This window comes from Manacus vitellinus, unplaced genomic scaffold, assembly GCF_001715985.3.
Source record: "Manacus vitellinus isolate BGI_N305 unplaced genomic scaffold, ASM171598v3 scaffold_4_pilon, whole genome shotgun sequence".
NCBI lineage: Eukaryota > Metazoa > Chordata > Aves > Passeriformes > Pipridae > Manacus > Manacus vitellinus.
The window spans coordinates 28,963,942-29,036,030 of NW_021940604.1; the positions used below are offsets into that span (position 1 = coordinate 28,963,942).

The window sequence follows — 72,089 nt, forward strand, 5'->3', positions numbered from 1 at the left end:
CATTAAATACTATGTACTTAGCATTCATCATGACATGTCTTTCTTTGCATTACCAATATAATGAGACAAACACAACTCCAAACTGTAGATGAATTGGAAGTGACCTTATTTGTAACATACGAAGTTACATGTGTTTCAACATTCATAAAAAAACACACAAAATGTTAGATATTTTGGTTTTGGTTTTATTAATGTATAATGAATTCAATGAATCTACTCAGTGAATTCAAAATAGGTTCATTTCATTCACTAAATTTAAATTTTCCTTGTTGCAACTTCTCTGTCATTTCCCTCCTGTTCTCTTTTTATATGTCCTGTTATGTCCTAGTAATGGATAACTTAGACCTTAGGGTCTCCTTTTGTGTGGTTGTTGTTTTTTTTTCCCTGAGTCACCTTCCTTGTTTTCTTTTACAGTTCTATTGAACTGGTAATGTCAATACAGGAATTTTACTTAAAGTAATTTCTTAAATCATTTAGTGTTTTTGTTCCACTTGCTAAGGCCTGTCTAAATCTGTTACAAGCACAATCACTTAATGCTTCTTTTGCATTCTTCTTGATTCTCATTCAATTCCTGTCCTAAATTCCTAGGTAGAAGTTACTCAGTTATTTTGTTATTGTGGAATATTTTGGTTGTTTTCACTTATAGTAACTTTTTTTTAATGCTCTAACTCAGGGGTGTAGTTATTCTGTTCCTTAAGCCTGAGTACTAAACTGATGAGAATGATATAAGAACAGGATAGAGTTAGCCATTTGCTTGGTTCAGTAAGTGTATGTAGTGGGTTGACCCTGCACATTAGCTGACCCATTAAAACCACTCTCTGCCTTCCCTGTGCAAGTGGACAGAGGAGAGAAAAGAAACAGCAAAAGATTCAAGAGTTAAGAGCTGGGAGAGGGCACTTACTGATCACCATCACAGGCAAAACAGACTCAAAGTAGGGATATTAATTAAATTTATTACTAATAGGATCAGAGCAAAAGAGTGAGAAGTACAATAATCTTAAAAACACCTTCCCCCTCCCCTTCCTTCTTTTGAAACTCTACCTCCTCCCCCCCAGCAGTGCAGGGGGTTACTGTCGGTTGTTGTTTCTACTGCTGCTCGGGGAGAGGAGTCCTTCCCCTGCTCCCGTTGGGTCCCTCCCATGGGAGACCATCCTTTATGGACCTCTCTGGTGCGAGTCCATCCCACAGGCAACAGTTCTCCATGAAACTGCTGTCCCGTGGGTCACTTCTCTATGGGATGCACTCCTGGAACAGTCTGCTCCAGTTTGGGTCCCGCACAAGGCCACAAGTCCCACCAGGGAAAACCTGCTCCAGTGTGGGCTCCTCTCTCCATGGGCTGAAGGTCTCTGTCAGGACCCTGCTCCATCTTGGGCCTCCCATGGGGTTACAGCGCCCTTCAGATATCCACCTGTTCCAGTATGGACTTCTCCATGGGATGCAGGTGGATCTCTGCACCCTGATAATCCTCCATGGGCTGCAGGGGCACAGCTGCTCCACCATGGTCTGCACCACAGGCTGCAGGGGCCACAGCTCTGGTGCCTGGAGCACCTCCTACCCCTCCTTCTGCACTGACCTTGGTGTCTACTTTGTTGTTCACATGTTCTCACTCAGCTCTTCCCTTGCTGAAATTTTCATCCGCGCAATAACTTTCTATTCTTAAATGTGTTGTCATGGAAGCGCTGCTATAATTCCTAATTGGTTTGGCCTTGGTCAGTGGCAGGAAGCCGTTCTGGAGCTGGCAGGCATTGGCTCCACCATATAGGGGAAACTTCTAGCAGCTTCTAATAGAAGCCGTCCCTGTAACCCCCTCTGCTACCAAAACCTAGCCACAGAAACCCACTACAGCGTACTGGCCTGATTTTTATTACTTTTTTTCTAGTTTTCTGGAAAGTTCATTCTGGGAGGGAAGACGTGACTTTCTATGAGTACTACTTTATAATAATATTCAAAAGTTACTGTAGCTGTCTATTGCTACAGATTTCTTTCTCATTACAGGTAAGATATTTTTGGTGTGTGTACAGTGCAAACTTCAATATAGGAAGCCCTAGTTATCTTGGCTACTAGAACAGAAAGCAATTTAAATGATTTATCGTAATGGAGCTATATGGTGCCACGTAGTTTATTTTGCATATTTGTAGTTCACTGTGGGCTAGAGTCCCTGAAAGCCAATGAGTGAAATTTATGCATCATTTGAGATCCTCAGATCTCTCATTTGCTGCCTAACTTGACAAAATATCTAAATTTCCTCTGAGTACTGGTACAGGTATTGACTAACTGTTCAAATGCTCATTCAGTCTGCCAAATTGCTGGAAGCATATCCATATGCCAATGTACTTGCTGACCTCTCTGAGTACAATTTCTTTACTCGTCTGTTTATGAGATCTCAGACCAGGCCCACAAAAGAAAATCAGGACTAGAAGGGACTTTATAGGTCTATGTGAGTGGTGCCTGCAAAGGAATATATTTTCATAAGAATATCAAAGCCCATCTCAACAGTACTTTTTACACTTCCCTTGCCATTCCTTTCTGCCCAAGCACCCACTGAAAAGCTGCTTGAGGGCTTCTGATAAGTACCCCTTGACAGTTTATTCATAGCTGTATTTGTGCCAACAAGTTCCTCTATTGAAGTCATTATTCTTCCTCCTCAGTGTATATCTCCCTAAGTATTTTACAAAGAAGAGTTAAATTGTACCTTAGCCTTCATTTTGGTCAATGAAAAAATCTAGAGGTCTTTTAGTCCTCTTTGCTATGATAGCCTTTTCATTGTCCTTACCATTTTAATAGCTCTTACTTAATTCTCTTCCTTTTTATTTAATGTGTTTTAAGCTTGTCAGTCACCATAATCTCAGTGATGATGTGCCAGTGTTGCACTTGCCCTTTAGACAGTTGTATCCCATTACTTAACCTATAATCAACAAATATGATCAGGTCCTTCTGCTTTCATATGGTGGGAATGTTACCCCATTCACTACTACCTTCTGTGCTCGACCTGTGAGCCAATTGCTCACCCACCACATGATGTGTTCATCCAACTGTGTACTCTTTCTGTGTCCAGAAAAATACTATAAAAGACAGTATTAAAAGCTTTATTGAAATCCAAAAACATGACATCAGCTAGCTTCCCCTGATCAGCGAGGTGGGTTACCTTGTCATAAACATCGGATAAGCAGGACTTTCCACTCATGAAGTTGTCCTGGCTGTGACCAATGAATGTTTTGACTTTCAAGTGTTTTTCAATATCTCCCAGAATAATCTTCTCCATAACTTTACCAGGCACCGAAGAAGTGAGACTGACAGTCCTGTAGTTTTCAGAGTCCTCCTTCTTGCCGTTCTTGAAAACCCAGACAATGTTGGCCAGATTCTAGTCAGCTGAGACCTACCTGGATTCCCAAGACCACTGAAAACCATAGAGAGAGGCTTTGCGATGACATCAGCTAGTTCTTTGAGAATTCTGGGATGAATCTCATCAGGCTCCATAGATTTGTAGGGATACAGCTGGAACAGCAGATCCCACACAATTTCAGGATCAACTGGGAGATGATCATTCTTGCTGTTATGGTCCTCCAGCTCAGGGCACTGAGGGCCCTTTGGTCCCTACTCTATGTTGAAGACAGAGGCAAAGAAAACATTAAACACCTCTACCTTGTCTCTGTCCCTGTTTGTGAGGCAACTATCCTCATCCTGTAACGGGCTGATGATATTTCTATACTGCCTATTGCCATTAATATATTTGAAAGTACTCTTTTTATTGTCTCCCACATTTCTGGCAGCTTCAATTCCATCTGAGTTTTGACCACACGAATTTTCTCCCTACAGTGGCAAGCAGCATCTCTGAATTCTTCCCATCACTGGATCTTGCTTCCACTAGGCATACACCTTCTTTTTTTTGCCCTATTTCTAAGAGAAGAGCCCTGCTCAGCCAAGCTGGCCTTCTGCCTTGCCTGCTTGGTTTCTGACATTTCAGAATTGCCTGCTCCTGTGGCCTTAGGAGGTGATGTTTAAAAAGTGACCAACACTGATGGTCCCTGAGTAGCTTGAAGTCTGCTCTTCTCATGTCCAGAGCTGAGGTTTTGCTGGTACTTTTCCTTCAGTTAACAGAGATTTTAAACTTGATCCCCTTGTGGTTACTGTGGCCAAGATGGCCGTGAATCTCAGCTTCACTCATGAGATCCTCTTTGTTGACAAGCAACAGATCAAGGAGGGCATCTTTCCAAGTCCCTTAGGACCTGTTCCATAAAGTTGTAATCCATGTTTTTCAGGAATCTTCTGTCTCGAGTTGTGCCAGCTGTGTAATGCTCCCAGTTAATTTATGGTAAGTTGAAATCCCCCATCAGGACAAGGGCAGTTGACTTGGAAGTGTTCCTTAGTTCCTCAAAAAATAATTTGTTTGTGCCATCAACCTGGCTTGGAAGTGTATAGGAGACTCCCACAATGACATCTGTATTCTTTGTTTGTCCCTTGATTCTTACCCAGAGGCTCTCAACTGTGCCATTGCCAGCTGTGAACTCCATACATTCTAACCCTTCTATTACATACAGTGCTCTTCCACCTCTTCTGGTCTGCCTATGCCTCCTGAAGAACCTGTAACTGTCCAACAGGGCACTTCAGCCACAGGACTCTTTCCACCAGATTTCATTTATGCCAGTGATGTCAAATCTCTGAGACTGGGCCAAAGCGTTGAGCTCCTCTTGTTTGTTTGTTCCTCAGTGCATTGGTGTAGAAACATTTAATTGTAGCCAACACCTCATGAAGCAGATTGAGGGATCCCATTACAGCTGATTTATATGTTGCAGTTCTTCAGATTTCTTCTCCCCTTATGGAAGCCAATCTGAAAATACATGCTCTCTGGCCTTCAGCTTCATTTTTCAGTTCTTCCACAGTTCTGGGATGGAGTTCACCTTGTAATTGTGAGTAATTCATAAACATTTAGTTCCTTGAGATCTGTTTTCACTTCTATTTCGATGTTTTCAGGTTTTTTTAATATACACTTTTATTTTTCTTACTGTTATCTGCAAGGTCAATGTCATGCTCTGTTAAAAACTGAAGAAAACTATTAATTTAGTTATTAAACCATTAATTATACTTAGTCTCCACCTCTTTATGGTGTCTTCTTTTAGATCTCATAAAAACAAAGTTATGTGTCTTTACTACCCAAGGTCATTTATAGCTGGCTAGCTGAGAATGAGTCACTGCCTCTCAGTGTTGCTCACAGAATCAAAGTCTAATTGAGATTGGAAGGGGCTTATGGAGAACATCCGGTCCAACCCCTCTGTTCAAGCGGAGATGCCATTCGGTTGCTCAGAACCATGTCCAGATAGTTTTTCAGCATCTCCAAGAATTGGGACTCTACCACCTCCCTGGGCAACCTGCTTGGTTACCCTCACCGTGAAAAAGTGTTCAGAGGGAACCCCTTGTGTTTCAGCATGTGCCTGATGCCTCTGGTCCTGTCACTGAACACCACTGAAAAGAGCCTGGCTCTGTCGTCTTTGCACCCTCCCTTCTAATGTTTATAGACACTGATGAGATCCCCTTGAGTTTTCTCTTGTCTAGGCTGAACAGTCCCAGTTCTTAGTCTTTCCTCATAGGAGATATTCTCCATTCCCTTAATCATCTTACTGGCCCTAGACTCGACTCAGTCCAATAAGATGATATCTCTCTTGTACTGGGGAGCCCAGAACTGGATGCACAGCTCTCCAGGCATGGCCTCACCAGTGCTGAGTAGCAGGAAAGAATCATCTTCCTCAGTCTGCTGACAATGCTCTGCCCACTCCAGCCCAGGATGCCATCTGCCTTCTTTGCAACAGAGGCTCCTTGCTGACTCCAGCAGGATCTCAGGTGCTTTTCTGAAAAGTTGTTTTGCAGCCAGGCAGGTCCCAGTGTGTGCTGGTGCATGGTTCTACCTTTCAACATCAGACTTTCTCTGTGTATTCCGTGTGGTGCCTGGCCTCTCAGCTCATGGCTCTGACTCAGATGGAGAGAAAGTTGCCTAAAATTTGAATTTGGCAATAGCTTTAATAGCTCTGTCCCAATAAGATTTCAGTCTCAGATTTTAATGTGTGTCTTGGTCATAAAAGCAGCTTAACTGTACAGCTGGATCTTTAAAAAATTGCAATGTGTATTTACTCTTACAACTGGACAAACCAAAATTAGTGCTAAATTAAGATGTTGCTCCTGTAACTTTCTAGTTATTTTTTCCCCATTTTTGGTAAATTTGCAAGTTCAAGTTTCTGTTATTTCCAGATATCTTAAAAATAAGGGTTTAGTGCTGATAATACCAAAGTGTTTGAAAAGTAGCTATCTGTAGAACCAAGAAACAAGAAGTAACAATACAGATTTGACCTCACAAGAAATCATCTCCTAATCATCTCCTTCCAGAGATTAAGGGACAATTATTATATTAATAATTGGTATTTGATTACAAGCTTCTGTTTAATTTGGGGTGAGGGGTGCGGGGAAGAAGATAAAAAAGGCTACTTTGGGGAATTTTCCCCCCTTATTACTTTTCTTTTTCATATAAAGTTACCTGGGTCACTTATGCTTTTAAAAATGGACATTTTGCCCTCTAGTGGTTTCTTTCAGTTACAAAATGTTTGGGGAAAACCTATTTCATCAGCTAGGAATGCTTGGTTTTATTTTAATTTTTAGACTGTGCACGCTAATTCATCCACTTAGATTCTAGTGTGGAACTACAAAGCGAAAAAAAATTAAGATTGTTTTGAAAATGCTGGTATTTTTTTTCTTTTGTCTGTGTGTACTGATGCACTTTTAAGACTCCATCTTTAAAAATAGTGTCTTTGGGTTATATTTTATTCACTTAGATTGTTACGGGGAAGTTAAAGTCACTGGACTTTAATTTGAAAGTAGTTGAAAGGAAAATATTTTGCTTTTACTTCAAAACAGTAACACTACTGACATTATGGAGAACATAATTTGCTGCTTTATTTAACAAAAAAAGTAATGAAAGCTACATAATAATTGAAGCTGTAATATACTTGCTAGAGCAGCATATATCTACTGCAAAAATTTTCTTTGATTCTGTAACAATGATCCAAATATGTTTATTTGGCACATGACTTGTGGGTAGATAGAATAGATTTCTTTCAAATTTATTTGAGAGCCTTAGTCATTGCTTTGGTGCTCTGGGAGTATGATAATGAAGTGCTACCATTTATATTTTAATTCTTGTAACTCCAGCATAGTGGTTTTCTTTTGCAATATTTTTATCTATTTTTATTATGTGAAGTTTTGCTGAAGTGAATGGCATATTGTCACCTTCAATTTATTTGGAGCTCTGCAAAGGAGGAAGAATACTGCATAAAATACATAATATTCTTATGAAAGATAAGGAAGAATACTAATTAACATGCTTGGTGCAGCACCAATTGAGATTAAAAATGCATGGCACTCAGGGTTATTCTGTTCAAGATAACCTAAAAATAAACATTTAGGAGATACTACAAAAAGTCAACTTCAATACAAAGTTTCATTGCATCTCTCAATGCAAGTGTTTCCTGATTGCAAAAAGAAAAGTTAATGGATTAGTGCTCTTCCAATTCTCTGCCAAAATATTCAGTTTAACTAATCCCTGAAAGTAACCATTGATGGATTGATGATACTTAGCATTTTCAGAATGATTGGATGAGAATAAACCTGAGTTAGGTGATGCTATAAACCAAAAACTGTAACAAAAGTACAACTAGACTCTTCCTACATCATAATCAAACAAATTTCCATAGATGAAATTGTCCTGAAGAAAAAACTTATTTCATTTGTGCTCTTAAGGCTTTGCAATAAATGAAAATGTCAGACTATGCCTTCCAGTGCTCTATTTTTACTTGCAAAATGTTTGTTTATAAATATTTATTTATTAAACCCTTTTCCTCCAGTCTAAAGTCTGTGAGATTGTATCACCCAAAACACTACTACTTTATGAAATAGTCATATTTTTTCATAGAAAATCCCAATTTTACGAGAATAATGAAATTTTTACAGAAAAGTAATAGAGAGATCTTTCCATAAACAATGTAATTTTGAGTACTGGTATACAAAGATAGCACAGAGGAGCCACCAAGTAATGAAAATTGTTCTTGAGTCTTTTAGCTACTTCACCCCTGAAGAATAAGGGCTGTATGTCTGCCAAAGTGGCATGAGCAACTATAGCATGACTCAGGAGAAAGTTAGGTTAAGAATTTGTATGGTTCAAGGTGAATCTCCTTAGGAAGTTGAAAAAAATGTATTAAGATCAGAGAAAATATCTCTACAGCTTATTTTTAAAAGCAAATTTTTTAGTACCAAAATGTTTTAAAAAGTAACAGAACTTTTACAATAAGGACCAGTGGAAGAATAGGGATAGAAAGAGTTTGTGTCAGAATGAAAGAGAAAATAATGTAGTATTTCCTAATTAATTGTAAACAGAATGTTCATAGAATCATAAAATATGCTGAATTGGAAGGGGCCCATTAGGGTCAGCAAAGTCCATGTCCAGGCCCTGCACAGGACAGACCTAGGAATCACACCATGTGCCTGACAGCATTGTCCAAATGCTTCTTGAATTCAGACAGGCTTGGTGCTGTGACCACTTCCCTAGGGAGCCTGTTCCAGGAAATTTGGTGAAATCTGGGTGATTGCAGATATCTAACCTAAATTCTAAACCCTGATTCAGCTTCATGCCATTTCCTTGAGTCCTATCACTGGTCATGAGAGTGAAGAGATTGGTAGAGAATTTTCTTCTCTCTGTAGCTGGTTCTTTGACTTCTTGCGGCCATTTTGTTGTTTTATTTGGTTTGGTTGGTGGGGTGGGAAAGGGCAAGTGGTTGCTTTTTGTATGTATTCAAGAGCACCTTTTTTCCCAAGGTACTTATGATCTTAATTGCCATTGCTGATGATGCTCCAGATCATCTGTAGTAGACATTGCTGATAGTCAGGTGGACTCTGCTGTTCGACATTGTGTGCCATGTGTGAACAAGGTCTCTGCCTAGAGCTGCAGACAAACTTGGCTGTTCCAGTGTTTTGCCCAGAATTACCTGTTTTGTCTTCCTGGCTTGTCTTCCAGGCTCCTACCCCTGCAGCAGGAATGAATGAGACAGTTCACTGAGCCTCAGGTCACTGATTTATGAATTTCTTCTTAAGAATTACCACTGAAAATAGATGCTAATAGAAGAGGCTGTTAGATCATGATGGCTGTGAGATGAATAGTGTTCTCACAACTTCAGATGTGATGTCCAAGTGTAGGGGACATTTTGAGGTGTTTATCAGTTCAGTACCACTGCTTGGCCTCCCTGGAGTCAGGAGTCCAAGTCTCCAAAACCAGACCTGGAGAAACTCCAATGACTCAGAGATCAGAACACATGCAAGGTCCCTGTGAATGCTGCATTGAAGTCAAGGTTAATAAAAAAGGTTTATATTGGACAGGCTGGCTTACAGATTAAAAATGCCATAATTCTGATGTCAATAAAAGCAATTTTTTTAAACATCACATGAGATAAACTAGTGAGGATTTTTGTTTAAATTTTTTTTCATCAAATTGGTTCCCTTATCCGTAAATTCTACTTGTAATTATTAACATTATAATTTGTTTCTTTCTTTGTGAATATTTTAACTGCACAAAATATTTCCAGTTTTCTTCCTTTATATGTAGTACAAAAAGAAGCACCAAATCAAAAATGAAAATTGTATGTCAGTTTTGTTACTCATGAAGAGAACCATAAATCTTATGAATTCTTGTCATATGCTGTAATATACTCATCAGTTAGTGATTGTTAAGTAGACTAATCAGATGGTGTTACTGTTCAAAAATCCTATTGCAAATAGTCTAAATCACATACTGAATATTGAAAATTATATCATTATGGTCATTTAAACTGCAACTAAAAATAATTAATTTATCTCAATCAAAGCAAGTTTAATAAACAGAAGAACACATCAAACTTAATTTTATTTAGTTTTTCTTCCTCTATTAAATTATGCTAGAGCACTAAAATATACCCTAGGGAACAATTCCTGTAGGTTAATAAAGACTAAAATAATATTTCAGACTTTTATATCTATGTCATATGAATATCCAGATAGAGGATAAACAGCATTTGAAAAATTGCCGGAAAACAACAATCCATCATATTTAGGGAGAGTTTTCTTCCAGTTTGCTATGCTAGCATTTTTGCTATAGTGTCAGTGTTCTTAGGAAAAATGGGATTGCCTAGAGACAATCTTGCATTATTGTAGGAATTTCAGCCAATCTAAAGTGCTTTTAGAATGAAAGTGCAGTAAACTCTGGAGAAAATTTTTTCTTTTCACTGCACCTGCAGCTATTACATGGTGCTCTGTGGTTGTAGTTCTGACATCCTTCTAGCCTCTATGAATGCAAAAATATTGTCTTCAAAAGTTTTAATTCATTAAACTAGCTAAATAAAATAAAAGTTTCTTTCTTTGTAGGTTTTTAGTCCTTTCAGAACTACACAATGCTTTTGTACTTTTGCGTTGCTGCACCCATCATCCTCCCCCTCACCCAAGGTTTCATGGCTGCTTAAGATACCAGGAGACCATAGTTCTTGCTTTAATTGGTCTCAGGGACTTCAGATTCAAAAAAGATTACCTGCAAATGATACTCAACCAGGCTTAGCAACCTCCAAAGAGAACTTGACTCCTAGCTCCTAACAGTGAGATGTGCTTGTGAAGAAAAGAAACGCCAAACTGAGTATTTCTGATTCCCTTCCCCACTCCAGAGGTTATAGACCTGAGCCAACTCTGCAAGCACATATCTTCACCTACCCAAACCACAGTCCCAAAGATGGGATCTCTGGAAATAGTGGACTGTCATGTTTCCCTCATTAATGATTAGAGGATAATGAAAGGCCTTTCCCAGGGAGTTGAAAATCCCACTGAATATGCTTCTCAGCCACAAAGGATTCAGACCTCGGTGCATATCATTTTAGTATTAACTTTAAAATATGTTTGAATGATTTGAGATGAAAAATTGTACAACAGAGTGCTAAAGTGATGCACTTTAGCATTCATAACAACATTTGTGTGTCGCCTAAAAGACTCAGGGAGAAAAAAAACTCCAGGGCAATTTAAGTAGGAGGTAAGATAAGGGAAGGTTTTAATGAAGCCTCTCAGGCTCTGAGAATACAAACCATGCACACGCCCTGACCCAGGAATTACAACTTTTATAATGATGTCCATCCAATCCCTGTTCATCCACGCTCCGGCCTTTGCCCCGTTCCGCCCCTCAGGAATTGAGTCTGGGGGAGTTTTGGGACCTCCTCTTCCTCATCTTCATCTTCTTTAGAGCACGTACAGTCCTTGGAGACTTTCGGAAGTCCTAAGTGATATCTTGTTGTCCAGGCCAGGGTGCAGATGTTCTTAAACAAAATGAAGGCCTACCTTGAAAAAGAGACTAAATATGCTATTGGAATTTAGGGGGAATTGATATGAAATGGGGTAATAGGGTTGGATATGTGTAACTACTATGCTAAAGTGTAAGGAATATAATAAATGCAGCTACATTTAAAACTTACATTCACTACATAACTACTTCTAAAACCCATAAAAATTAAAAAGTCAAAAACTCCAAGGCAACAGTGTAGTAAGCCCCTCAAAGGAACATAAGAATATAGAGTAGATTAAGCTCATAGATTAGTAACTAAGAGTGTCTGCAAACAAGAAAATAGCCAATTAAAACTTAAATTTTGTCAGATTAGGTACTTAGATTAAAGAAGGGAAAAGTCACTATAATGGTATGATATTGTCTAGTCAGTTATGTTCAAGAAAGATAAATTGAGCATCTGAGTTCAAGACAGGACTGGCAAATTTCCCATTAGATTCGACAACCTACAAGAAGGAAATAGAAATTAATTATTTATTTTTTTTAGACCAGCACAATGCAGGCTGAGGCAGGATAAATTTGTTGCCTGCAAATACCTTGAAACAGTATGACAAAAGGTTAGAGGATTTATTGTATTAAGGACCATATTTTCATGAAAAAAATCATGTACATATTTTATTTGAACTAGGTTTGAGTCTGTGGTTCCTTGAGAGCAGGGCATTTGCAGCTAGCTCAGGTCATGGAAAAAATTGCATTTTGGATGACCTGTCAAACTCTGGCTTCAACCTCTATTTCACCAGGCATTCACAGGGAAAAAAAGAAAAAAGTCTGAAGGTTTTAAATTGTTAAGAACTCTCATTTTCTAATGAGGCTTACTGAGAAAGTGATCTATTGGATTGACCACCTCACTCCCTCTACTATGTGTTTCCATAATGTTTTGCAGATCACTAACAGCAGCTTGTTCTTGCCCATCTTATGGTATGGCAGACAACATTTCAATTTAAGTGTTTCAAGCTCCTTCAGATCACAAAGGTTTCTGGGGCTCTGTATATTAAGGGATGCTATAAGTGGTTGTCAACTCCAGCAACACCAAGCTCAGGTTTTCCTCCTGCCCAACCCAGGAGCTCAGAGATCTGGGTACTGAGTCACAGGCTGAACTGTTTGACCTCAAATTGTTAGAAAGATAAGTGCATATTACAGAGATACAGGCACGCAGACACACACACAGGGCATGGACACTGATCGGCACAGACAAGGTGTTTCTTAAGCAGCATCTCTGTGTAAGACATATTAGTGCTGTAGCTCCCTAGCGGGGAGCGTGTACATTGCACTCACTAGGTGCACAAGCACACATATATTTTGGGATCCCCCAAGCACCAGCATGGCCACTGTATTCACCCAATACCTTTGCCTGGATACCTCTTGCTGTCCCATAGGTCCGCTGTTTGCCTGTCAGTCCAGTCTGGTGCTTGCTGCGCCCAGACACTTGTTGCACAGGTACTCCACACTGGCAGGATCTCCCAAATACCAGCACGCAGATCTTCCACCTTACTGATAACTCTGTCAGGAACCTCCTATGGCCTTCTGCTCACCAGCTGGTCAAGCTTGGTGTTTGCTTGTGCATACACACACACAGCCTTGTTCCTTCCTGATCCTTTTACCCGTCACTTTCTTTTGTTAGTTTTGCATAGTCCCACAGAATTCCCTCAAATATCCCAAATCCATGTTTTTAACTCTTGTTTCCCACCTCTTGTCAGTTACTAAGTCCAGGTCAACCCTTTCACGAGCTGCACTTGTAGTTTCTTAACAGCTCATTGTTTAGTGATGGGAGATTTTTGACATTTTCTGTTATCCCTTGCCTACTGGGTTTGTGTTTCTCTGAGGTCTTGTTATTGCTTACTCCCTTACTTTTTGATTGAAAAGGTCCTTGTTTAAGTAACCATAATGAAGCAGACACTTACCTTCTGCTTATGTTTGTATTGTGCTTGGGTTTATTTCAGATGGATGTTTTGATACTCAGAATCTCTGGTGATAATCCTTCTTTGTGTGTCATGGATTTGAGAGCCTTTTTCTGGTCACTTAGGATAAAATACTAAAATTTCCATGGGTAACTGTGAAAAGTGTCATTAGGGATATTTAACTCTCCCACCCACCTGCTTTAGAAATAAAGAAGATCAGCAGCTCACAATAAGCATCATTAATGGGCAATGAAATATGATCACCTACACTATTAAATACTCTTGAGCGCTTCTTGCATGCTTTTAGCTTGTCTCAGTATCTTCTCAAATCATACTGAGACAAAGCCAAGAAGTGCTTTAATTTTGACAGCTCTAGTTTTGAGTGCCAGAATAGTTAGATACCAGTATGGATGTATTCCATGCCTTTTAACATTCATCCCCAGGACTCTTCCTGGCCAAATTTAATTTACTAGAGTGAGCTCTAGAGATTTTATAGTGGCACCTGAAACTCAAGATTAGTTAAAGGAGAGTGTGCTGGTTTAAAAGTTAACCAGCAGGGGGAATGAACCCAACTCAAAGGAGAGATTATAAGTCAGAATAACAATTTATTAAAATAATACAGTAAGTACAATAATACAAACAAACAATTGGTCTCAACCCACAAAAACCCAAATGTATAACCCAGTACCCTGGGGCCTGAACAAAGTGGTGTTCCTTGGGCCCTGTTTGAGTCCAAAGTAAAGGGAGAGGGGAAGAACCTGCTGGTGGGAGAGCTGCTGCAGTCTGGCCAGAACTGGTGATCGCAGTCCAGTGATGGTCTAAGTCTGGTTGAGAGCGATGAGATGCAGCCGTCCTCTGGATCCCACGAGTGGGTTGAAAAATGTTCCAAAACTCCAAGATTATATATCCTCCAGTTCAGGCAGGAATGTTCAGTGCTCCCCTCAGGGCGGGGAGTTCCACAAAGGGTGTGAGGACAGAAACATCTTCCTATCTCACAGGCCTCTTAACACCTAGTTTATAGTCTGAGGAGTCAGGCTCTATGGGCAGAGGGTGCAAATAGTCTAGTTTCTGGGAAATGACATGGAAGGCTATAGAATACAGTTTTGGGTTACACCCACCATGATGAACTGATCTCAGCTGTCCTAACTAGGACAGAGAGTCATTTAGCTCTTGATTCCTTGAAAACAGTAATTTGCTGTTATTTTAGTCACTCTTGGCTGTCTGATGCAACCGCATGGTGCTGGTGGATATGACACAGAAATGGTGGAAGATCTGCAGTCACCTGGAGTAGCAGCAAGAACCCAGTTAAGATATGCTGGGACATCTCACATCATGCTATTCTGTTTAGGCAACTCAATCTCACCCCTATCACCTCTGTTCCCAGTCATACCTACGATGTAACTGACTGTGTGCAGTTTCATATTGCTGATGAGGTCAGAGAATGGACATTTTGGTAATGTCCAGGTAAATCAGAGCAGTCCAACCAGTGTTCCACAAGTCAGATCTTACATATGGGCAGGGTTGTCTGACAGTATATATAATTTCTATATCATCTGTGGAAGCTGAGGTACTTTTCTGCATGAGATGTCATTTACAGCATTACTACAGATTGTGGTGGCTCTGTCGTTCATGCTGGTATGCAACATAAAACAGAAGAGTAATTGGATCACTCTAGGACAGGGGTTGGGAAATAGGGCTTTATCTGATAGTGAAAATACTTATTATCTTGTTCACTATCCTGTATAACCCCAGCCCCAGAGCTATGAGTACAACCAGGAGTTTTACTTTAAACATATACAAGGCTCCAAAAACTCTTGAGGTAGCATAAAGAGAAGACACGGCACACGTTTTCTCAGGAGATACTTTTACTGCTAACTCTAGAAAATATGGGAGAAAATAAGAGATCTTGGCAAAAATTTAAAGGGGTAATGTACAACCAAAATAGAGCATTCCACAAAACTATAACTTTGCACGTTAACCCACAGAACTTAGCAAAATCCAATCCATTTGGTCCCACATTACCCAAAATATTAAGAAAAGAAATTAAGAGAAGAAGAAGAGGAAGGAGTAAAGAAAGAGAGAATAAGAGAAAAATAGCTACCACCAGACTGTGCAAGTCCAGCTTCTGCATGGCCAGGTAGCAGGTCTCAAGAAAAATGGAGCCATGTGTTGCTTTTTTTTGTGCTTTGGCCCCCTGTGACAACCCTCCCAGACAGGACTTCTGGCCTACTGGCCACTCTGGGGCTCCAGAGCAGGGTGAGGGGTGATATTGCCAGGCAATCTAAGGCTGGTTTAGGGGCTTCAGGGATGTGGTGTGGGCTATCCTTCTGGGCTGCTTTTGCCTGACAGCTGGTCTTAGGTTACCCAGTGAGACTGCAGGGACTGCCATGTGGGATATGGCATTACCTCACCCCCATGAAATTTGACTCATCCTTTACCACCCCCTCCCATGCACTCTTGAGTTGGTTCTGACCCAATAATTATTCCAGTGTCTCACATACCCTCACACTGATTTAATCAGTGCCTCTTCCACTATTCCCAGCAACACTGTAAGACAAGCATGCCTATGAGAATACTCAAGCGTTAAACATCTTAAGTTAAACTTATTTTTGTAGTTATATTATGTTTCACTTAATAAATCCAATTGCTTCAAGATTTATGGTAGAATGAGTGAGACCCATATTAATTTGTATTTGTGTCTTTTTCATGTTGACATTGATGATGCAATTCCTAATATGTATTTTTCTAAATAGTACAGTTACGCTGACTATAGCAGCGACACCAGCTGGTGTGCCAAAGTGAAAAATATGTTTTCCTGTTTTGGCTTTGTCTGAGTAAGTCTATATAAGCAATTGTATTCTTGAAGCAGATTTCATAACAGCTGCTTCCAAATCTAACTCTTTCTCTTACCATCTGTCTTCTCCTAATTCTGCTATTAGAATGGCAAACAGAACCCCAAGGGTGCTGTGAGTTTCTGAGAAAGATGGGCAACCTCTAGCAGCATCTGAACATCGAAAGCACAAAGTTGCATTTGAATTTAACTCTAACTTCCTATTCCAAATGAAGACCTGGGGGAAATGAGAACTGTGCAGATGCTTTGTGTGAAAAACACAGACTTATAAGAAGTCTGAAGATGGATTAAACAGAAAAAAAAAGTTTATTTAACTCTTTTAAGTGAAATTAACACCATCAGGCATCTGAATCTGACTAATTTAAAAAAGTCCTCCTACTAAATCTTGTCTTTGAAAGTTCTGTTTCAACTAAATTAAAAAAAAAAAAAGGTAAAAAAGCTTATAAGCATTCAAAATCAGGTCACCACACCATCTCTACTGTAGCACTTAGTGTTACAATAAGGAAAAAAGGTTGTATCTTAAAAAATGCTCAGCATACCCTACAGACATTTTAAAGATGGAGTTTCTTGTAAATTAATCTCTCTTTTAATGTTCTTTGTAACTTACAGATTTACATTTTCCCCAACACTTACTGCCTATTTTCAGCCTGTAATAGAGTCATATTTCTTGGTGATTTTATGGTGATCAGTTTTTACTGAATGATACTGAGCCCCACACTGCTCAGCATCTTCATAAATGATTTACATGTTGGGTTTGAAACAGACTCAGAAAGTTTGCTGACAACACTAAACTGAGTGGTGAGGAGGACAAACCAGAGGGGAGAGCCATCTTAAAGAGAGACATGGACTGGCTGGAAGAGTGGGTTAGCAGTAACAGTATAAATTAACAAAGACAAGTGCAGTCCTGCACCTGGGATGACATAAATAGTACAGGCTATGATCTGTTTGGCTGGAGAGCCAAATATGTCAGCTGTGAGCTGTTGCATCAGTGATGGCATATTGGATCCTGGGCTGCATCAGCAGGGGCATAACTACCAGAAATAGACTTGAACATCCTACTGTACTCAGCACTTGTCAGGCCTCACTTGGAGCACTGTGCCTGGTTATGGTCCCCACAATTCAAGAGAAATAAAGACTGGAGAGGGTCCAAAGGAGGCCCAGGATGGAAGAACCTGTTCTATGAGAAGAGACTGAAGGAGTTAGGCCTTTTTTGCCCTGGAGAAGAGAAGGACTAGGGGAGGGCTTCATTACCATATTCCAGTCCTTAAAGGGCAACTGCAAAGAGGATGGCTCTCTCTTCACAGGGAGCAACATGGAGAAGACACAGGCAAATAAATACAAGTTGTACCCGGAGTGGTTTTGTCATGATATAAGAAAGGAATTTTTTACAGCAAAAACAATCATTCAATTGAACAACCTCCCCAGGAATGTGATAGAGACTCTATCGCTGGATTTTTTCAAGATGCAATTGGACAGGGTGTTAGATAATCTCATCCAGGTTCTCTTCCCCACAAAAAATTAGACTAGATGATCTTCTGAGGTCCCTTTTTGCTTGGGCTATTTTATAGTTCTGTTACATCTATCAAATCTGCTTTTGAAAGAGCAAGGAAATAGTAACTTTTTAGGAGACAGCCCTAGTGCTTATTTCAGTAATGCTAATTGCTTAATAACTTAACTGTTTCTACTGAATTATCTAACTAACTACCTAATATCATCTTTCTTCAGGATAAGTAGCAAGGTACTGACAGAAGGCCATATACCTTGACATATACAAAGCATTACTATTGACTTGGTTTTCCAATTAGTCTTACTGTCAGAAGCTACTTTAATATTTTCTTTACTGATGTCTGAAGAGGAACAAACATCTGTCAATGCTAAGTACATAATACATGTATGTTTTGTTCTCTTTCTACTTCCTGTCTGATTGCTGCTATTTTTTGCTGATTTAAAGAAGTCAAGAAAGTATAAACTGGGAAAGCTTGCAGACAGAATTTGACATAAAATTAGCCTTCTTTCAGCCACATAAAATATGAGATTGGCAGAGTGATCTGCTCAGATCATGAATCAAGTTTCCTATTTACAGTGCATACATCAGATCCCTCTGTTGCAAAGTCACTGAAATATGTGAACAGCTATCTCTCAACATCTTTGATTACTTTGTGCTAGGTTGTCTCCTTTTTAAGTTGTATGTTCATATTACCCAAACTTCATTCATCACGTCCTTGGCTATTGACAAAAAAAGCCCATTGTACTAATTTTTAAAGCTCACAATGTCAGTAAATAATTTTTTCAATTATTTTTCCAAATATCAATCAACAAATACATGCATACTTTACTGCAGATGATTATGAAGACCTTTATTTACTATAAACCTTCATATTAATTAACTCCCAAATATTAAGAACATTTGATGCTGTATAATATGAAATCTTAAACATTTAGTTCCATCGTTTTCTGCAAAAGACTTCTTTTTTTTTATAGGTTTAACAGTATAATAGTGGGGATTTTTGGCTCAAAAATTGGGAGAGGAAAGAATTTTGTCAATGATGCTAAGCACAAGGCATATAAATCACTCTGTAATAGAGAGAATAAGGAAGATCAGTCATGCTTCCTGAGGGGAAAGAAAATGGGAGTTGAGTTTTAGTCTGTTCTCCGTGGAATATTTACTATCAGACTTCATAGAACTGAATTTCAGTGTATCATTTTAGTTCTCTCCTCACAGTGTTGGGCAAAACCTGATTAATTAGTAGTTAAATTTCTCACAATGAAAACTCATTCTGGTATATAAAATGTTGACATAAATTGCATTTGAGCATTTTTTAAGGAGTAATTATTCTGTTGTTTCTTAGTAAACTGACATCAGATTTAATCTTTAGAGTTACATTCATCTTGACTAATTTTTTTCACCTAGAAACATTATCTAAAGAAATTGTCTGGGATTCTTGACCAGCCAGTGGACAGAGATACATGTAGTCTCAAAAGTATATTTATATCTATATCTAATCTAATCTATATCTATATCATCTATATCTATATCTATCTATATCTACATATATTTATATCTCTATTTTAAGTTTGGTTAAACTGTATTTTGAAAAAAAAATTCATTTTTCTATTAATGGAGGTGTTTATAGCACTGGAAAGCCTAAATTAAAGCTATGATCTAATCAAAGTTTGTTGATGGCTAGAGTAACATGCAATTTCATCTTTTGTCTTTGCACAAACAATCATTTGATCAGCAAGAAGAAAAAACTGCTTCTAATTTATGTCACTTTCCTGATATTCTCAGCAAAATGAGAAAATTTTACATGCCTTACATCTTCTGTAATTTTCAAAGCAGAGCCCAATTTCGTTTGACAACAAAGGTTGGCATGTCTGTGACTGCTCAGATGTTGGATGCAGGAGAATATTATTATCACAGGAACGTCTTGAAAAGTTTTTCTGTATATTAGAGCCAGGGTGATGGCTATTGTCATATATTTTCAATGAATGAAAAATGCCTAAAGGTGATTTATTTACACTTGCGGTACATGCTATTCTAATATGACAACAATAGAGGCCACTATGGTTCCAGAATTCAAAATCTAAAGAAGTCTATAAATTACAGTTTCCCAGAGAATGAAAACAACAGTAGCAGTTTTCAGGTAATGTTTACCTTTTAAATTCTAGTAAAACATTAAATAAATATGTCTTGATGATTGTAAATACTATTTTCTTGAAATTAGATTAAATTCAGTGGGAATAAGATTTTTATTTAACTAGATTAGAAGTTTAGGAAATATTATATTGAAGAATTAAAATATTAGCATAAGAATAAATCTTTTAATTTGAGAGGTACTGAGTACTCTCTACAAAGGCAGAGAAGTTAGAATCATTGTTTCTACCTGTATGCCATGTTGAAATATGTATTTATTCTAGTTAATACTGGTTCAGAGCCCATTAGTGAATATGAGGCAGTAAAGTGGTTATTTAATTTTATTTAGTTTTATTTTTTTTATTTTACATTCTAACATTATTAGTAGTTCTTGCAAAGTAGCAAGGAGTCATTATTATAGATTAGGCTACTAAATGCATAGGTAAACATGTTTATGTTTACACTGAGATGTTATTTAGGCATTTTTTTGACACTTGTATGGAAAATCTGAAATGTTATATGTGACTTATTCAAAGAACTAAACACTGGTAAAATTAAGGAAGTCTCGATGTTACAATTACCATTTTCCAAGCATAGGTACAGGGAACAAGTACAGGACTGGAAATTTGTGTATGGCAGACTGCCCAGTAACTAAATATATTTCTTTTTAAATGCATAATCCTCACTCCAGTAGCTGCTTCCTTTGAAATTTGACTGGGAACTGAGTGTTTTAGACTGGGCCTAAAACACAAACTAATACTTGTCCACTTAACATGCTCTATGTGGACAAGCCTTAAATTTTCACAGAGCTCCAATAAAAGCAGCGCTGCTTGGTCAGGACACAACTGCAGAGAGTAATGGAGACATAGTTGAATTGTTATAACTTTGATGCTTCTTAATTTCACTAGGCAAAAGGCCAATTGCTGGAGGAGCTATCTAAGGGGACACAAGATTTAATGGTGATACCATCAGTAAAAGTGTCACTCATTGAGTTGGGGAAGATGCATATTTTTATTTAGGTATTGTCCAAAAGTGAATTAAAGTAATTTTACACCATGCATTGAATAGTCATCAGATAGCTGTTGGCTGCTTTCAGCTTGAGCTGGATTTAACTGCCAACTCAAAAATGAGAGATTTAAATCCCTGCAAATGAATTCTAATATAATTTCTGTGTGGTAGCAAGTGAATACCTTTAATTTTGCAATAACTTCAACGAAATTCTCTGCATTCAAGTCATCTTGTTATTTCACAGAGTAAAAACAGCAGAAAGAAATAGCAAGTTTATCTTGCTTTCTTTCATTGTACAATTACAGGTGCTGTGGATGATACCAGAGATCCCAAAATTAAGTATGGGGCAAGTCTTAGAGGAGCTGGAAGGCTTCTCTTAGTGTTTTATATTTTCTTTCCAGTGCCTAATGAATTTTGTATTTTTTTCATTCTCCCTGTGTGTGTCCTCTACATGATTATTAGTAAACTATTTAACATACCCATATCTACAATGCAGATTTTTCTCACTATATGCTATCTTCGCACATGCTGAAAGAACTTCCCAGCAGAGATATTTTATATGTGGCAAAAGGAGAGCTTTGCTCACAAAGCCACATTACCTTTGTCAGGTCAAAGGCTAAGCTGAGAAAAAACATTTGTTTGCTGGCATGGTTCTATCCATTATACAGATTTTGCCAACTTGTACCAGTCAAGCAGTGCAATTTTATATCCATAGAGTTTTTTCCTAACATAACCACGTTGACAGAACATCATAGTCTTACTGATGGAGTACATCTGTTCTGTATGTTGCAGCTGATTCAGACAACTTGTGATCTGTAGCTCCTGCCTCCTAGTTTATTCATGTAGTTCAGGAGTTGAGGATCTTGCATTTTTTCCCTTTGTTTCTTTCTTTCAAGTCTCTTGGAGAGACTCTAGAACAGAAATTTACCTAATACTTATTAACAATTATGAAGATAATGAAAGAAAAAAACCAAAAAAACAAAAGCACAGCAGAATCTAAACCTTTAAACTTTATGCAGATGACAAAGAGCTGGAAATTTGCTTTAGGGACAAGGACTGTCTCTTAATAGAATAATATATCTGTGATTTAATTTCCCTTAGGAAATCTCAGTCTAATCTAGGTGTTTTCATCCTGGCACATATCAGAACTAAATTCTCTACTATTATGGATTGTTGAGGTTTGTCTGAAAGCCTGCCAGAGTGTAGCAACAGCAGTGTCTCAAAATAGAGTAATCGTAATTTGAGGATGCTAACATGAAGAGAATTAATCTGCCAGCCCCATGGACTGATTCCTCACCTGCTCAGGCTGAAGTGTCATCTATAGAGCCAGGTTTGACCAACATCACCACATCAGTCAGTGAACACTCTTTTAATGGCTGTCAGCAAGGGGAAAAATGACAGAAAAAAGGCAATTAGAGTTAGAAAAGTGTTGTTTGAAAAATTACTTTTGTACTTGATACTTCCGTGAATGTGAAAAGTATGGTCTGTAGTCTGTTAGGTTTAAGAATAGCCAGAAGTAGAAAGATGCTTTCTCAAAGTCAGCACAAACTTAATAGAGGCAGAAATTTATATTCTGTGAGACAGAAACGGGGATAACAGAGGAAAAAGGGTTAAACAAAATTAGATATAGTGACAGGTGAGTAAAAGTTAGCTACCTAAAATATTTTTCTCGTCCTTCCATGGGCCAGTTGCTAATGCTTAAAGTAAGGAATATGTTTATGCATAGCAGGGACTAGAGGGGGATGGCTGTGATATGTGATACCACATGATAACACACCAGACAGTTTCTCTATCAGCAGGGCTGATAGAAGTCAAGAGCAGTAGCTCAAGTTAATGAAGAAAACTTCAAAATTACTGAAAGGCCAAGGAGAGAGGCTTTGCTGGTGGCACCGCAGCAGGAGACCTTACTTTCTCCCAGTGATTGGTTTTGAATATTGTTCTGCCACATATGTACTTAGCCCATATCACTGCAGCGATAGCACTATTTACTTGTGGTAGAACACCTGCCAGGGAGGTCTACTGGCTTGTAAATCTCTTTCATTCCTAAACGATACCAAGGGAACTGATCGCAGCACCAGTCACTTAGGAAGAGTGATAAACCCTCTCCTGGACCCTTATTGCTAAAAGCATTGGTTGCAGGAAGCAAGGGAACTCAGAAGGTGAACAAGGAACAAGAAACTGAGAACGAGTTAAAAAATATCCAGTCCAACAGCAAGGTTGTTTGTGTCAAATATCCTATTTTTGCTAGGCAGGTTTGACTGTGTTAGCAATTCTCTTGCACTCTTTGGATTGCTCTGTATATGGTAGCAGAGTTAAACCTTGTCACCTTTGAATGACATAGTTCAGTTTAATGCTTGTAAGGTGAACAGTTCATTGCAGCTCTAATGCAACATTCTGATGCTCTTGAGGCAAAGATCAATAATTAATGTTCCACTAGAGACCTTAATGGCACAGTTACCATCACACATTGTTATGTTTTATAATGACATCTCTCATAAAACTAATAACTTATAAAAGCGTAATAGTGGTAATGCTTGAAGGAAGCAAGTTAACAAAAAAACCTCAGTATCCTCCCTCCTATCCCCTGCTGTCTCCTTCTTCCCAACAGTGGATGCTTGCATCTGTGATAGGGATCCTAAGGCAAAGTAAGCATTAGCTGGTTGGTATTATAGAACACTAGGTAAAATAGTACAATGGGTAAGAAAAATACAAGCGTGCATCATGCCGTGTAAAGACAGTGCATTCTCACACAGAGAAAATGCACAGTGTGCTGTCAGATGTGTTTGCCTCATGAAGACCTAACAAACTTAGGTGGATATATCCTCAAGTCATAAGCAGGATCTCAAAAACTTATGCATTGAACATGCAGAAAGTGATAAACCAGCAAACTCCTTTCTGGTGCTCTTTATTCTTTTTAAAAAGCATTTCATTGTTGTTCCCTTGACAACAAATTTCCATTGTATCAAATGTAGGACAGTATAGACCATTCATCATTAAAATTTTACCTTTACACTCCAGTCAAATATCATTAAGAGGGATTGACATTCACAAATGGTCACTTTAGCCCTGGGAACCAAGTGCCTTTAGGCTTCCTCTGTAGTGGGTGATAAGGGAGCATCTAGATATAGGCTACTGCTCTGAATCCTTTCAAAGCAGGTCCTCTAGCAGGTGTTTCTGAGTTGGAATTTAATTTTCACTTTTTCATCCATCCAACAGTATATTTTCCCTAAGTATGCAAAACAAATTTTTTAAGCCTCATCATATAAGCATGCTCTGAGGACAAACAATTTCACTGAGATTTTGAACCATCCCCAGGCATTCAGCTGGAATGTCTGAACTGCATGATCAGAGAGCAATTTCCAGCTTTGAGGTCTTGATTGCTCCATCTTTCCCTGTGAACTCCCTTTCTTCTTAAAGGAAATGTGTGTATGTATACAGGACTGGATCTGCAGTGCACTCTGGGAGAGACTCTGCCTGGCATGAGTGGGTAAGGACCATGAAAAGTGAACATTCCTTTTTCCTAGTTTGGACATAGTCAATGCATGAAGTGTCTTCTGCTTCTTGCCTTTCTCTCTTGTGCATCCAGCCACCAAAATGAATGATTTTGCCTTTGGTGAAAAATGAAAAACAGGTTTCTTATGCCAAGGTACTTCTACAAGGAATGACTTCACTCGTGTACAAATAAACCGAAGTAACTAACGAAACTACTCTTCATTGGTTAATCCTGTCAGACTTAATATATTATACAAACCACTCCTTGTGATGGCTTAACATATTATTTCATCAAAAAATAAATGTTGTAGTGGAAAGCACCCCAAGTTAGTCACCCTCAGTGTGTTTCTCAAAAGAAGAAAATTAATAAGGTAAATTTTAATTGAGCTTTTAATGATGATATGACACATGAAAGGAATCACCCTAATATTGCAGTCCCCAAAACAAAGGAAATGCATGCATAGTAAGTTTTGTTGCATGTTACTGTCGTTCTTCTCAGAAGTTTGTTTTATTTTAAGAAATTTTATATTTCAGTCTTCTTGTACAAGTAATACAGAGTATAATGTCCCACCAAAATAATTTCAAGTCCTATAAGCCTTGATTCCCACAGTTCTGAAATATTTGGCTGATGAAACATGAAATTGCCCAGGCATTCAGCGCTAAGATTTAAGTAGTGTTTCTGGTAGCATATTGACTATGGACCAAAGTGGAATCAGTGCAATGCTGAGATTTCATGCACTAAAAATACAAGTATATTGTTGCAGAATAACATATGAATGTACCTCATGTTACAGCAGGTGTGTTGGCCCAAAGATAGTAAGAGGATCTGGATTTTTTTTCTATCTTTACACAACTTCATGGTCATATAAACAATGTAACTTTTTGTCTGAGACACTCAGTGTACATTGTATTATTGAGTGTGCTTTCTCTGAAACTTCATATTATATTTAGAGTTCCTGTTGTAGATTATGTTCATGAAAATTTTTAAAACTTATGTCAATATAAATTCAATAGAGGGTATTTTATTGAAGCATTTAAATGATGTGGTGAACTGCATGGTAAAGGACCGGCAGGCAATGTTTGCTGTGACAGCTACATACTGATTTTGCACTGCACGTACCCATTTTAAACAGCAACCAATGGCTAACCAACTATTAAATCCAAAAATTTGTGTGAGAAACTACAGTGACTAATATGGACTACAGTGGCAAATAAATTCATTTTGAGACAAGAAATAAGTATATCAATAATAAATAATACCCCCATACCAATGCAGGATTCATGTAATACATATAATATATAATAGACTTGGTACACAATTTATAAAGTTATTTCTGAAGAAAAAACACATGGAAAGATACTTATATTTATGTACTAAAATATAGGAGATTATATAGAATATTCTTGTTACACAGATGTATTAACAAACAATGCAAAATATTCATATAAGAATATCTGCTGATTCACACCATAACTATGTCAGTCATGGGTTACACCACTGACACCTGCTTGGGACATTCCTGTCCAAGCTATACCATTCATTTTTCCAGCACTTTAGTTGTACTAATGCAACTCATTATGGGACCATGCTGATACAATCTATAATAAAAATAAAAAAAGTATACCAAAGTAAATTGGGTTTTAACTTCAGCTTTATCATGTAATAATTTTTCCTTGAAAGGACTTCATTATGTGTATAATATTGTATGTGTTTCCCCCCCTTTTTAGATGTCAGGCTGTATAAAGTTCTTTGAAAACCAGATGGCAACTGCCATCTTCATTAGTATCTTCTTTATGGACAGTGTTTTCCTGTACCACTGCCTTCTGAAAGAATTCTCAATTCCAGTAAATAGCTGAAGTGAGTTGCAAAAAGCAGTGGAGATGATGAGCTGGATGTAACATTGCTTTGGTATCTTCTTTCTGACTTCTGTCATTTATAATGTCTTTACCAGGGGACAACCATCAAAGAACTTTATTTGTTCTGATAATATAGAATGAGAATTAAAAGGTAGAAAGGACAATCACATCTGCTCAGTGCTAGGTCTGTGTCAGCGTGTTCTTACGCAAAATGTCATCTCTCTCCTATTGTCTGATTCAGGAGGAATACAGTTTTCCAGGCTCAGTACTTAGAGTTCCACTTCTATTTTAGTGCCAGCTCAGTAGCCAGACCTTAGCACAATTTCTAAGAATGTGGTTTGGGTATCTTCTGTGCTTAGTAACTATAAGACTACTTAGCAGTAATTGGTACATCTATGCTATTATGATGGAAGGAGGGTACAGAAGAGGCCAAAGGACAACTGCTATCTAATTTGTGGTCTTTTCCTGTCAGAGACTCTACAGGAGGAAAGAACTCAGAAATGCTACATGAGTAAATTGAAAAAACCTACCCATTTTCCAGTGTAATCAAGAGGTCAGGAGCAGGTTTTCCTGTCACATTTTTAATTGCTCTATGGAAAAAACTGGCCTAGGACTAAGTCTAAGTAAGGGAGGGACCCTAAAATAGATAATTGAATTTCCTGCATAGCCAGTTCAGACTTCAAAGGCCAGCAAAGGCCATCTGGCCAACTGGATGGAAGATTCTTATACAGGGAACAAAGATAACTTAAGACATTTTTCAGCTGGTGTCTAAAATATAAATGCTGTTAAAGAATATGAGTAGATCTTTATTGCCACTAACACTAGAGACAATGTAAAAAAAACCCTCACCTTGATTTCCCCTGGACTTCTGTGCTTATCTGGGGGATTATAACTGGTTTAATCCTATACCTGTTCTTTTAAGAAAGCAGTGATGATATAAACAATAAAAATATAAGTAACTATATGTCAAAGGGTTGAAATTAAATACAGAATGGTCTAATCAGAAAAGAAAAATATCGTAGTAAGCGCTGAATTGTTGGATTCCAAAAACTGGATATGAGAAAAAGAAAAACTGCTAAGTTTAAACAAAGCCTTGGGCTGACAGATACTGGAAAAAACCCTTTTTCACTGACCTCATCTCTGCGGACTCTTCCTACCTTCTTCAGCAGGATGTAAAGAAACTCCTTACATGATGTTTTGAAGGTTTCAAAGAAAAAGGTTTCAAAGAAAATGCAAAGGCTAACAGGTATTCAGCAACCCAAATTCAGAAAAGAAGTAACATAAAGACACATACTTTCTGTAGATGTTTTATAGTGTGGTATTTGTTGTCTGAATAACATCAAGAATCTTGAATCTTTTGGTAGTCTCTGATTGAATCAGAATATAGTCTTTTTTTGATGGCTCAATTATGTCCTTCATTTATGAAAAACTGTTGAAGTGTATAAAGTGATTTAGGTAAACAGAATGTCATCTTTCTTACAAAGGTGCTTCAAGTTATTTGGGAGAATTCTTAAGCTAACCACCAAATGTTGTAAATATAATTTAAGTATTTTATTGCTACAGGGCATGGATTTGTGTTACTAATGAAAGATTTAGATTTTTTTTTTTTTTATTAATCAACATTTGTAGACAGGATTAGATATAGCACTGACTCTTGGGGTACACCACTAGTAACTGGCCAAACTAGTCTTTGTTTCACTGACCACCACTACCTGGACACAGCCATTTAGCCAGTTTTCAGGCTATCTCACCATCTCCTCATCCAGTTTATACATCAACAATGTGTCTAAGAGGATCTCATTGGAGACAGTGTCAAAGGCCTTACTGAAGTCCAGGTAGATAACATCCACTGATCTCCCTTCATCTACCATGCAAGTCATTTCATCATGGAAGTTTATCATGCTGATCAAGCTTGACTTCCCCTTGATGAGGCTCTGTTGACTATTCCTGGTGACTTGTCTTTCATGCGCCTGAAAATTCTTACCAGGATTAGCTGCTCCATTACCTTTTCAGGGATCAAGGTGAGGCTGACTGGCATGTAGTTCCCTGTGTCCTCCTGTCTTGAGGATAGGAGTAGAATTTGCTTTCCTCCAGTCTTCAGGCACTTCTCCCAGTTACCATGATTGTTCCAAGACTATCAAGAGTGGCCTCACAGTGATATCTGCTAGATGCCTCAATGCTGATGTGTACATCTCATCATAGGCCATGGGCTTATCCATGCATTAAATATTCTCTGAGCAGATCCTTTTCCACCAAGGGTACGTCTCCCCTACTTCACATTTTTCCATGGTAAAAAAGCAAAGCAAACCAAAATGCAAACAAAAAACTCTGAAACAACTGCAGTCTATAAGTCAGTTATCTATATATAAAAAAATGGATTACTTGTGAATGTAACATTTTTATGCTGGTTGCAGTCCTAATGATTAAGTAAAATTGCTTATGAATAATTAAAATAAGATTGAATTCAAGGAAATTCCTTTGCTTATTTGTATAGCCTGCTGTAACAGGCAGGTAAGTAACATAACATTCCATACTGCTGTAGAGTTTTGCTGTAAAATTGAAAAACCCCTTAATGTGCAACACTGGAATGCAGTCAAGGTGAACATCCCACATCGGAAATGAGCTCAGGTGTTTGATCTCTGTGTACTCCAGTTTCGTTAGCCCAGTCTGAGGAGCGCTGGAACCAAAATGACAATTTCCTACACTGCTCTTCAGTCATTACCATCAAGCTAGAACTTCCGTGGTAGAATGTGTCTGGCTTAATCTGCACAGGGTGTTCAGACCACACAGAGAAATTAATAAGAGCCATTGGAAGTAAACATTATTGGATTTCGAGCAAGAATAACCCTTAAGTACTTCAATTCAATTATGATGCTGTATTTTGCTTTATTGCAGCTTGACCCATACAACACCAGACCTACTTTTAAATGACCGTTTGTCTGCAGCAAGAAGTGTACTTTCATACAGCCCTCTGTACCTCCACTGATTACTGTGATATGCAGACGACTGAAATTGATGATATCACTTTTCCTTTTGTCAGTAGAAACTCGAGTTTAAATTTATTTGCAGACACTTACATGGGGAGGTTACCTAAGTAATTCTGGCCTTGTAAGACTCCACATCCTGAAGAGTCCCCAGTTACCTGTCAAATTCCACCCTTAACCATCTGTTAGATTCCTCATAGCTCCATCTGCAAATGTTACCAGCTTCTCACTTTGTTATTTCTTATATTCAGCAATTACTTATGTCATGCCCAGTGGTTTCTCCTGATCTATTCGCTTAGCTTAATATCAGGCTAGGGTCATTTTTCTATGTCCTTTAATGGAGGGATTCATGGGAAAGGGCTCTGGGAAGAGCTATATCAGAATGTATCTTGCAAATGAATCCACCTTTGGGCACCGGTGTCTTAGATCAGTGATGGACAAATCTTTTGCTCTGTGGACCTTTAGCAACTAAGAAAACATTTCATAGATTACTAAACACCATTCTCATGATTTAATTGAAAACAGTGGGGAAGCGAAGGAACAAACAAACAAAACCACTCTAGAAGTTGAATGGACAAGATCTTTTTGTTAGGAATTGCAGATAAAGGTGAAATCATCATAAAATATATGACTGAAAGCAACTGCTCTATATATTGCAAGTGATTGGACAAGATATATCAGTTAGGTCTATGTTGTTGATTTCATTCTGGCCAACATTTTTAATTGTAGCTATAGGTTGCATCCCTATTCCCTTTAAATCTGTAATGTTAGGAATTTGAGGGAACCTAAAGGTGGCAAAAGGTGAGTCAGAACATGCTAATAATGGAGACAAATGCAAAAATATGAAATAAAATTCTTGTTTATTCAGTTCAGTATCATTGTGACCGTATTAAATTATTCTGTAAAGTTTTGCTACCACATTTAAAGGAAGCAACAGCAAAACATCTGTCCATTCTCCATTCGGTCTAGATCAATCTGCTTTTCCTCAGATCTGATAAAGAAGCAGAGTGCCTCAAAGTTTAGTTTTTTACCACTTGTCTAATCTTTACTTGGCTCCCTGCCAAGTCCCCAAACTCAGCACAAAAATACCTCTGTCAAAGCACTAAGGAAAAAAACTATGAAAAATCCAGACTAGCCAAACTATTTGAACACAAACTTATTTAAGTATATTACAGTTGAAATACCATATACAATTCCAAAAGGAAAAGGGAAGGGGGAAGGAAAAAGGAAAAAAACCAAAATAAAATATATACGATGAAAACCTCAAGATCTAGCAACTAAGGAATTAGCAAAAGAATATCTTACTACTCTTCTTGGGACAACAGAAATCGTGCTGGATGACCACCAGCACCCTTCGCCTTCCAAGATCCACAAGGCCTCACCAGACCCCACTCCCCCACACGGCAGACCCGACAGCGGGGAACCCGCACCTCCAGAGCCACTGGAAGGGAAGAGAGAGAAGGCCTCTCCTCCCTTCTTCTTTATAGCCCTGGCTTATGTAAAAATCATAGGGAATACTGGGTAATATGGCCACTTCCTTGGTTACAAACTAGTCACCAAGGAAGGCCGAGACTAAAACTACCACACCACTATATCCATTTAAGAGAGATTACCTCTCCATAGAATTTTGCCTCATTTATCTCTTTACCATCCTAATGAAAAGAGGATTATGAGGAGGACATTGACAATGCTTTCATTGTTTTTAGAGAAAACAAAGGATAATTGACTTAATATGAAGAATGGAGAGAGGTTACATAGTAGGATTAACCTTCTAACTGTGAGGATAGAGAAGATTACTCAGGTGATGTCCTGGTAAAACTTCTTCATACTCACTATCAGCACATTCAGTGTATGTCTGTAGGTACATCAGAATCTAAACTGTGCTTAAAAAATATCTTTGTTTGTATAAAGGAGATATAGAAAATATTGTATTTTTATGAAAGGAAATATATAGTGTATCTCTAAAAGTTATTTTCAGCCACATATTTATATGATAGGATTTTCTGGTTTTTCTTCTAGTGCTGTCCTTAGAGAATCTAACCCATTCTAATTTAGTTTTGCAAAGTAAGCCTTTGGGTCAGTATCTGTAAAGGAATAAATATGTAATTTAATTCTTTGGACAGCCAACAAGTGGATTTTCTATGCCCTCTTTAACTCTATCTTGTTTACTTTTGACCCCATTTAATTAGCAAAACATTTCTTTCAAATCTAACATATAAACTAAGCTTTCTCTCAGATATTAAAAATATTATCACTGTGCATTGCTGTTAGATTTATGGTTCAGTGCCAACCTAGCTGACACAGAATAATTTAGTACACAGAAGAATCTGAATAGAAAACTAAGGGAAGAGCTTGTTTTCTTTAATTATTGAATTAATATAAATTATAATTAACATAATGCTTAGAATATAATTATACTACCATACAATAATTTATCTTGTGTTTATGTACCATGTCCAATTTACTTGTGTTAACCCCTAACCTACACATTGTGACTTGGTATTACACATTTGTAATAGCAGATGTTCATTTTATTTTTGTAATTACCTGAATATGAGATTTAGGGTAATTATTTGTATAACTTCATTAATAATATACAGTTTCAAAACATTGCTAAAGAAAAAAAAGTATCAATTTACGAACATTTCCTATACTAAATGTATCTGTTTTTAATTAACTGTAACCTGCTGTTTGAAAAAACAGTGGCAACAAAATGAAATTAGAAATAAACAGGAATTCCAGCAGAGCTATTTCATGCAAAGAATACTAGAAATATTGAATAAATTGCCAAGAGCAATGATGCGATCAGTATAAATGGATTCACGGAGGAGAAGGGAGAAATTAAAGCTGCAGTGACAATACGGAAGAGTGAGAAGGAAATAAATTTAGAGAGCTTGCATGCCTGGGTCAAGCAACCTGACTTAGTAAGTAATTACTTATTAATGTGTTTCCCTTACCAGGCCTGTATGTAGATTCACAGTTTTACCATCAAAATCATTTGTTAACATAACAAAAGTTCAGACAGGGTCAAATTCAAGGTCCAAAAGTTCAAGCTAGAGAAGAGATCTTTCATTCTGGAGGCAGATGGTGCAGCAGTTGTTGGGTGATTGGTGATTTGTTTACTATATATGCTGACCTAGCATTCTTAGTGGCATGCTTGGAGATTTAGAAAAGGAAATAATTCAATTACTCGGTACAGCAAGCCTGCCACAGGTCATGGCCATTAGTGGCCTACTAAGCTTTTTTATTTGATACAACCTCATAGAGGAAAATCTTTTTGCTGATGGTAGCAAAAGAGAACATTTCATCCATCACATTTCTTTAATTTAGAGACCTTGGTTTTTAGAAAAAGTGGACTAATAATTAAGAAAAATAAAATGTTACTTAGGTAATTTTAAAGGTATTTGAGGCTTGGTTGGGATATCATGATATGATCTAAATATCTGCAGTAATTAAATATTGCTTTCAGAGGATGGTTTGTATACTAATTGGCAAATGCATTAACTAAGTAGCACTGGAATGGATTATTACATCTCTTTCATTTCTTCTGTGTAGAAGAGTAAAAGACTGTGATTTGGAGAAGGGCTAAAAAAACTGTAACACTGACTGCTTTCAAAACGTTCCTGAAAGGTTATCAGAAATTTGAAAAAAGTTACATGAAGAAGTATATTTTGAAATGTTATTTGCACTTTAGTGGATGCACATGAGAGATCAATACAAGTAATTGTTTTCCATTATACACTCAGTTTTTACAATGAAACACAACTCAAAAGATCTGTGTGTCTATATGTATATGTATGTGTATATATATACATACATAAAATAAGAGCTTTTCTTGAATATTTCAGCAGTTTTACTGATTTAAATAATTTGTGTAACTAAAAAATACTCATTGGCCAAAATCTAACTTTGTTCTATGTTTTTTATTAATGGAAACCAGTTTAGATAACCCTTTTTATTTTGTTGCTCTTCTTGTTTGCAGCTAAGAAAATTGAACAAAAACATCTTTCAAAATTTTAATGAAAAGTAACCTACTAGCATTATTCTGAATTCCCTCTACAGACCCGTGTGATCCACATCTCTGTTCTCTTGATATTTGGTTGAAAAATCAGCACTTTTCCTTAATGTGAGAAAGATACCAAGAATAGAAACTTAAAGGAATAAGTCCTATTTTAACATCTTTATGTCAAATATCTGAAGAAGTTTTGGAATAATGTCTGCTTAAGCCAGTGAGAGTTAGCTACATGTTAGCATCTGGTGTAGCATTGTTCATGTGAGGAAGGTGCTTACGTATTATCATTATTTATAAAACTATGTATATACTAAGTTTTTGTTTGTTTGTTTCTGGTTTTGTTTTTTGTTTGTTGGTTTGGCTTGGTTTTTGGTGCGTTGGAGTATTTTTAAAGTAATTTTAAGGATATGGATCAAAGTTATGATACAGGTAGAATTTTTGTATTCAGATTTTCCCAGTTTGCAAACCTGGGCTTACTCCTCCAGGCTATTACTAAATCTTACTATGACTTAATGACTCATAGCATGAAGTTGGTAATTTATTCAAAATGTATTAGTCCTTCACTGTGTTAGGTGTTTTGTCTCATAGGAAATTTTCAGTACTTTATAACTCACAGTAGATGATCATAATACAAGTTGAATGACATATATGCCTGCGTGACTTTTAAATTGCTTGGAAAGATGAGCTATTGATAGACAGCTACTAAAAGTCACTGTAAGCAGCTTAGATTGTCAAATTAGAGAACTGTTTATTGGAAAGAATAGAGTAAAAATTCCCTAACGATTGCACTAAATAAGAAAAACTATTTCAAAACAGTATAATACTGCAACAATGCTTTCCATCTTGAGATTTCACTGCAATGCTCATATTTTTTAGCACATTTGTCACAAACCCTTAACTCACAAAATCAAGAGGTTGTCTGTCAATCAAGAATCTGCCTGTCATATTGCCAGAATATTGAAGAATGCTTGGAAATGTAAATTAAATGTGTTACTAAAACTGAAGACCTAAAAGACAATGTGAAAACATGTAAAATCTTCAGTAAACTTCATGATTGTTAAATAGTCTATGAGTTTTAAAAACATAGCTCACACTTCCATGACTGCCTGTGGCTGCCAATATACAGAATTGTGGTTCAGTTCACACATATTCCAGGTTTGTCAGTGAAAACAAAATATAACTTGTGTTTCTGACAAAAGGTTTCTGCTTCCTATTATCCATCACTTATTTTCCTGATTTGGTTTTAATTAAGAGGATCTTCCATATAGTCATTTTTAGATTTGCCTGTGACAGTCAGTTTTCTTCCTCTTCTTCCACCATTAGCCAAGTCTGAATTCTAATAAGTACACAGGCATGAAAATAGTTTTGAAGGAATAGCATTAAGTCTGCCAAATTGACCACTTAATAGTTACAAAATTCAGAAATGTTTGTGGTTCTGCATTTTTAGTTTCTTTCTTTCATGTCTGTAATGCAGTCCTTAGTTATGCAACTGCCCTATGGGTTGGTTTGGGGTTTTTTTCCCCATTAATATTTGCTTCATTCATCACACTACAGGGATCTCCTCCAACTGAGGCTTTATAGTTAAGTAAGCTATTGAAGTTTAGAAACATGAAATGGATGTATCATAGGAGTATACCATAGGATCAGGAATGTGATACCAGATGTGAAGACTAGGATCAAAACATTTTGGTAGAAGATCCTAGTTTGTAAGCTTCTGCTGATATTGTTTATATGAAGTAGAACACAGCTTACAGGAGGGATTTCAAATGCCTTTCACACCATCTGTTTATAATGATCCAGGGTCTTTTAGGACTTTGTAAATTTGTTTTTAGCTTTGCCAAATTACCCATATTAAAAAAAAAAAAAAAGGCAACATATTTTTCCCAATTTGTGGGTGACTTTCTTCCAGGGTTACCGAAGGCTCATTCACACCCATTCATCTCTCCTCAAGTTCATAACTGCAAATTGTCTGCAACCTTAAATTTGCTTTGAAGTATAGGATCTATAACATTTCAAAGTACAATGTTTTTGGTTTTAAGTGAGAATATGCATTTTTTTCTTATTCTATGTCAGCATGCCCATGACTGATATAGGTAAATACTGGCTCAAGACAATAAAAAAGAACTTTGACTTCCATGTTTCACATTAAATGTAAAGTATGCTTTGAGACAGAAACAACAATAAACAGGTGTCAGAAAAGGGAGTATTTAAATATGTATACAGATCACAAGAGATGTGGTACATTTTTCATCTGATCTATTTAGTTTTCCATATATCCCCCAGTTCCAGGGTATCTAAGAACAGTATGATCCATAGGTTTGCACATTGCTCAAGATGCATGATCAGATCCCAGAAAACAGCAAATAATATCAATAAAACATGAAACAAAGTTAATTTCAGGTTTCCATTCAGAGTCACCCTGCTGCTCATGGCCCATTATAATGAATCACTCCACATATGTAGGAGAGATTGACAGAAATTTTATAAACTTTCTATTCTTCGGATTTTACCTGTATAATAAGTGGCTTCTGTACACTAGAAAAGTGATTAAGTATCAATTTCAAGTAAAATAAGGAATGAATGTTTAAAAGACTGATGAGACACTATTTTTACTGCTTATGGTACTGTGACTAACCAATGAGTCAGATGAATGCCTCTGTCATTCTAATTAGTCATTGGATGAACCTCTATTTTTCCTTAAACTCTAATCATTTTTTGAAGTAACTTAGAACTTTTCATCACTTTTTGAATGATGAGACCAACAACTACTTTTTCAAATGTCCTGCTGGAATAAACATGTATTACTTGTTTGTCAGAAAGTAAGGTCATTTTATCTTGCCAATTCCTTTTGAGTCAGTGTTTGGATGTCACTGTCACATCTAGTTTACAAGTTGAAGTTATTCTGGTATTCAGAGTTTTACAGACCTAAATAGTGAAAAGGTTTTATCCTACTGCAGTCCTTCTTTGGTCAAATGTAGTGGAAAGTGCTGGTTATCTTTTTCTCCATTTCCATAACCCATTGATTCAATTAGAAAGAATGCTAACTCATTTTTCAGCACACATTCTTGCAAATTGTCTTAATCTAGCACATTAAATGCATGAAGGTACGTGCACATTCATCTTCTGATGGATTTGATAAACTCACTTAATGAGTTTTCTAAAAATTCACTACTATATTGAGACTGGAATGGTGAATATCTGTTCAAATTGTTGCTGTTTGCAGAAGGTTATATAGGTAAATCAGCATCTTGGGAAAATTATCCCTCGCTTCTTTTTTTTGTTTTTTTTCCTATTATAATTTTTCTTCCACTTAACCAAAATGCTTTAGCCCTTTACGAAACTAATGAAAAGTGTGTTTTTCATCTGTGTTAAATTATATTAGTAATATCCATTGTTAAAATTTCAAGCATTTGAACAGTGGTGTCAAGTGGTGTTGGCTTATTGTCTGTAATATTAGCACTCATACATATTTTATTTGTCTCAGTGAATTTAACATCTTCTTGTATCTTTATAATTTGTATTTCTTAAATATATATTTTTTTAATAACATGGATAAATTTCAGAAAGCAAGTTGATATAGTAAGGGTAACACTGTCAGTCAGATTTACTGTGAACCTAGCCAGTGATGCAGCTTTTGCTTTTTTTGGACTGAAGTGAGGAGTCTAGACTTAGAAGTGTAATTGAACCTTCTTATAATGTAGGGATACACAGGGAGAAATGAGGGGTCGTTTCACCACTGTCAGTTCTTCATTACCCACTGGCTACCTACTCATCAGTGTTGCTAAAGAAGGGAAAGTAGGCCACTGCCAGTAAAATCATATAACTCAGTGACTGTAGGGGTTTTGGGGTCCTTTTTGCGTTTTATTGACATAATGGAAGTCTGATGCACCTGCTAGCTGAAATGGTGTCTTTGGTTTTGGTATTCTGAGTGAATCTGCATTTTCAAAGACTATGAGTCATCATAATGGCAAGTAGGTTCCCCCTAAATGCTATGATACTATTGGAAATTTCATCTCTCCATATGACTTTGCATTGTCCATTGCTTTGAGCTACCCCTCAGTAGCCCAAGTTCTTTCTTCTTTAAATTAAAAGAAGAAGTGAAGATTTGGGAGTAACATATTGACAAAACTGAGATTTATCTCAGAGGTGCCTCTCTCAGTAACTGACATAGAACAATATAGACTTTCAGAATAACTTAGAGAAATGCATCTAATCAAACAACTGTATTTAAATTCTTATGTGATATTAACACAATTTGGTGTCTAAAGAGAAAATAGTCATCTTTTCTTCTGGTATAAATATGTGGACATATGTATTTGTAGCCACATGGATTTCAAGCCACCATATCCCAGACTCAATGTATATAATATCTATCTTGAAGAAGTCCAGCCTCTATATAAAAATTCATCTAAATAAAAGCTTTCATTAACTTCAATGTCATATTTTTTAAGAGATAATTAGAGAAATTTTGACATTGATAGTTTTTTAGTAGAAAGGCAGTTGATATGTGTCGTGTTTGACAAACTAAGATTAATAGTTATACTTATTTCATAATCATGTTGGAAAAAAAAACCCTATGTTTTTCTTTGATGCATTGCATTTCAGAAGCCAGTTTGATTCAGCAGCTTAGTTTTCAGCTGCCTTTAGAAATACCTGTTAAGTAGCAAAATAAGGTACATTAGATTGTATAAATTAGATTTGTTTCAGAACAGTAGAAACTAGTTAGACCTCAAATAGTGTTGCTTGTAACAAATTCTAGGAGATTATATGTGAGACAGTGTGATATGCTTAAAGAAGTTAATACATACTGGCCTGGAGGCCTTTATTTTTTATTACCTAGGAGTGCAAATAAACCTGCTTGTTAGGGTGGAAATTTAAAGGTCAGTCCTCAGATGTCATAAATCATAGATCTACGAAAAAATAGATTAAGGAAGCCTAAAATACTGTGTCAGCGTCAGCAACACAGCAGTGTTGCTTTAATTCTGCAACAAAGAACTGACTCCAGTTATTATTCTGTTCCTCAGGGAGTAATTTCATTCTACTTCAACTCTTAAGAAAAACATCACATAGGTTATAATTCTAGAAATTTTTTCACTTTTGATTTTTACTCTCAAGAATACATATTAATTTTAGTCCTTCCTCTGGTTAAACAGTGCTTAATTTTATTTTTGTCAAGAGATAAGTTGATGTTTCTTGATTTATTTTTAAATCAGTACAGATTAGCTTTATTTAAATGCATGTATTATTAATAAGTGCATGTTTATTTAATTTTAATATTAAGGGCTCATAAGACTACATGAATTTTGAGAGGTCATTTAGACTGTGATCAACAGGGATCCATATTTATGTTATTTCCAATATATATTTCCATGTGTTTACAGTTTTGGAGATTGATGCTTTCCAGAGCAATCTAATTCAGTGCACCTGAATTATACCTTTGCAAAAGATATATTTTTTCCTAATATCTAATCTGAATCTTCTTTGCTGAATGCAAAAGTATTATTCCCAGTTCTGCCTGCCACAGGCATGAAGAACAAATCTCTCTAGGGAAACAATATGTATTTATGTATTGTGTTTATCAAAAATATCATCTTGTAGCTGCCTCTTTTGCCTGTAGTCTTCTGTACTTCAGGCTAACTAACCGAGATCATTCAGTTGTCCTGAGAGGGCTTGCCAATAGACCTCTCATCGTTGTTTTTTTCCTCATGCTTTGTTGTAACTGATAGGGTCTTTCTTGAAGTATGACGCCTAGAATTAGAGACAAGGCTGCAACTGCGACCTTACAAGGACTTGACAAAGGACAACCTATTTTATAGACTGTGAAGCAGACTAGTTAAGCTCAGCTGTGTTCTTGGGCTAATTCCATCTATCAGTGTTGTTTTATTCTCACTACCTATAAAAGTTACCTTTGTCATTCTAATTCTGTCAGAGAAATGTACTTTGTATCCCCTTGTTCCCACTGAGAAAATTCTTGTTGTTCTCACTAATAGATTCTTGCCAGTAGTGCCTACTCAATTAGAGACTAGAACAGTATGTAAAGGGCACAAATTGAAGCACAAAAGCTCTGTCTGAGTATGAACCCCTTTTTCTTTTTTTTTTCTGTGAGGGTGATTGAACACTGGAATGGGTTGCCCAAGGAGGCTGTGGAGTCTTCCTCAGTTAAAACCCAACTGGACAGAGAGCCCCAGGCAATCTGTTCTAGCTGATCCAGCTTTGAGCAGGGCAGTTGGACTAAGCAGTCTTCAGAGGTCCCTTGCAATATTTTGTTTCTATGAAAATACTACCAAAGTAAAGGTTATATATACAGGATTGTCATTCTTAGCAGAATTAGAAGAAACAAAATTTTCAGTAATAGAAAGAGTCTAAAGTATGGCGTTTTCCTTACTTTCTAAATCTAATATTTATGTGTATAAAATCATAGAATCATTAAGGCTGAAGTAGACTTTCAGGACCATCAAGTCCAATCTTTGGCTGAACACCATCATGTCAAGTAAACCATAGCACTAATTGCCATGTCCGGTCATTTCTTGAACATTTTCAGGGGTGGTGACTCCACCACATCCCTGGGCAGCCCACTCCAATGCTTAACAACCCTTTCAATGAAGAAATTCTCCCAGATGTCCAGCCTGAACCTCCCCTGGCACAGCTTGAGGCCATGTGTTCTTTTTCTGTTGCTAGCTGCCTTGGAGAAAGACAAACCCACACCTTGCTACAACCTCCTCTCAGGTAGTTGTAGAGAGTGATAAGGTCCCCTCTGAGCCTTCTCTTCTCCAGGCTTCCTCAGCTACCCCTCACATGATTTGCTCTCTTGACCCTTCAGCAGTTTCAATGCCCTTCTCTGGGCATGCTCCAGCACCTCAATGTTTTTCTTGATGTGGAGCCCCAGAAATTGAGTATCTAAGCATAAAAGTTAAATCAAGTCCTTACGAATTATTTATTGTGTCAACCAGTGTATGAAAATGATTAGCAGTCTCAAATATGTTTAATTAAATGGTATGTATATTTTATGTGAATAAGGAAAGTTAAGTTTGCATTTGGAAACATGCAGGCTTATCGGATACATTGTTGAATGAGGAAAAAAGGCATGTTAGTTGTCAGTGCTTTAACAAACAGTAGACTGTTCATTTTGCCAAGCGTAAACCTTCTACTCACTTTTAAATAGGCACTCAGAACACATTTTTGGATTTTGTTGTATGACCCTTATCTATTGTCCATCGTATTAAGTGACATAAAATGCTCATTTCTGAAGAAAAAGTAATTACTAACACACTAATGTCTCCCTTGAATGTGATTTTTTACATTAAATTGTGCTTATTGTCATTTAATGAAAGATTATTATACATTTACCACAATACCCCGTTAATGTGCTCTGTTCAGAACAAAGCCAAGATTGTAGTTGCATGTGTGGTCGTGCGTGACTGCAAGTTGTTAGAATGAAGTTTAGAGAAATACTTCTTTTTTCCTAATGTAGGTTTCTGTCTCCCAGACTGGGAACTAATCACTGCACTTCCATCACTACTTTGAAAATTTTGGATTGGCTATGGTTTAGTTTCAAAAGCAGTTAACCATTTGAATTGAAAACCAAATCAAACAGAATTAGATTTTCCTGACCTTGAAAGGTGTAATTGTTGTACTGATTTCTAAAATCGGATCTTATTTTCAATGACGATATGCTACATATACAATGTGACTTGCACCTCATCATAGAAAAGAGTTTGAGAAAGCTCAGTCTTGAAACAGTACTACTGCAACTGTAAGTAGACAGGCTATTTACTATAGTTTCACAAAAACATTTACTGCTTAGCTGGAAATATCTTGAATTATTAAAATATAAAGGGTAGTTATAAAAAAATTCTGATTTTGTCCCTATTAATCTTTAGAATATGAGGTTATTTCAGCTTTTTTCTTTCCTTTGTTTTCCTGCTTGGGTATATTTACTTAGTCTTTATGTTCCAGCTTCATATTACCCCTTCCCTGAGATAGATCCAACAGGCAGATAGGGTGCATGATACGAGGAATTCCCTATTTTCTCTCTGCCTGGCTGAACACAATAACTAGAAATAAGGAACAGTGCTGGCTGTTTCTGCCTGGTGCGGCAGGTGTGACTCCTCTGTGACTGCTGCACCTTCCCAGGTGCCCTTGCATTGTGGGTATGAGGCTTTGCAAGCAAAACCAAATGATAACGAGGATGTTGGTTCATCTAACACTGGGGATTCACAGAAGTTAAGTTGGCCTACGCTCTGCATCAAAACTGCTTCCATAAAGAATAAAATGATGGGCCCAGTGCCCTTCTGGACCTGTTGCTGGTGCAGAGGGAAGGACTTGAGCATGATGTTGGAGGTCATCTTGGGAACAGCAGTCATGAAATGATAGGTTTCAACTCTTGGAGAAGTAAGGAGTGGGGTCAGCATCACTGCTACCAGAGAGCAGACTTTGGCCTACTTAGGAGTCTGACTGACAGAGTAGCTTTGGAGGTAATCCTGAAGGGCAAAGGAGTCTAGGAAGGGTGGACATTCATTAAGAAGAAAATCTTAAAGTTGCAGGAGCAGGCTGTCCCCACGTGTTGACAGACAAGCTGAGAGGGAAGACCAGCCTGGCTGAACACATAGTTTTGACTGAAACTCGTGGAAAAAAAAGGGGAGTCCATGACCTTTGGAAGAAGAGGCAGCAACTCAGGATGTGGTGCTGTTATGCACAGAGAAGATTATAAGGGCCAAAGCCCAACTGAAACTTAATATAGCTACTATCGTAAAAGACAATAAAAAGGGTTTCTATAAATATTTTAGGAACAAAAGAAGGGCTACGGAGAATCTCCATCCTTTACTGAATGTGGGGGGAAATACAGTGACAAAGGATGAGGAAAAGGCTGAGGTACTTACTGTTTTCTTTGCCTCAGTCTTAATAGTAAGACCAATTGTTATCCAGGTACTCAGCCCTCTGGGCTGGAACACAGGGACGTGGAGCAGAATGAAGGCCCCGTAATCCAGGGAGAAATGGTCAGTGACCTGCTACACCACTCCGACACATGAGGCTAGATGGGATCCTCCCAAGGGTACTGAGGGGGCTGGTGGAAGTGCTCACTGAGCCCTTTTCAATCATTTACCAGCAGTCCTGGCTAACGAGGGAGGTCCCAGCTGACTGGAGGTTGACCCATCTAAAAGAATGGTCAGAAGGAGGATTTAGGGAACTACAGGCCTGTCAGCCTGACCTCGGTGCCAAGGAAGGTCATGGAGCAGATCATCTTGAGTGCATGGCACTGCATGGGCAGGACAACCAAAGGATCAGATCCAGCCAGCATGGGTTTGGAAAAACAGGTCCTACTTGATCAATCTGACCTCTTTCTATGACAAGGTGACCTGCTTAGTGTCTGAGGGAAAGCCTGTGGATGTTGTCTATCTGGACTTTAGTAAAGCCTTTGGGACCTCTTCCCATAGCATTCTCCTGGAGAAACTGGCTGCTCATGGCTTGAGCGGGTGCACAGTTTGCTGGGTAAAAACTGGTCGGATGGCTGGGCCCAGAGAGTGGTGGTGAATGAAATTAAATCCAGCTGATGACCTGTCATGAGAGGTGTTCCCCAGGTCTCAGTGTTGAGGACAATCCTGTTTTTTTATCAACGATCTGGATGAGGTTATTGAGTGCACCCTCAGTCAGTGCACAGATGACACCAAACTGACAGGGAGCGTTCATCTGCTAGAGGTTAGGAAGGCTCTGCAGAGGCATCTGGATAGGCTGCCCAGGGAAGTGGTCGAGTCACCATCCCTGGAGGTATTTAAAGGATGTGTAGGTGCGACACATAGGGATGTGGTTTAGTGGTGGACTTGGCAGTGTTGGATTAACTGTCTCAGTGATCTTAAAAGTCTTTTTGAACTTAAATGGTTCTATTATTCTATGATTGTACCCCCTTGGGCAATCATTCTGTATATTCAGATCCTCTTTTGTGTCCTCATGCTTTTGTCAGTTTTAATGCCTATAAATTTCATGTCTGCTTTCACTTCTGTTCCAGCTTATTTTACCTAACAAGGAATGATTTTTTCCAAACTTCTTCACAGGTTTATTACATCCTCCTCATCTATATCTTCCACAAAAAAGATGCCTACAGAGACATATAGAAAGATATATCTAGGTGGAAAGGAACTATATTGCATTAGTCATGCTATATTATAGGATAGATCCGTCAAGGCACACGTGTCATAAACTATAAGATCATATGATCCATTGTTTACGTGCTGTAGTACATTTTTTTACTGTCACTATTAATGGTTTTATTAAGACAAACAATGGAGTACTCTGGAATTTATTGTAGTTACCCGTAGCTGTTATTGGTACATTTTTATTTCACAGATTTACAGTTACACATATATCTGATCTGAGTGACTGAAATAAAAATGTACCCTTTTGCAAAATACAAAACTATCTTATAGTTTGATTTCTGTATGTTTCAGTCAGTATCCCATACTGTCTTCTAAGGCATTTCATTTGCTAATGGAAAGTTGGTATGTATTTTCATTTTCCAAATGTATTTCAAGAACTGCATATCTTTCTGATTTTTTTGAAACAGATGTTTCAAAATATAATTGAATTTCTCATCAAGATAATTCTAATTTGATCTTCTCATCCAGATCAAATTCTAAGAAAGAGAATGCTTAGTTAAAATAGTTTTCCTGTTTGTTGCATGAAAGTTACATGGTTAAAAGAATTATTTTAAAAAGTATTATTTATACTTTATCCTTTTCTTCCTTTGATATTGGTTGCAGTTTAACATAATAATTCCTACTTTTAGGGATAATATTTTGAAAGTGTGATGGTTTTGAGTCTAGGCCTTCCTTCCTGGCAACCAGGTCGGAACCAAGGAAGTATTCCATCTTATTCCTTTACTTAACCAAATGTATAAATATGAGGAGAGGAGAGATTGAGTCCTTCTCCTCTTCCAGTGTTCTTGGAGAAAAACAATCCTCCCTGCAGCTCCTCCAGCCATGGGGGTGTGTGGCCTGTGGTTTGTCGAAAGGCTGCTGTCTTCCTTCCGAGTTTGGAGGGAGATGCAGTGATTGTGGAGTGGAATGAGACATTTCTGTTCTCTCAAGGAAAGTATTGAGATTTCGTTTGTCAGTTCTTTATTAGTTGGGTATATCTGATGGGTTTTTTTTCCTGTTTTCAGATGTTGGGGATTTCTTTCTTATGTGTATATAGTCTTTGCAATTGTATATAAATATAATATAAGTGTAAATATATTTTTATATTGCTTTAGTTCTCTTATTTCGGTTCTCTTGGTTTTCTTTCTCTTTTCCCTTGGTTTTTGGGGGGAAAGCTTTTGCTGTGGTGTGGGGGACTTGACAGGGAGCCAGCTCCAAAATGCCACAAAAAGAAATAACTTTTGAGAAATATAATTTTCTGTTGATGGCCTGCTATTGAGCTGCTTGAAAATAAAATTCCTTGATTTTTTCTTTGGAGAGCACACCAAATCCAATACTTATGCTTAGGTGTGGTATTATTAAATCAGTTGAGGTAGTGGCATTGTACTGGTATGGACATTGAATCCAAAACTTGACAGAAAACTTCAGCTAAATTAATAACCAGGACAAATAAACTATATCTAGCTGTTTGTTTAGCTGTCTATGTATCTTAACTGTGTGGCTTTGGTTTTATTTTCAAGAGCAATAGAACATGGATTACTCTTAGGTTAAACAATCTCTCTTTTACAACAGCTTTTGAACTGATGGCTGAAAACATTTTTTTTATTACAGCTCAATTTGTTTTTACAGAATTTGCAGATTTTTGGGAGGGCGGGCAGAGACAGCTCTTCCAATAAAGGTGAGATTGGTAAATCAATACATACTAATATTAACCAAAGTTGACAGTGACTATCATGATCATGTATGACATCACTCTTTATTTCATTAACATCTGCCTAGGGTTTCCAGAGCCTACTTATTATTTACCTCCATTTCTTGTTTCATGGAAAACTGGAACTCAACTTTTAACCTCTGGATCAGTGTGTTTTGACTGATCACCATCTTTCACCATTTGCACCAAGGCAGAAATTGGCTTTTTTGCCTCTTTTGGCTGTATTTATGGTAGATTCTGTTAAAAAAATGTTGTCTTCTTTCTTCATAGGAAATCACTCCTGTTTCTTTCAGCTTTTGCTCTTCAGTGCTTTCAGTCATCATCAAACTTTCTTTTCATTTCAAGAGATGTCAAAACAATTATTAATTAGATATTTTGATTGTTTTTTTTATCTTGCTGTGTATTATACATAAAATTCTAATATACACACATTTTTTTACTTACAACTAGATTCCCTGTTGATTAATTAATTTTCTTTCTTCCTGCTCTTTTATCCTGTTTTACTAGAACAAAATTGTTTTAAACAATTATATAGTTGCTGCACTTCACAGTTATTTATGCATGACTGCAATTTTCTTCTACAAGTATGCATTTTATTCTACTCTGTTTGGAGAATTCTGTTTTCCATAACACTAATGTTTTTCAAGTTCAACAAATAATTTATGGTGTCTTCCCATTGGCTGGGGCAACTAATTTGAGTGAACTCCCTGCAAATCAATATATCTTTCTTTTGTATTGCAAGCATGCAGATTATTCTTCTCTGGCTGCTGATATTCTCCTGCTCTCACGGTTTACAACACTCAGTATTTTCAAATTATTTGCCAATAATAAAGACAAAGAAGTACAGTACATTGTGGTACTTTAACCAGTGTGGGAACATACCCAGACATATATGAAATGTCGTAAGGAAAAACATGGATACCTTCTGTTTGATACCATACACCAGAAAGGGAAGTACTTATTCTTAAGCATGAGAGAAATTGTTTCAAATCGGTCCAGTCTGCTAAAAGGTGCTCTGGAGTGAGTGTTTGTTAACCTTACTTCATGGATTATTGAAATATTTATTCATGGAGTGGTATAGTACAAATTGTTCAAAATCAAGAATAGGCCAACCTTCCAGACTTGGGAAATTGTTCCCATCAACCACTTCTCAAGGGTTTGTGGGAAACCAAATGCTCATCTTTTCGAATGATCACAGAGAACATATTATAAAATGTGTGTTCTTGTGTGTGTATCTGTGTGTGTTTGTGTAATACATATTTAAGAAAGCAAAACTAGAAGATAATGTAAGTATGCAGTTGCAGACTTGTAAGAAAGAAAAAATATGTAATATTATGAAATCTCATAGTATGTAAATTCTTTAACCTCACACCTATAAAAATCTGATCAAAGTCTTGCACTTCTAAAGGAGAGAAGAGGGTATAATAACATTAAACACTTCACTTCAGATCTTCTTGCAGAAATCCTTGTATTTATTACCTTACTTCACCCAGTTATTTTTCTAGTAATCTAATTATTATCATACTACTTTGGCATGAGCCCCTACGCTTGATGCCATATTTTATAAGCCAAGACCTACAAAATGAGCAGAAATTCACTAGCTACTTATTTAATATAGATGTCTCTGTTGTAGTATTTCTCATCAGTCTCTGTGTAGCTTTGCTGCTTTAATGATTCACATTGTTGCAGCTTTGAGAACAGCTGCAATAATAAAAAACTAAAGAAAGGTATTTGTTGCATCCAGTTTATGAAAATTGCAGATGACACTGTAATTTTGTCAGCTGAGAGAATTAGACACCTAAAATATTTCTAGGAGAATCAATACTCAAGTAGGTACAGCTTGTGATGTTTCTGAAGCAATTTTTAGAATTTCCTTTTTAGTAGCTGTAAAAAGTAGAAGATGAAATAAAAATTTATCATTTCCAGGTGAAATGGTAGGTGCGTTATTATTATTAGAGCACAAAACCTATAGAGCATACAACTCTCTTTAGAAATGTATAGCCCACAAATTGATCATATTATACTAATTTGGTAGTAAATTTTCAAGTAAATATAATTCTCATCAGATACAAAGTCTCTTTATACTTACTTTTCAGTCTTCCAAGGATGTTAAAAGGAGTAACTGAAAAAGCTTATGCCTTTAAAACAGTAAAAGTCCCTTTCAATGTAGAAAAAAAGTATCTGAATAGTTTTTAACTGTCCTTCCTGACATTACTTTTCCCATCTCTTTCCTGTTATGATATCTCTTTATATTTAGCCTATAAATTAGATTAGATTTGTTTCAGTGTGATGCTTTTCATTTCTTTTCTGCCAGACTTCAAGTGAAAATTTTTCATGTACTTTCTGTAGTTCATATGACTACAGAAGAGATAAAACATTAGTCAAAACGAAAAAAGATTCCTCAGAATAACCAAAAAAATCTTAAGGAACTAAGAATGCAAAATAAAGTACTAAATAAAGTGGAGTCTAACAAAATGCTTGCCAGCATGTGCAGTCTTCTGGCATGTCTGAGTATGGGTTTTGTGGTACATATGAACTATAAAATTGCCATAACAACACAGGTAGGAAAATATATTGATATCTTCTGCAGAAGATATTGGCCTCTAAAGAGTCAAGGACAGGGACTCTGCTTCTTTTCTTAGTTTGAAATCTACTTTCAAATACAGCACTTTTGGCCTAATACTTGACACAAGTCATGCTTCCATCTGGTGGGATAGATGTCTTCCAGTTATTTTCAGGATCTGCAGGATTTTCAGGATCTTTAGAAACTTTTTCCAGAGCTCTTATGTGATACTTCCTTACCAAAACTGAGGCTTAGCAAGGGTATATGGCCTTCCAGTCCAAAGTTATACTGTCTATAAAATGATTGCACAGAGGCTGAAAACATATATTGTGTCTAGATGAAGTATATATAGAGGACTTAAAGTTAAGGAAGCAGTTTAGAAATAGTAAACTACAATTTTTTTGGCAGGGAGACAGAATCCAAAGAGAAATGGAGATGAAGCTGATGCCTTAGAATTCTTAAGATTTGTAACAAATATGGATTTTTAGTATGGTTGTATAATTTCTAACACTTTAGAATAGCAGTTGAGAGTTAGCAAACCATGTTCTCACGCTTCATATTAAACTTGCTAAATTCTTCAGGTTTTGTTTAATGTTCTTTTCAAGGGAAAAGACTAGCAAGCACATCTTTGGGACACATGCCTAGAAGAGCATAACAGGATATCATTGTAGTCAAAACAACCTTGAAGGCCTAGGAACCTTGGACAGTGCGTTCTGTGAGGAGGAAGATGAGGAAGAAAAGGGTCTTGAGACCTCCAACTCATTTTGGGGGTGGGGGGGGCGTGCCAGGGAGGTAGATCTGGGGAGGTCCTGGAGGCAAATAATTCTTGAATTGGATGGATTAGTCCTGTAAAATTGTAGAACCCCTGTACACTCACATGCACTTTTATGTATTTGCTGCACCAAGTCTACCTTATCTATACTAATATTGTCCAGAAAGTTTTTTCTATTTTAGGTAACAAAGTAACCTCAGAAGGAATCTGTCATCCTATACTGTGAATATGATTTAATTCACCAGAAAGTTCAGTCCATCTTCTGTACCTAGCATGTATCACAGTAATGAATTGGACTGTGTGGACTGAAACATTTACATAATATTTAAATAGTTATAATTATAATTAGAAATACTGAGCTATTTTTATTTTTTTTAAAAAAGCTTATCCTTTTTAATAAAGGTACTATTTGTCCTGGGTCTGTGCAGAAAAGCTTACCAACACCCTCAAGAAAACTATTCATTAAAGAGTTAAGGAAAATTTAAACTACTCTGGGCTTGATTCCAAGAGTCATAGCTCCTAAACTCAGCTCCTTAGATTCTCATTTGGTGGAAGCTCATACAGCTGTTGATGTAGCTGCATCATGCTAATTTATGTCAGCTGATGATCTGGCCTCAGGTACTCTGGATGAAAACAATAACAATTCTGGCACCATCTAGCATTTTTTATTATTCTCTTTACATAGGTTGTTTTCAATTAACCACAGCAACTTGTCTTGGGACAACAGAATTGAACCTTAAACTCAGGGAAAATGTGTGATTTGCTCCCAAGTTCCCTTTTCTGGGACGGCACTGTGGTCTGTAGGCTTGTTGACAGGGCATGCCTGTCTCTTGCTGTCTATCTTTATTATGGTCACAGCAGCAAGCACTATTCATTGCTGCACACTCAATTACTTGTACAGACAAAACTAAGTAACAAAAATGCCTCCTGCCACAGTGTAATTAATCCTCTGGAGTCCCATAGGCAACAAGCAACTGCACAAACGGCTGACTAATCTGCCAAAGTACGCAGATACCTCGATTTGCAACACAATCAGTTTTCTGCTGATATTTCTATACTTAATTGTTAATTGTTCTTTGTCATATAGCTGAAGTGAATTCTTCTTAACTTGCAATTACTTGGAAGCCACCATTCATTGCCTACATATTTTTACAATGGGTTGTTTATTTCTAGCCTTTTGATAAATCTTCTCTTCCCTTTAAACATTACAGGGCAATACTCTCACTGCATATATGCATGGAGAGAGTAATTTTTTTATCCAATACCCTCTAGAGTTTGATGTTCATCATCCTTCGTGTATTACCTTCAGCAAACTTTTAAAAGTATATTCTCTGTCAGGAGTCATCATCATGGCTAGGCTTCGTGAACGAATATTTGGGAAAGGCTCTAATTGTAAAAGTCCACATTAAACACTTTGGATGCAACAAGTCAGGTGCTAACCAATATGATTCAAGGAAGATAAACTTTCCTTTTTCGTGATATAGATCTGACCTTTGGTGTATAATATTCACATACTAGGACAGATGACCTAAGCTGTAAACTTCTACATGTAATAATGATAGACTTGTTTAGATTTTTTCTGATGTTAGGCAAAGTATATAATAATAAACATGTTTTTAATACACAGGGCACATTTTTACATTTTCTTCAGAAAGCATGATGGTTTCTCCTTTTATTTAACACTAACAAAAACAAGTAATAGTTTTGTGCATATAGTCTTGATTCATAAATAGGTAGCAATTCTATTCAAAATAGTCTACAATTTTTCTCAATTAAAATACAATAATGTTTGTTGATTTTGGTAGAATTTAGTGTGAAAAGAATCATGACTTGAGGTCATAAGAGAATTCATCCTTCAGAAAAATATAAGAGCACAGCAATGCTTTATTCTTAATTGGCATAACAATATTATAAGAATTTCAATCATGGTTTTCAGTTACAATTACAACTTCTGAGTCCACTGAAGTCAGTCAACCAGTGCTGTATATTTAAAGAGGGAAAAAAAATCTTTGGAATATAAGTTTGGAAAATATTTTTTGAAAGATCAAATCATCAAGAATGTGTCTTAGGAGCAGAAAGAAAGGGGATAAAAGCTGAACTCTAAATTGAATTGCTTTTTCTTAAGGGTATGAAAATGAGTAGCACAAAAGAAAAGGAAAATAAAAATCATTTAGGTTGGAAAAGATATTTTAGATCATACTCTAACCTTTAAATGCAGTACTGCCAAGTCCACCACTAAACCGTGTCTTCAAGCGCCACAACTACACATCTTTTAAATACCTCCAGAAATGGTGATTCAACAACTTCCCTGGTCAGCCTGTTTCAATGCTTGACAACCCTTCTGGTGAAGACTTTTTTCCTTGTATATGATCCTAACCTCTGCTGAGGCAACTTATGCATGGATTATCAATGTTAAATCATCAAGTGAAAGTAACCCATAGATGATTTGGTAAAACTGATTGTCTGTTCAGATAACTAATAGAACTTGGAGTGTTGAACTAGTCTTTCTGGGATCAGTAAAGCTTTGAAACACAGAATAGCTGGAGATATCTCCAAGGAGAGCGCCTTTCACCTCTTTCATATTGAATATTTGCTTTTGTGTCCCAATATTATGCAGATGAAATACTAACATGAAAATTGGAAGCTATTATCAAAGCAGAAGATTATAGACTTCATAAAACAAATAAAAAGTCCCAACCAAACAACTCCCCACTAAAAAAAAAAAAAAAAAAAAAAAAAGTAAAAATTATAAATGAAGTAATAAAAAAGGTACCTAACTAAAAAGCACAAAATGTTGGGTCTGGCCCTTGATGATCCACAATAGGAAGTTTTGCTCTAACCTTGGTGAGCATCACCCACGTACGGCAAATGGGCTGTATTCAGATGTTCTACATGATCTATGGACTACTTAGAACTTCAGAGGGGATTCAATTCTAAAAATGCAAAATTTGATATTGAATTGAATCAAAAAACTAGAAAAAATTGGAAGTTTTTTTCTTATACAGCTACTGTTGTATAAGACCCTGGTAACACCCCTCCTGTACTGGAAACTGAGACTGAAGCTGGGAAGGAGAAGGGCTGCTAAAGTGTTTGGGAGAGCCTACCTTTTAATGGAAGAGATTGGCTTGATTATCCAAGCAAAGTTGAGAAGAAATATGGATTTGTTTACAAATATCCAGAGAATGAAGAAATGCTCTTTAAACTAAAGAATCATTTTAGCACAGGAGCAGAAAATTAGATTAATGTTGCTGACCAGAGGAGCACTCAGATTTTGGATCTGTTCTCTGAGAGTACTAGGATAAAAAAATTTAGCTGTTTTGAAACTTGAGATTATGAAATGTGGTATCTGTGATAGCAGGGCTTGATGCCTGCTATCAACTAAGGCTTTTTTTGTTCTCTTTTCCTCAGTACTTAGCAATTTAATTCATGCATCTTATATTCAACACACAAAGAATCATCTACAATTTCAAATAGAGCAAATTTTCTTTCTGGAGGCCTTTTTTAAGTCTTAGTGTTAACAATTATGCTTTATTTTAGAATGATAGTAGTCATTAAGGTTCAGATCTGCAAAAATACTTAGGTATAGCAAAGGATAATTTTAAAACATCCTGCCCCGGGGTTTGTAACCTGATGTAGTTACATAAGTAATTATATTCAAATACTTAGTCAACTCCTACACTGCAGTGCTTAAAGCACTACAGTTTCACTGAAGTTAGAACTGTGGCTGCTTCCTGGGTGTACCTCTTAGGGCATTATCACCTGATTTGACTCTCCTTTTAAAACCAGATGCTAGAAATTGTGGTTATCTTGACTTTTCTCTTTAATTTATGTATATAATTTTTTTTCCACTTTTCAGTTTGGTTAGAGATCATCTCTTCTAACATCCCCGTCAAATCATGGTCAGCTTCTGGGCTGCAGTGTGGGTTGGTCCTTAGCTCAGAGGTTTATCCTTTTGAGCTCTGAAATATCTCTGAAGATGGAATTTTTAAAGCCTCTGCAGAGTAAACCTGCAATGATGCTTAAGTACCTTCTTGCTGAAGAAGTTTTTCTTGTATCTAATTGCCAGAGTGCCTCATGGGTCAGGATTTCCCTGCAGCTGGGGCAGCAGGGTCTCTCTGCGGTGCATCAGGGCAGCACCTGACAGCCAGCACTCGACCCCCCAGGCAGGACAGCCAAGGGGCACCAGGGGCAGTTCCAGTCTCAGGCATCAGGCACCCTGGGGACAGGGACAGTCAGAGGACAGTCTGAGCCACTGGCCCATGAGTAGGGGTCAAGATCAGGTCTGGTGAGCAAACTCAGGGTCAGACAAAGTCACAGGAAGACCAAATAGGGCTGTGAGAATGAGGGTCACAATCTGGAGCAGTAGGGTACCTGGTTGAACATGGCACAAGCACAACAGCAAAACAGCGGAAGTGGAAGCTGAATAGCAAAGCCTCCTCTAGGAGCAACTCCCAAGTAAAGGGTAGGGGATCTCTTTCCTAGGCTTTTCAGCAGAACTTCTCTCTGGGGACCTTGCATTTGGCCTTCCTCTAGCTTCCTCTAGACTCACAAGTTTTTTCAGGGAACTGGCTTTGAATAACCCTGAAATTTTGCATTCTGAAACACAAACCCATGCCTTCAAAACACTTCTGGTTAACCATGCCAGAGTTAACCCCCCCCATATTGAGTTAAAAACAAACAAACACATTTGAGATCCAGAAACATTGAGAACTTGCATAAAATGTTTACCATGAATATTTCTAAGGATCTTAATTTTTACTAAACTAGATATGGCAGTGTGTGGGTTTTTTAATATAAAAAAGCATAATTACATTTCCTTCAATGGCAGACAGAAATCAATACTTGCCCAAGAAAATACATTGATTTCATAGAGAGGTTTGGGTCTTGTGCACGCTATTCTTTAAAATAATAGGGACGTATTTTTTTCTAGGGAGATTTTATTCAATTCATTAGAGCAAATTAGAATTTTAATTTGAAGCCCTGAATTTTGATAGCTGACTTAATTGGGTAGTGTGCAGTGGAAGAGTAAATTTAAGAGGGTATGAGACCCGTGAGTACAACTCAAGAGACTCATGATAGACGTTTGTTAAGATATTTGTTTAGAAAAGTATCACAGTTCATTACTTGCTGTATATCCTTTGACTTTTTTCTCTGTCATTGAGTTACTACGGTTGGTTATGTTCTGTCAAGTTGCCACATTGAACCTAGACTTTTGTTAAACCTAGACACTTGAAACATTGCCTTAGTGGTTAAACAATTCTTTTCTGATTTATGTTTACCTTGTAAAATTTCCACACTTTAGTATGTGGACTATCAGCAACAGCTTATGCCACTGCTGAACCAAGTCTCTTGTATTGATATTTATGTTTGTTATAAACTGTTATTTACACAACAAGTTGTAAACATGATTTACAGTGATAACATTAATTAATTATATTTCATTCAGCACCTCACTTGCCAGTAATTTGGCCTTAATTTTTACAGAATTTATTCTTGTTTTACAATGTGGGAAGCCTGTTGGCCTTTCGTGAAAGGACATGAACAATGGTGTTCCATGACAGAAATGCAAAAATGACACAGAAATCAAAGTTTTGTCTGGGGAAGCTTATCCATCAAGGTAGCCTATGAGGCTGCAGTGTTCTGCACCACCAGCCTCTGGTAAATACATTAAATAAAGATTCAACACACGAGCATTAAGCAAGACCACTGAGTTGTGCATTATTCTGAAAGTTGCTGAACAGCAGAAGGTAAAGTAATCATTCAGTAGATTCAAGATGAATAAAATAAAAGGCTATCTCATGTTACATTTGATTTCAATCTGCTGAAATATGCACTGCATATTTTGATTAGCTGGGTAATGCAGTGTATGCTTCTGCTAGGAAGGAGAAATCCAACACCTTATTGTGCTTCTGTTGGCTGCCTATCCATTCATCAAAGCTTTCCTAATTTACATTCTATTTCCTTTGATGCAATCAATGTAAAGAATAGAGGGTGTTACCTTGCATTTCTATACTTTGATCTGATTTGGCATTTGTGATCAACATAGCCTAGTAATGTTGCAGGTTAGGAAACATTTTGCTACTGCCATCAATTATATTGTTCAGTGACCTTCCTTCTCCCTGCCGTGCTTTGAAAATACACGTATATATTTCAAGATGTCTTTTTTGCCTACACTATTTGTTTTACGTAGCAACACTGCGAAAATGAGAGATAGTAAACAACATCCTTAATGCTTAAGATGAAGAAGCCAATGGCTACTTACCTACCATTATATTGATGTACAGTTACTATAACTGAATATAAATAATAATACCATTAATCCTCCATGTCATAAAGAACTATATACACAGCCTCCAGCACTGTGGTATGCATTACCAGTTCGTGGACTTGAGCTTTTTACTCCCCCAGAAAAATGTGTTTGTTACTGTGATCTCAGTTCTTGAAAATATAGAAATGTAATAAACCTGATAGTGCATTATGAAATAACTGTAGTGGTTTTGTTTGTTTGGTTTGTTTGGTTGTTTGTTGTGTGTTTTGTTTGATTTTTTTTTTTAGTTTTAACTGGTGAAAACGAGCAATCAATGGACCTTAATTATTATTTTCATAATTATACCTAAGATATGACTCAATATCTTATTATCCTACAGCATATCTTTGGATGTATGACTCCCATGATGTATACTTGAGTTCTTTCATTGATAGAATGAGATAAAAAATAATTTGTCATGACTTTAAGATTGCCCAGTATAGAATAATCATTGTGTGTATTATATTAGCTCATGGGTCAAAAGAAATAGGCGATGTTTGCTCCATAAAGAACTGAGAGAGAAAAAAAAATAGTTCAATTAAGTCACTATTCTCTCTGTAGCCATTAGAACAACTTAAATCTAGGTATGATACTAGTGCCTTTATCATTAAACAGCCCAAAATAACTTTTACAAAACTGGGATCAGAAATAAGAGTGTTGCTCCAGGCTTCCGAGTCAAATTCCCTCTGTAAGACATTTCATCTTTCAAAATGTGAGTTTGCATGTGTACTCCTGACTGCTGACATTAAATAGCTTTATAATATTGTTGTCACTACCTTCATATTCCTATATGAATTTCTATCCAAGAAACACTTACCTCTAAGGAGCTGGGAATATCAACTAGTCCAGAAAACATATTCTGAGTCTGAACATCTATTAATCCTGTTTCAGGTTGCCCATACAAGGAACCAGGGAGTGGATAGCTGTCAGAGAGAAAGTCTTGTTCAAATGAAGGACTTTCAAATGAAAGAAATGCAGGACAAAGAAAGAAGAATAAATAAAATAAACAAACAGCAAAAAAACTGCTAAAAATGCTTATGGAAACAGGGAGTATCATGCCTGGAAGACGTTGCAATACAGTTTTCTGTTTAGCTTACACACTGGTTACCCAGAGAACACTCCCTAGAGACGCATTTGTCTTATTTGTAAGGAACACCTAGGTGGTTCATGAGCATATGGGCATACTAACATAAATGATACTAGCAAAGTGTATTTACTTTTATCTTTAAAAGAGAACAAACCAGTGAAATTTAATAAAGTACCTGGTTTTATGTGTAGGCTAAAAAGACTGGGAAATCTAAGGGAACATCTATCAACTGTGATGGAGAGCAGCAGGGAAAAGATAAATTTCTGTAATGGAGGTTATTTATTCTAGTTACTACAGCAAGCACTTGCTCATAGGTGATCTATTTAAGAATGAAAACCAGTTTTCTTTGCCACATCTTGCTTTCTCTAATAGTCACTCCTGGAGTTGAAATTTACCATTCTTTTCTTAAAGAAGGTAGATGTATAATGCCCTTTCTTTTACCAATTAACATTTTGGTCTAAATCCTTTCTGCTCAGACCATCACAATCTCTCAATTATCTTTCTTCTTTTTATTTTTTTTTTTAATTTCTTTTCTCCCTTGCTATCTTGCTTTAGCTCCTCTTCCTGTTTCCAGTCTGTGTTTAATGTTCTGATTAAACACCCCCCCAAAAAAATCTCCAGATTCTAATATTTTACTCATTGTAAAATACATTATGCTGTTCATATTTTTAGACTACCTCTGGTTCTTAGGGTACTGGGTGTTTGCATTGGTAGTGGGATCTGTGAGGAGCAGCCAGGACTGTCCTGTGCCAGATATGGCTGATTCCAGTCAGCTCCAACGCACCCACCATGGCTGAGCACTGCAGTCAAGGCAGTGGAACTTCTGGGAAAGCATATTTAAGAAGGGAACAGGTAGTGAGGAATGAGGGGAAAAAATACAAGAAACAACCCTGTGAGCACCAAGGTGAGGGCAGAAGGAGGCTGAGGAGGTGCTCCAGGTACTGGAGTAGAGATGCCCCTGAAGCCAACGGGGGACCCCACGCTAAGTATGTACATATGTCACAGAATCACATAATCACAGAATATGTGGAGTTGGAAGGGACCCACAAAGTTCACTGAGTCCAACCCCTGACCCTGCACAGAACCATCCCCAAAAGTCACAACATGTGCCTGAGAGTATTGTCCGAACACTTCTTGAACTCCGTCAGGCTTGGTGCTGTGATCACTTCCCTGGGGAGTCCATTTCAGTGCCCAACCACCCTCTGGATGAAGAACTTTTTCTTAATATCCAGCCTAAACCTCCTCTGACACAACTTCAGGCCCTTCCCTTGGGTCCTGTCACTGGTCCCCACAGAGAAGAGATCAATGTCCTGGAGGAACTGCAGCCCATGGAGAGGACTGATACAGAATCAGGGGGAACATGTAAGAAGCAGAGAGGTGCTGTTATGGGGAGACCTCTGCTTCCTTCCCCACCCCCTTACTCTTGAGGTGGGAGGAGATCGAAGAGTAGGTTATGAAGGAGTGAAGTTTAACCTGGGGAAAAAAGGGATTGATGGAAGTAGTTGTTTTATTTTTTGCATTTGTTTCTCATGGTCCAAATCTACTTCACTTGGTAATTAAAGAAAATGTAGTTACTTTTAATTAATAAAAGTTTTCCCAAGCTGAACCTGTTCTTACCATAATGGTATTTGGTAAGCAATCTCTCTGTCTTTATCTTGAACCACGATCTTTTCCATTTTATTTTTTCTCCCATCCTGCTGAGAAAGAGAAGTGTGAGTGGATAGATGGGTGTCTGGCAGCCCTCCAAGATCAACACACCAAGCTCAGCTTGATTCTTAAGGCTTTTAGCCCATCTTATGTATAGACTGCAGGTAATGGAGTTGGAAATTATTGACAACTTTGTGTTTTTACCATATTTTCCATAATGGGCCTGGTTTGGGGATGATACTTACAATGTGTATGTGATATTTTCAAGGTTTAAGGAACAGCATGGTGTAACAGTATTTCTAAAAAGATAAAGAGCAATAATTATTAAAACCGTAGCAAAGTTAGATGACAAATATGGCTTTCTGAAAGATTCAGTCCCTTCATATATGAAAGAATTAATCTGAATCACAATACTCTATATAAAAGATAAAGTTGAAAAGGGCTAATAGTAAGAGAGATGTTGGGGTGATTGTGGACAGTTAATTGTAGATGATCTCGTTCAGATCTCAAGGGACAATGGAAAGTGGGATTTTTTGTCTGCTTGCACTAAAGAATGAAGTCATACAGAAATGAAGCTTTAATCTCTGCATTGCTCTTACCAATCAGGTAATCAGTATCAGGAATTCTGTGCTAAATTCCAGGCATCTCAACACCTGAAATATATGGACAGGTCTGAAAGGTTTTCTAGGTAGATAGTTCAGAGAGAGAAGTACTGAAATGATTGCAAAGCAGGCAGATTGATTTCTGAGAAGAAAAGAAAAAGCAGTATAAAAGCTGAATATACAACATACATAAGACAACCACAATAGATGTATCACCTGACATGATATTTAAAGGGTATAAATGCCATGAAAGAAAAGTAATTGCCAAAGAAATTTAAAAAAAAAAAGAATCACAGTTCCAAGTATGTACATGAAAAAGATCCAGGAATAAAAGGACACAGATTGAGGCAGATACCTGAAGCAAATAGCATGCTAGCAATTTTCTATAATAATGTTATTAATTTGCAAGTGTGAAAATGAAGCAGCATATATATTGTGAAAAGGTATCTGAAACATTGACTAATACGCTCTAGATCAGACAGGAGAAATTTGCCACTACTGGGATGCAGTGTCATCACTTTTAGGGGTCGCATTTCATGTTCATTTCTTTGCTTTGCTTGTAAAGAGGAAAGTTTGATTTCTCTCGGGTTATTAATTTTGCTTTTACTTAAACAAAGTGTGAAACATCTATCTGTTATATAAAAAAAAAAAAAAAAGAGAAAAGCTAAGCCTACTCTCAGGACAAATCCTGGGCGGTAACTTGACTTCTGGAATAACTACAAATGCAGGGGTGTACCTTATATCTTTCAAAATTCTAAGAAGTATTGCTAATTTCTGAATGAAGGCAGAATCCTTATGGTCAGTGGACACTTTCTCCCATTATATAATTACTTTTTTAAAATTTTTCTCGTCTACTTGGCGCATAAAGCCAGAGAACCAGGTAGCAGAAATTAATGTCTGAGAAGGAGGACCTGTATCTTTAATGAACAAGGCTAAAAAGGAAAATGCATAGAAAACCTTTCCAATAGAAATACCATCAGTGTTTCATATCTCCATCGGTTTATACTCTAAATTGATCATCTTTTGTAGTTTCATATTCATACTGTAGACCTCACTCATGCAAGCAACAGGCAATTTGAGTCCAAGAGCAGTGCCAACTATCAATTCACGAGAAAAAGATGAGCTCCTTAATTCCTCAGACAATAATTTCCTTACTGTAATTTTTCTGTAGGGGTTCAAAAATGTGTATTTTTTGAAGTAGTATTGCAAAAGTTGAATTACAGGCATCTGTGGTTTCACTACACTGAAAGTAGGCCGCCTTAAGTATATTCATCAGTTTGCATGCTATTCTTCTTGATGGCAGGTGAAACAATAATAAATAATGTACAAAGGAAGTTAATCTGTTGTCAGAGTATTTTAATAAATAAAGTGTACAAAGCCATTCAGGCCTTGAGCTTCTTGCCAGAGCAAGAAAGCTCCAAAACTTGTTAAGGTACTTGTACCAATTTTATGTTTGTATTTATTTTTTCTTCTCACACTCTGTGTTGGATTTTATACAATAATTGCACTAATAATGTAACGACTTTATAAGAGAGAAAGAGGAAAACTTCTACCAAGGGCAATTATTGTTTCATCAATTTCTAATTATTCCTCCTATTCACCATTTATATTTTTGTGTCTAGTACTGTAGAGGAAAAAAAAAAAAAACAAACAGAAAATCAACTATTGCTTGTGTCGAGTGCTTATGTTGGAATAAACTGCACATGGAGAGGAAAATGAATTTGCACACACTAAGAGCTGGAACCCTATGTTCTGCTGCCCAAGGAGAAGGTATTGAGAAGGGATGCAAAATGTTTCCTTTCACTTGCATGAAGTTCCTTTGTGTTTTGGTTCAGGCTATTAGAAACATAATAGTTACATTTACAAATCTAGTGGCTTACTAGCCCAAAATGATCTTGGTTAGCTAATGAATGCTATCAGTATAGAGAAATAGTTATTAATAATTGGGAAAAGGCAATAATAAAAGCTAATTCCAGTGATAAAAAAAAAAATCTTAAAAATATGTCAGTAGCTGGAAAAAAACCCCACAAAACTTGGCCTACACCCATGTTCTAGAAATTGTTCCTTTTCCCCAAAATGCTGAAAGAATACACAGGAAAGGGATTTAATATATCCCCTATACCTTGTATTTTTAACTGAAAGAGGCAGGGGGGGATCTTTATGAAGCTGAGAATTCTGCTGCTGCTGAGTATGAATTGTAGAAATATCACAATATGTTTAAATCCAAATGTGGTTACATGAGTCTAACAGCATTGCATTCTTTATAAAAATGTTATAAAATGGACACAGCAAGATACTGATCAGTATCTTCAACAGCTGCTCCTGGAAATACATTTGTATATCCATATTTTGTATAATTTTTTTGTCCCACATACTAGGGCTTTCAGGAAACAGAAAAACGTTGTACCTACTCAATTAATTCTGTTGAATGTGCCTACTCAATTAATTCTGACCACTCCTTACCTTCTGAAAAAGAGGGTCAGCACCTGCAGTTACACCAATATCGCAGTTCCAGCTATTTTGACATTCCTTCAAGTTCAAATTTACATATTCTACAGGTTCCCATGAAAAGGACTCTTTAGAAAATCCTGTACCTCAGAGTTTGTCCAAGTTTTTATAGGCATCAGTTTAACTATATTTTGATGCATGTACTGAGATTTTAGAATGTTGATATTAGCAACAGTTGAGGTCAGATCAACACTCTTCTCTGAATATTAGAAATTATTATATTTTTATTTCAGTAGTTCATTCAGCTTCAATGACAGACAAATTTTGTTATTAGAACTCAGATAATGAGTGACATGGGAAAAATCAGCATTTAGAAGTAGAAAAGTCAAAATCTGTATTGAAAGAAAATATCTTGTCTTCTGCAGAGTGTTGTAAGCAATGGAGAGGAAACAAAACAAGACATGACACAGTATTCGACTGCAATTTTAATGAGTTCCACTAAGGGATCTTTTAGGTTTTTTTACTAACACAGTGCTTTAAAATATATATATATATATATACATAACTGAAGGGCAGTTTTCCATCTTTGTTTTAGCAGCCATGCCGCCCTAGTGATAAGTGAGGAAATAGTTATTTCTCTGGCAAGGACTTTCAAAGATTATTTGCAAACAATTCTTGTTACAAATATAATTCTTTTTGGTTTACAAATAGATCATAATTTACTCTTAACATATGATTACATTTTCATTATATAATTTAGAAAAATTATTTTTCAGCTGTGGACCCCATATCAGTTTGGTTATTGTACCCAGTAGTGGACAGCTAGTTACCTTCATCATATTGTATTATCTCTGCTTTCAATGATAAACGTTTATGGTGCAGCAGAGCATGTATTGACTAATGAATATAGTTGATGAATAATTTATACAGACCTTTTTGGAAGTATTTTCACCTACTTCTATCACTGTTTATCTAACAAAAATAAATAGTATCATCCTGTGGATAATGCGTATTAAACCAAATATTTTCTTTTACAAACAAGAAAATTCAAGAGCCTTCAATAATGAAAAGAAACATACTTTAGCTCAAATACTCATAGAATTCCCTGTAATAATATTCTTCTAAAACCTGGCGTGTCTTGAACCAAGATATCAAGGCTTAATATTTTATTTTAACATTTCCAATACAAAAATATTTACTCTATTTTTTTGTGAATAGTTGTTTCTATGCATATATATATATAAATATTGCCACTAAGATATTGAGTAGCTGTAGCTTTATTTCTGGATACAAGGTGGTGCTGTTTCTTTTTAAAACTGAAGATAATGTGTTGACGTGATCTTGCAGAAAGCAGTAGTAGAGACAAAATATCTCATCAAATGTAGTTCTTCTAAGAAGTCAACTTCTCTATCTCCAGTTCTGTTTATTTGTTATGCAGTTAATAAGACATATATACATATGCATGTTCATATGTACACATATTTATACATTCAAATAAGCAGTTTCAAAACAATAATAGACTTCAACCTTGTATATGATGCTGAATTTAGGTATTTTCATGCAGAGTCAGTCTCTGACATTAAAATTAACTTACATTTTATTGCAGAACTAAGGTATTGGCAACTATTGAAGAGTAATTCTTTCCTCTGTACTGTATAAGTATGAAGGATATTGGAGCATTTGAAATTCTTCTAATTTTACATAGACTAAATTTGTCTGACCTACCTACTTATGTTTTTTACCTTTATGTTAATTAGGTCACTGTAAAATAATGTCAGAGATTTTATTTTTAATTAAAAATTGGAAATGAGATACATTAAAAAAAAACCAGCAAAGCCCCCAAACCAAACAAATAAGCAAAGTGCCAAGATATGTGATTTGCACCCCTGCAACACTTCCCAACTTCTTCCCTTCTTCCCAGTATTGTTACCAACATAAATATTATACGATGAATTGCAAGACTCATTTACTGAGCTCTCTGCTGACTGACATCGTCTTATTTTAGATTTTTTTTTTTACAATGTTCACTATAAAGCCAGATGCTGATAATCTTTTCGAGTAGCAGAATATATTTGGCACCTAGCAGAGTCGGACCCTTGCACAAGTTACATTTGACCCTTTCATTGCTCTTCTGATAGCTGACATTTTATGAAGGAATTCAAGGAACTTTAGACTGTGGGTTAATGAAATATCAGGCTAAACAAACAACAAGAAACTATTAAAATATACTAACACCATCATATTGCTTCCAGTAGCATAGGTTTTTCAAAATGCCCGTCATGTTAAGATTCATGACCCTGAGAACTTACTTATAGTCAAACTGTGTATATGTACAGTTCCACTGAAGATGATGGGATTACTTACATAAAAGATATTCATGGCTAATTCTTTGCTGAACTGCAGACCTTGATTTCTATAGATAATGTTAAAATAAATTGTTCATCTTGACAACAGATTCTTCTTATATAATCAGACCAAAAATAAGTATCTTCAGACACCTCCACATCGTGCCCAAGTTATTACATCCTGAGTGTCATAGACAACATCTTCTGGGATTAAATACTTTATATTAAGCAGACTGTTAAAATATACTACTAAGATGAATGGTTTTGTTTGTTTCATTGGTTGGTTTTTTTCATTTGTGATTTCTGTTGAAATTTAGCCCAGGTAAAAGTTTTATTGATCTGTCTCTGTAGTATACATAGTTATTTTGAAAATAGTTGTACATAGCCACAGAGTCATGATATCTGATTACAGTTTACTGCTTTTATTTTGTATGGTTTGATCCTTAACATCTCTCTCCAGCAGCTACTTTTTGTCTGTAAGGCATATATTCATGCTGACAAAATATTTTTTTTAATCACTATACAAAATAGTGTTAGGGAATCATAGTTTATCTAAGTAGGTACCTAAATCACTTCCGCAGTTGTCAATAAATACAAAGAAATACATAGATTTCAGAACCAGTAGCTACTATCATAAGCTATGTGATGAATGACTATTTAAGTCATTAAGCCTTATAAATAAGCAGGGTTTTATTTCTAAATACAATGTAAGTGATTCTCATCTTACAGGATAATAATGAGGGGAACAGATCTTTCGAACCCTCTCAGAATGTGGTCTAACAAAAACTTGCAGAGACATATATTCTTCTTCCTTCCGATGGCATGACTGATACTTCCCAATATTTAGAGTTGATACCATAATCATTGGGCTTGTTGAGCAATTTTTGAAAGTAGAGGTCATTCAGGGTAAAACAACAACAACAACAACAAAAACGGAACAGCAGCATACCCAGATAATTTTCTCTAAAGGACCTGTATCTGTGTGAAGCTAGAGGCACTCTTTAAGATGGGAAGAGCTCCTTCTGGATTTTGACGTTGCCTATGGTTCATTAGTCTCTCAGTTTGGCTACAGATGAGGAAATTAATGCAAATGATATAATTTGCCTTTTGTGACATATCTCTCTTTTCTAATCCTTTCTTTTAGACTGACTTTCTCTTTCCTCTTTATGCAGGTTATCTAAATGGGAATATCTATTTAAAGGGCAGTATAGAATGTCCAAAATCATGATAAAAGGTATTCTTTTCTAGCAAGTAAAGGTCAATAAATCTAAATCATAAAGCTGGATGGCTAAAAGCAGGCTAATTTAACAGGGTCTAGTAAATCTTTAGTCAATAAAAGGTACAGAAATCTAAAAAGAAAAAAGAAATAATAATTGAATGAGAAATGTGTACTACAATATTGTCATATCTTACACAAAAATGTACCAATAGGGATAACACTGGTAATGGGAAAAATTACCTTACTGGCATGGATAGAGTTGTCTCTAAACGACAATGAAGAGTAGACAAAAGCATGAATCTGGCAGCTTCTGAGTCCTAAGGAAAGAGTTTGAGATAATGTAAAAGGTTTTGTCTTTGTCAGGACAGAAGCACAATTGAAATCTCCACTGAGCATTTGTACACATTTAGAATGCAGAGCAGGAGGAATAGATTTAAAAAAAAAAAAGAAGTCATTATTTAGAGCATAGGTATATATTTTAAGGTAAACTTCATAGATTTTAAATACATATGGAAACACGTACTAGCACATTAGCTATGAAATATTGCTCCTTTCCCCATATGAACTAATGATTGACGGACAAAGGGGAATTTTGAGACTTTTTGGACTACACACTAGAATGTATAATGCATTACATTTTCCAATTATGCTTATCACCCAGTGGAAGGTCACCAGCAAGCATATCTTTGAAATGATCTGATTGAACATGCTGTTCAGGATTTCCCATTTGTGGTTTTATTTTTTTCCCTACCTGCAATTTCCCATTATGCATGGTAGCTTTCACACTATATTCATGAGATACGGGTTTATTTTTGTTCTCTTACTGATTATTTATGATTATTCCTCATATCAGGAGGTCTGACCCAAATGCCAATGAATACTATGAAATTCAATCAGGGATTTCAATTGACTTTGAAATAGACCTAAGTTTACAGCTTTGTTCAATTTTATGATGATTATAGTAATCATTAGAAGATCTTAGACATTAAAAGTAACTTTCATTTAAATATGAGAGTGATGCCAGATATTGTTATATATTTTGACGGTTAGGGAAAGCTTAACAGATTTTATTTTGCTTTATGAAAATTTCCTTAATAATTTAATTGAAAAAACTGCTTTTCCCTCAACCACTAAGAATTAACTTGAAGTCAGTGGGATATATGCTGACCACTCCGGAGAAAATTGCATGAAGATTTGGGGGATCTTAAAGAGTGCACAAAACAGTCATCCAATGCTGACATAAATGACCACATGAAATAAGGTTTGTTTTTCAAAAACTCCTTCTTGGTTCCCCTGAATTAGTCAAAAATATTAGTATAGACAGATATCAGTTGTTGTTTTTAACCAAGATCATGGAAGGGACAGTGGCCAGTTAGTGTAATATGCAAGTAGAATGTGATTGGGAATAGACACTTGAATTCAAGTTTGCCACTAATAGCAGATGTTCCAAATGTCCAACTTTCATTCTCCAGGCAGACACCTTAAACGATATTGCAACCATCTGCCCCTGGTGTTCCTGATAGAGTCCTGAGCCATGAAGAATAATTCTTATCACCAGAGAATGGAAACAGAAGAAAATACAAATAGACGCTGCTCTATACTGAGTAGTGAACACTGGTGTTCCCGTTAGATGTTTTGTTTGTTTGTGGGGGTTTTTTGGGGGTGGGGGAGGTGAGGAGAGATTATGAGCTGAGGAAGGCTATGAAGACAAGGTGAAGCACTGAGTCCTTCACTTGGCTCACAGCAACCCCATGTAATACTACAGGCTGCGGGAAGAGTGGCTGGAAAGCTGCCTGGTGGAAAAGGACCTGGAGGTGCTGTTCAACACCAGGCTGAACATGAGCCACCAGTGTGCTCAGGTGGGCAAGAAGGTCCATGACATCCTGGCTTGGTCAGAAATAGAGTTGCCAGCAGGACCAAGGAAGTGACCGTCCCTCTGTACTCGGGCCCTGGTGAGGCTGCGCCTCGAATACTGCACTAGTTTAGGGCTCCTCATAGCAAGAAGGATTTTGAGGCACTGAAGCAAGTACAAACATAGGGTAATTAACCTGGTGAAAGGTTTAGATCAGAAGTCTTAAGAGAGGTGGCTGAGGGAGCTGAGGGTGTTTAGCCTGGAGAAATGAAGGCTCAGGGCAGACCTAATCACTCTGTACAATTACCTGAAAGGCGCTTGTAGCCAGGTGAATGCCAGTCTCTTCTTCCAAGTAACAACTAGTTGGAAGAGAGGACATGGCCTCAAGTTTCACTGAAAGAGGTTTAGATTGGATGTTAGGAAAAATTTATTCACCAAAAGAGTAGTCAAACGTTGGAACAGGCTGCCTAGGGAAGTGGTGGAGTCAACGTAGATGTGGCTCTTGGGGACATGATTTAGCAGTGGACTTGGGAATACTGGGTTAAGGGCTAAGCGATTTTGGCTGATATATATTCATTTTACTGACTTTCTGAAACAATGAGAATTAACTTTGAGGCTGGAAGCTTATTTGTTTTCTTTGTTGAGTTTTATGGTTCAATCATAACTAAGGACTAAGCCATATAAGTATGAGCTCCACCTGCTGACCAGCTCAACCTGCCTTGTTCCATTGAATGGATTTTGATGAGTACCATGTTGGGTTTTTTTGGTAAAACATAAAGTATTATAGCAAATAGTACTGTTTACAAATTCATGTTCAGTATTTGTCAACTCCTGCTCTCTTCAATACTTTTTTTTGAGCATTTAAATACTCAGGATGGTGTGTTTAACATTGTTCAAATTTGTTTCTGCTTTGCTTTATATTTTGTTTCAAAGTTTAGTTGATTTACTTTTAAGATAAGATAAAACATTTAATTCTAATGACAAAAAATATTTCATTTTGGGTTGCTCAAGATATTTATCTTGGGGTCATACATAATATTTTGTTTTTAATTATTTGATGTTGACAAGATGTTTCAAGAAACTAAACATTAAACTAATGGCTTTTATTTGTAAACAGATGACATAACTTATTGTTACACTAAATTATATCTGGCATCTGCATTACTCAATTATGCTGGCACTCATTTACCAAAGTAAATACTCATTAAAATAAATATCTATGCTACAAATAGGAATTTACCTTACTCTTGTTATTGTAAAAAATCTGAGACTGGAAAAATCTCTAGAAAAAGGAGCATCAAGATCCATCTTGTAAATTAAGATCAATTTGAGAAAACATATGTCGCTATGAGATGGTGAGAATATTTGCATGTAAATGTGTCATAACTCTCAGGGCTTATAGGGGAAAGACTTCGGTCTTTGGAAAAGGAGATGCATTTTTTTAGCTCAGCTGAAATAGAATCAGTAAAAGGTGAAAGGAATGACTGTCAGTTGAATAAGTAACATAGCAAATAGGTCCACTGTGTTCCCTAATTCTAAAGCAAGCACAAGGGTTCCTCTACAATATCAAATTCAAAGAATTCCATTTGAAATTTAATGGAGTACCATTTCCTAAAGTAAATATTTCAGTCACAGTGGTGTCAGATGTGCCAATATAATTGTGTGTTTTTTAAAGCATCCTGGCATTCTCAAAGGCTAGTTACTATAACATACCATGATGGAATAGTTGCTTAAAAAGACACATATTTCGACAGTAGATATAGATATATATATTTATTTATACACAAAAATTCTTCAAGTAAGACATCTATCTTAAGTATGTAATTGCATTCCATATGATGTTGAAGTTTGTATGATGTTACACTTTTCCTTAGCTGAAAAGGGAATTGGAAGAAGTTATTGCTTCTTTCCTAGGGGTTGATCTCATGAAGAGTCAAAACCTTTACATTCATTCTGCAAAGCACTTAAACACATACTTCAGTTTAAATAGTAAAACACAACGAGCTAGGAGTACAAACGTATTTAGAATCCCCCAAGTGCAACTCTGGACATTTTGTGCCTTGTAGCACCCAACCCTTATGTTCTACAAGTAGCAGACATGAATGCAGTGTTTAGCCTTTATGTGAGGAAGAAAAAAGATACATAGATCTGTTAGTGATTTTCAAAGTATATTGTAAATATCTGTAGCTGCACTATTTTTAAAACTTAGCTTATTTTTGCAGCTGAGTGAAAGGTAATGCTTGGTTTACAATGCATAGCAAATCCAATTAAGGGAACGGAGCTGTTGGAATTCTTTTCACATTGAGATCAAAACTGGCTTTGCTAAACCATGTAATTTTTTCCAGTAAGCATAGAACAGAGACACTTATATGCATTAAAAGGAATTTCTCCATGCAATAAATGCTGCACATTAGCCATTTTCTTCTTTTTTTTTGGTGTATTTGTCATTCATACGAAAGATTTTAATAATTGTATAGTGAAAGAATCTCAAGAAGAACATCAATTACAGGTACTGAAGAAAACATTGGAATTCTGAATAACACCTTTTTTATTTTATGTCACTGTACACAGTGTTTGTATTGTCTATGAATGTATCTATAAACATTTCCATTTATCCATACACTGTAATGACAACAGTTGCAATTAATTCTTTCACAGTGAATTTGTTACTGATATTTCCTCTCTCTTCAGTGAAAGGAAAAAAGAAAAAATATGGGGTGTACCTTAGTGCATGAAAAAGAAAGCATAGCAAATGTGACAAGTTTCTTGTATGCCTGAGTATTTCATCTTGGCATGGAAAGATCAGGTGACATGGAAAGCTAGGCAGAATGAGAGATAACATATCTAAACCTGCTTGCACAATGTGAGATCCCCCCTTTGTTCCAACTGTCTCCAAGCAACAACAGCAAAATCTCTTGAGTTAATGTACCAAGTAATAAACCAAAGCAGAATCTTTCCTATTTAAAAAAAAAATAACTTTTACGAGGGAAATGCAGAAGGCGAGGAAGAAAAGATAAAGAGATCTCCTTCTGTTAGTTTAAAACATTTGTGATTCTCTTTCATATCACAGGGACAATCTTGATTTAGAAGTGTAGATGATAAGGAGCAGATGCTAAACAAGGTATGCTTTCCTCAGATGAACCAAGGTGAATTTTCTGCTATGGAATCCAGTATAAGTGAAAGATATTAGATTAATAATAATTCATGTTTCCTTAAGAATATTGCTGCTAGCAAAGAGGAAAGGGAGACGGTTTTGTAATTTTAACGAGTTGCAGTTTATGTTTTAAACTTCTGAAAACTCTTTAAAGTGGATTGGAGATTAGGACAGTGAAAATAGTTTTGAAATGCTTTTTTAATTCTATCATATTTTCCCCTAAGTCCTGTTATCTCAAAACAAAAAAAAAAATCCATTTTATTCTATGAATACACAGCACCTCAGGTCCATACATACCACTGTATTTATGGGCTAAGCCATTCACTTGGATGGAACCTAATAAAGTAGTTAGGAAAATATTCATATTGTTACCTTAGACTACTTTAAAATATATTCACAAGTCCTTCCTTCTCTAGTAGATTTATTATGATCCCTGCATAATTTCAGGTAAATTAATAACCTAATATCATGTTGTACTAAGCTATAAGCTATATAAGTTAAGCGATAAGAAGGTCATCTGCACATGTGAAGAAAGAACAGAGAAACAATGGCAGGAGGAATAACTCAATAACCTGCTTCAGCTGCTCCCAGGCCACCTGCAACAAAAGAGCCTCCATCTTGAGAAGCCCAGAGGAGCAAAGGAGCACAATGACACTCAAGAACCCAAATCAAGGGCTCTGGAGGAATTTCCTCCTTGCCCAGGCCTCTCTGGGGACTGTCCCAGCAACGCCACCAGATCTACTGTCCAGGTGTGAGACCCATCCTAATAAAGGGGAATAGCTCTCTGGATCACCTTTCAGACTAAGGAGAGGGGGGGTGTCATTCTCTAGGGATGTGTGATATGGTATTTGATACAGGGAAAGAGCATGTTTGGGATTGCACAGGGCTTATTATAGGATGCTTAGAAGAGGAACCAAAGGCAGAAAAAGGGTGATATTTAGTTGACCTGTGTAGGAACAAGTGGGGGAAATAGAGTGATTGTCATGTAGATAGTTTGTTGGTCAATACATTTGTCTGTTCCTACCCTGCCTTGTACCTGATCACCTCAGTTTGCCCTATCTCCTTTTTATCTTCTTCTATTTTCCAATGAGGAGTACTTTACTCTTTGTATAAGCACTTGAGTGCAGATGCTCAAGTGAGTGTGTGAACAATAGCAAAGATAAATCTGGATTAACCAGGAAGTAGGTGAAGTGGCCTGGGAGGCAGGAGGTGAGTGGGCTTCTAAGGGACACCTCTGGGTGGGGTAAGTGCCTCTGTCCCTGTCCTAGTTAGGACAGCTGAGATCAGTTCATCATGGTGGGTGTAACCCAAAACTGTGTATTCTATAGCCCTTCCATGTCATTTCCCAGAAACTAGACTGTTGTTGTCAATAGACTATTCGCATGCTCTGCCCATAGAGCCTGACTCCTCAGGCTATAAACTAGGTGTTAAGAGGCCTGTGAGATAGGAGGATGTTTCTGTCCTCACACCCTTTGTGAAACTCCCCGCCCTGAGGGGAGCACCAAGCATTCCTGCCTGAACTGGAGGATATATAATCTTGGAGTCTTGGAACACTTTTTTAACCCACTCGTGGGATCCAGAGGACGGCTGCATCTCATCGCTCTCAACCAGACTCAGACCACCACTGGACTGCGATCACCACTTCTGGCCAGACTGCAGCAGCTCTCCCACCAGCAGGTTCTTCCCCTCTCCCTTTACTTTGGACTCAAGCGGGGCCCAAGGAACACCACTTTGTTCAGGCCCCAGGGTACTGGGTTATACATTTGAGTTTTTGTGGGTTGAGACCAATTGTTTGTTTGTATTATTGTACTTATTGTATTATTTTAATAAATTGTTATTCTGACTTATAATCTCTCATTTGAGTTGAGTTCATTCCCCCTGCTGGTTAACTCTTAAACCAGCACAGTCCCTAAGGGTGAGAGGTAGGTTGGCTGTGTGACTAGGGTGGGTGTGTGCAAGTGAAGGGGTCTGTACCAGCCACTGGAGTGGGGCTGAGGCCTTTGGGGATTGTATACCAGATGCCAGAAACTAGGCAGGCTGGGATCAAGGGACAACTATTGAGCAGAATGACTGTCTGAGACCAGGTGCTGAGTGGACCCACCTTTTACATATGCATATAAATATTTTTGCACTGTCAGAACTCCACCTTGCTCAGTCAGAGAGGGAAGGACAATGACATCATTGATGCCCTTGGTGTTCATGTGAGTGCTCAGAGGGTCTACCTGTGATCTGTGGTCAGATCTGTGTGTGTATGTATGTATGTATGTATATATATATATATATACACACATGTATCTATCTCTATATACACACACATATATGTATAATATATATGTATGTATATATATATACACACGTATATATATATGTATAATATATATATACATATATATTGTAAATAGTGTAAACTACTTATCAGGCATACCCTTAGATTCACTACTGGAGGGACTGAGTGACTGAATCAGACTATAAGGAAGCCAGACTCTGGAGACAGTCACACTTCTGGACAATGCAGAAGGAGAAATCCTATAGGTTTCCAAACTTGTCTGATTTTGTAATCTCAACATCCCTCAAGACAGAACACCACCTGTAATTTAGAGAATTGCATTTATTTTTTTTATTTTCTGATCTTCTGTCACCCAGGGCACTTTTATTCATTTTAGCTGCATGACTGCAAAGTCAATGTCAAGCTGGTTTGTCTTTTCATAAATGTTTAAAGGTATCCATAAATTACTCTGTTTCCAAAGCTTAATAAAATTAAAATTCATTTTAGTTTGCTGAATATGTTTTGATCTTATCGGTTTGTCATTTTTTTGCAAAAACATGCAAAACAATAATGATGAAAAAGAAGAAGAAACATAGATTTTCTTTCTATTTTGGCAGCCTTTCTACTTTAACTTTTTGTTTAATGCATGTTTTCAAATCAAATCCTTTTTTTGTGTTAGTTGGCTGAATTAAGTTCATCATGCCCAACACAAATGCTCAAGAAATAAGAAAATATAATCACTTGCATTTTACAAACAGGGTCAAATAAACAAGGTAGTTCCAAACTTGAAATGAGGTGTTCTGTTTCACAAACAGGTTCTGCCTTACTTTCAATGGCATATGACCTTTGCAGTAAGATATTGTGTAC

General features: G+C 36.8%; 1 long non-coding RNA gene across 1 annotated transcript; it reads right to left on the bottom strand.

The window, feature by feature from the left end:
* Positions 1-11,532: 11,532 nt before the first annotated feature.
* On the bottom strand, positions 11,533-55,520 carry LOC115307758. Its single transcript, XR_003916112.1, has 3 exons — positions 55,420-55,520; positions 22,072-22,150; positions 11,533-11,829 (listed from the first exon to the last, which is right to left on the bottom strand). It is a non-coding gene; the product is annotated as an uncharacterized LOC115307758 (long non-coding RNA).
* Positions 55,521-72,089: the final 16,569 nt, after the last annotated feature.